The sequence below is a fragment of the Corylus avellana genome, chromosome ca7 (genome assembly GCF_901000735.1).
Source record: "Corylus avellana chromosome ca7, CavTom2PMs-1.0".
Lineage (NCBI taxonomy): Eukaryota > Viridiplantae > Streptophyta > Magnoliopsida > Fagales > Betulaceae > Corylus > Corylus avellana.
Genome location: NC_081547.1, coordinates 28,197,439 through 28,269,130, shown reverse-complemented (window position 1 = coordinate 28,269,130; position 71,692 = coordinate 28,197,439). Strand labels below are relative to the sequence as shown.

The following is a 71,692-nucleotide window of genomic DNA, read 5'->3' as shown; positions in this document are numbered from 1 at the left end:
AAATACCTGATAAATCTTGTTGTTACCCAATTGGACCTGAGTGTAGAACTTTCGATCTATAGCGCTTGCAGCCACAGAGAGAGACCATGGCGAAAAGTTGGTGAGGGTTGCTAAACCTGGACCCCTGTTACCAGCAGAAGTTGATGTCAAGATTCCTTTTCTCATAGCATGAAAGGCACCAATGGAAATTGAATCACTAAAATAGGCCCCAGTGGATCCACCGACGGAAATAGATATTATGTCAACGCCATCGGCAATGGCATCATCAAATGCTGCAAGAATGTCGGCATCAGAGCAGCCAATGACCCAACATATTTTGTAAACAGCAATGCGAGCCGATGGAACCGCTCCTCGTGCTGTTCCCAAGCCAATGCCCTGCACGCTTGCCATGTTAACCACGCTCCCACCTGCTATTGATGCAGTATGCGTCCCATGGCCATCTGAGTCTCTTGGAGATTTTATATCAGTTTCGTCAAAATCTCCAGGGCTACGGTAATACTGTGCTCCAATGATTTTGCTGCATAAATTGTGTTACAAGTTACAACATTCATTAGTTTTGAGTCTTTCTACATGTGTGTGTTTGTGCATTTAGTGAACACATATACTTGTTGCAAGTAAAATTGGTTGAGGCTCGGCAGGTGCCCCGCCATTTTCTAGGTGGTGGACCAAATCCTTTGTCCTTGAAGCTGTCAGACTCCGGCCAAATTCCAGTGTCAAGAACTCCAATAATGATGTTGCTTTCGACAGCTGTTCGCTCAACTTGTTGCAGAAATCCGAGGAAGTCCCACGACCTTGTTGTATGAAGCTTTTTTTGTTCGTTAGGAAACACGGATATTACGCCGTCCATTCCTACATATATGATCACAACATCAAAGTACATGTCGTTATAGATGTAGAAAACATGGGTAAATTCCAAGAATATATCCCCACTTGGGGAAGGGAGATTTTGTTTACTGACCAGCCATTTTTTGGGCTTCTTGTTCGGTTAACTTCACTGCAAATCCACTAAAACTTCTGCTGTAGCTATAAAGGAGTGAATCTGGTCCAACGTTGCTGGATGCATGTATATAAATATGTTGGAGGTCAAACAGGAAAACATTACAGAAAAAAAAATATATTTATGATTTGGAAAAAGAAAAGTGTTGAAGTCGAGTAATATAATGGCCTACTCATTACGGGTATTTATCAAACAAAGTTAAAAATAGAAAAATAGAAAAATAGAAAAATAGAAAAACTACCCAATTTAAGTAGGATCTTGAAAGAAATAGTTATGATGAACTGATAAACAATTCGAAAAGCACGTTATAACAGGAAATTCAAGCATTAGATGTTACAAGAATGGAGTTCTAGGCGAAGCAGTTATTAATATGAAAATTTTGATTACCATCTATCAATTCCTCTAAAAGGTAATTATTCTATAAGATAAATATCACAATATAACATATATTCTATCATAAATAAAATGTCATACCATATCATTTCTAATATTAATCTAAAACTCCGTTTTTAATTTGTAACATTAGATGACAAGTTTGTATATAATGGCTTCATTGTTCTGCTTTTATAACCTGCCAATGGCTTCTTGTAGCATGCTTGTGTGAAGGGATGATGTGGAAACCTCATCCATCTTTCTGTTGCCCATGTACACAATATAAGCCTGCGTGCACAGCATCATAGGTAGAAAAAGAAGTCTGTTGAATCATCCCACATGAAAATGGTATAAGACATTACCTATAGAGAGATATCTACCTTTCGGTCATTCTGAGAAACTGAATGATCAACAAGGAGAGTGGAGGAGAGACTGATGAGCAGCAGCCATGAAAGACTAAAGCTTTTGCTTGCCATTGGATTGTCAGCTATAAACTTGGCGATAAGTCGCGCGTATTTTATGCAGTTATCTTCATATATCCATTTTCACAATAAATTTGGACACGAGTAACTGAACAAGGCTTTATGAAAGACTAGAAAGCCACGAGATAAGGTTTTAAGACAGTGGGGTGCGGCTTCCAGATGAAATGGTAGCGGATGGACCATTTTCTTGAGGGTGGGCCAGAGAAAGAGCTTTCAATCAAGTCGTCTTCCCCGGGAATACGAGGACAGAGGAAAGGAAGTTGCGAACAATGAACATGTATTTTAGCTGCTTTTGCTTGTTACAAAACGATGATGATTTTGACAGTTTTAATTGAAGTTGTTGGCTATTATTTTATTATTATTTTTTAAAAAGTAAAATAATTTTAATTGGAATTACTTTTAATTTTACCTATCTATACATCAGTCAGTTTTTTAAGTTTGGTAAAGTAAATAAAAAAGTAGTTGTAGTTCCATATTTATATCTTTTCTCCTGGAACAAGGTGCTTAAAAATTTTATATTTTTTTATTTTTTATATTATATCATTTACTTTTTATATCACATCATTCAATTTTTATTAATATTCAAATAAAAAAAAATCACTATAAAATATATATATTTTCACTACTTTGGCAAAAGGTTTGCCAAACACGAGCATGATTGTTTTTAGTGATGTTATTAATTAACTCTCCCCAAGTTATCTTGAATCAAATAATGCCACATCTTCAAGTCAAGATAAACTCAAGACTTGAAACTAACGCCACATCTGCCGCATCTTCAAGTGAAAATAAACCCAAGACTTAAAGCAATCGTTATAAAGATAGAAATAGTTTATCACGAGTGTTGTAAATAATTTATCGCATCTGTAAATATATCTTTGTAATTGGAATTTATATTTTGTAATTTATCATAATCGTAGTTACCATAGCTGAATCTGTTACATCATGAGATGATGACAGAAGATATTACAACATATAAATTCAAATTACAAAGATATACAGACGAGATAAACTATTTCTATCTTTATCACCATGGCTTCAAGTCTTTGGTTTATCTTCACTTGAAGATGCGGCGGCTCTGGCGGTATTTGCATCTAAAGATAACTTGGGGATCCGGATAAGGAATCAGACCCAGACAACAATTGGATGTTTTCATGATAAGAGAGGATCCAATTCGGAGGAGGAAATATCCATTCCACTGCCTCTCTGACCCACAAACTTGTCGCCCAAGTTTATGCCAGAAAATGTGAAACAGCTTTCAAACCCAAAAAGTTATTTTGAATCAGACGTCTGTAATCAGTGTGGACGTTGCTGTAATTTTCTTTAGACCTGTTGGCATTGACTTCATTTTTCCAAGTCATACATACAAAGTCACGATTTACACCAATATTATTTGAGTCCCTCACTTTTCTTTTTTTCTTTTGTTGGGTCCCTCAATTTGAAATTTCGACCTTCAACTTTTATGCATTGACTTCACATTTCCAAGTCAGCATACATAGTTACGGTTTAGAGAGCTGGCCAAGTTAATTGCATGGAAAAAATTAATCGCTTTTGAATTTCAATTAAATGATTTTTTTTTTTAAAAAAGATATCTATTTTGAAAGGACAAAGAATGATACATTTTATTTTTTTATTTTTAATATATAGCATATATTTCTTGCATGCTTTTTTTTTTTTATAATAACTTAAGACATGTATTAGTTTTATAATTTCTTTATTAGGAAATTTGTATCCAAATTGAATTAACTAGAAGAACCTACAATATTACTTGTTTGGATAAGGGTATTTGTTTTGAGTTTTGGTTTGCAAATTAAATCCAAGTCCAGTTCAAGATAAAAAAATTAACATAATAAAACATTAATTAATTAAACCTAAAATCAAGTGTTAGATTCATCCCTCTTTTTTTTTTTTTTTTTCTAACGAGAATTCGGGAGTCAGGAGTATAATGAGTACCATCTTCCGATTTTGCCCAGGGATAAAAAGTAAACCAATTTGCATTGGCAGAAAACAAAGGAGTCGAGGAGGAGGAGGACCAGTTCCAAAAGTTGAAAGAGTCTTTTTTTATTATTATTGATTTTTTTTTTTTTTTTGCGGTTTAAGTAAAAGACGAAAAGAAATAAATAAAAGTACAATAATAAGAGCTTATCGGGAAGAAAAAAAAACAGAGAGTAGTACGAAACCTAACCTACAATCCATAGGCCCAGAATGCAAACGTACAATGATTACACAGTGAAAGGGTTGGCAATTGGAAGAAGTCATAGCATCCGACCAGATGCATCGTACTTGAATACAGCTGGTTCCCACGCATTTGTGTCCCTCCTACGATCTGTTGCGCTTTCCTTTTAGTGCACCAGAATCATTCACACACGTATCATCCCCGCACGCGCGCCCTGTGTTGCCTATTTCAATTATAACAGTTTTCACCTTGTAACAAGTCCAGTTCTAGAACTGTTTGGCTGTTCACTAAATAAAAGTGAAAAAAAATAAAAAATAAAAAAAATAAAATTTTGCTGTAATTTTCTTTAGACTTGTATGCATTGACTTCATTTTTTCCAAGTCATAGATACAAAGTCACGATTTACACCAATAGTATTTGAGTCCCTCACATTTTTATATTGGGTCCCTCAATTTGAAATTAAGACCTTCAACTTTAATGCATTGACTTCACTTTTCCAAGTCACCATACATATTTGATTAACGTCAATTTTTTTTTTTTTTTTTTTTTTTATCTTATTCCCATCTTATCCTTCAAATTAAAGAGATCAATTATTAGATTTGTGAACTCATTTGGACCTCACACAAATTAAATAATGAATTAATCATCCATTCACTATGGAGATGGCTAAAAAATTGTTGAAAAATGAATGAATTGTATCATTTCTCAATTTTTTTTTTTAGAGTAATGTTGGGAACTATCTTTTTATTCTCTGAAAGTTGATGTGGCTTTTAAAATCATCATTAGATTTGGGATGATCCTATTGAAATTTGATATAAATGTGATTTTAAAAACCATATCAACTTTGAGATGATAAAAAAAATGATCCAAAACATTACTTGGTTTTTTAATAACCCGTACTTCTCACATGCTTTTATAATAGCTTAAAAAGACATGTATCGTTTTAAGGAAAACCTTCTTTACTTGTTGCGATAAGGGTATTTGTTTTGAGTTTTGGTATGCAAAGTAAATCAAAGTCCGACCAGTTCAAGATAGGGCTTATACAAATCCAACTGTAACAAAAACCCAGGCCTTGTATCATCCAACACTGAATTTGATGCCTAGTCGATTGTAACCTTAACGGCCCGTTTGGTTTACTGAATAGACCCCTAGGATTGAATGATTATTCCTATAGAATAGTCATTATTTTGTTTGGTAAGGGTCTATTCATAGGAATAGTTATTTTCGTGGGAATCACTAATCCCTTACACACACGAATAGCTATTCCTTTAAAAAAAATAAGAAGGATATCTATTTCTGTGAGAAAAAACAAGATTTTCCATTTTTTTTTCTTTCTCACAAACTTAAAAAATAAAATAAAATAAAACAAAAAACCAAAAAAAAAATAACAAAATGTCATGTGGGTGGTCGGCCACGCACAGAAGGTCATGAGGGTGACAATGGCCATTGGGGGTGGCTAGGCCACCCTCGATTCTTACCGAGGGTGGCCGCGCTACCCCCAGGATGGTGTGGCCATCCCCAGTGCATGTTGTGGGTGGCCGGCCACCCATTGCCACAAGTTCAACCATTTTTTTTTTTTTTTTTTTTTAATTTGAGTTTTGGAAAAATTAGAAATCAAATGGGCTGTTTAGTAATTTTAGTTCAATTCCAATTGTAAAATATGTATTGCTAACAAACTAAAGAATTAGAATAATTATTCCATTCCAACCTCTTTTATTCCCAATAATATATATTCCTTTTCCTAATAGAATACTCATTTCGCAAACAAAACAGGGCCTAAAGGTAAAGAGAAATGCTACACTTACTTTTATTTCTTTACATAACTTTTCTATACTCATAGGTGGCTTTAAAACTACCATTGGATGGTGGTTTTAAAGCCACCTATGGTGTGAAAAAATTGTTTAAAAAAGTAGAAATAAGTATAACATTATTCAAAAAGTAAATGTTGGAATTTATTGCAAGATGGAGTTAAGGCATGGAGCATTCATCTTGGTTAAGTTTGCAATCAAAATGAATGACATTCATCCATGGTCAAATCGTTGGACTCTAATGATTGACAGTCTTCTGCTACTCTGATCGATGGCATTCATTCATTCGATCAACTAATGAGAAAAATTTAGAAGGAAGACTAAGCAAAATAGAGTATTAAATTAGAAAGGTTCAAATTACAATGCATTGCAGAACTTGAGCAAATGCTCAAATTACAACCATTTTCAGTCCTTTGTCTTTCGCCACTACTTTTATCTAATCTCCCATGCATATTCCTTCAAAGCTTTAGCTTCAATTATTATTTATGTAATACATATATGTAGCAGAGAAAGTCATGTATCAGCAACAGCTACAACAATGGGGCTCCTCACTTGGAACGTTCCATCATCCCACACTAAAGAAGAAGAGACAATGTCTTTATTTGTCGTTCCTTCAATCGTGAGTGCAAACGACAACTTTTGTCCAAGAGATTTGAATGCTAGAACACTAGGGTTCACTTTGATTCTAAGGCCAACTTGGGAACTTACCACAATAGCTTTATATGTAGACGTCGGTGATCCAACATTTGTGACAGTCCGATGATAAACTTGACTAAAAGATTTGGAGGACGATAATAATATAGAAAAAGTAGGATAGTTTAGATCAAAAACAATTCCCTCAGTGGTTCTAGAACAACTACTATTGTCCCCAGTAACAAGATGTAATAACTTGGTATTATATCCTTCGCCACACAAAAATTTAATGTAGTCAAGTGCGCCAATATCATATATTAAACCAGGATTTATAGCCTTAAGAGGATTTATATTGCCTGCGCCATACGCATATTCAGCATCGGAGTTCTTTTTAGCACTCATTGGAACAGCTGCAAAAAATACACCAAATTGGAGTGAGTTAGTCATGGTTATTGTTTCCGTACATGCAGTAAATTATCAAGACTTGGGACTATACATTATATAGATATTACCAGTTGTCATAAGAGCCGACTTGATAGCGGCAGGCGACCATGTGGGGTGGAAGGATTTGATGTAGGCAGCCGCCCCTGTAGCATGTGGGCAAGCCATTGACGTTCCAGAGATTATATTGTATGGCAGCAATCTCTTATCACCTTTAACTTGTGAAATTGGGGAAATTAGAGACCATGCCGCTAGAATGTGAACTCCTGGAGCAGCTAAATCCGGCTACAATAAAAAATTAGGAAAAAAAAAAAAAAAAAAAAAAGCCTGAATGAGATAAGTAATACAAGAGCGCAAATGTAAACAAAATTAATACCTTGAGAATGTTGGGTGTAACTGGACTTGGGCCCCTTGATGAAAAGGACGCAATGTAAGGGGCAAATCTATCTTTACCCTCCTTACTTTTTTGAATAGTCGCAGTTGCACCCCTGTAAATTGTATACGTGTGTCCTTTAGGATTAGTAAGTTTTACGAACTTGTTTGATTGTCTAAATTATTTTAGATTAATAATACCTTGTCGAATTTATGTATGAGTACACTTTGCTACCATCCTTCAAGCGAAGGTAAGATGCAGGCAAGGGATAAGGTCGTGCAACATCTTGACGTGCTTGGCCTTGCATCAATGTACCCACAGCACCAGCTACGAATGCCCCTTCCCCATTAGTCCGGATATCGCAAAGTACAATTTTACCCTTCACCAAATCTTGGTCCAGTGAATTATTTCTGCAATACCTGTATTTTTTTTTAGCAATAATTAAGTTCCATTTTAATTATCATGTTGGAATGTGTCTACAATTGGTACTCCTATATATTCTTGAAAAAACAAGGAATATTTCTCCAGCAAGCTTCAAGACTCGTGCAAACAAAAGCAAATAATTTGCCTATACTATATATATGCACATCAGAAGTATTAATTATTGAATACATTAATTTCATTTTGTAGTTACCTGGAACTGGAACTCCGAAAACCTTTTCTAGTGTTTGGTGCATCTCCACCATAAATTATTGGATACTTTTCATTCTTGAGGTCAAAGGTATTAATTGAAATTCCCTGCACATGGAGTAAAGAAATTCTCCAAATTAGAATTTAGATACTAATAATATAATATTCATAGCAGCTTACATAACACGGGGACTGGACTTTTTAGTTACCTCATAGATATTCTTGTTACCCAATTGCACCTGAGTGAAGAACTTTCGATCTATAGTACTTGCAGCCACAGAGAGAGCCCACGGCGAAACGTTTGTGATGGATGCTATATCTGGACCATCGTTACCAGCAGAATTTGATGTCAATATTCCTTTTCTCATAGCATGAAAGGCACCAATGGCAATTGGATCATTAAAATATTTCCGAGGTTGATGTCCACCAACGGAAAGAGATATGATGTCAACGCCGTCAGCAATGGCATCGTCAAATGCAGCAAGAATGTCGGCATCAGAACAGCGCCCAGAACTCCAACATATTTTGTACACAGCAACACGTGCTGATGGGACTCCTCCACGTGCTGTTCCCAAGCCATACCCCAGTAGGCTTTCCCCGCTAACTAAATTCCCAGCTGATGTTGATGCTGTGTGTGTCCCATGGCCTATTGAATCTCTAGGAGATTTAACATCATTTTCGACAAAAACTCCACTGCTACTATAATATTTTGCTCCAATGATTTTGCTGCATAAGCGTAGCCACATTTGTTAGTTGTGCTTTCTGCAAAACATACAGTTAGGCAAAACACAGGGTTGTAATTTTACTTGTTGCAAGTGAAATTGGTCGAGGTTTGGCAGGTGCCCTTCCATTTGGGAGGTGGTGGACCAAATCCTTTGTCACTAAAGCTATCCGACTCTGGCCAAATTCCACTGTCAAGCACTCCTATAATGATGTCGCTTTCAATAGGTCTTCGAGGAACCTGTTGCGGAAAGCCGAGGAAGTCCCATGATCTTGTTGTATGAAGCTTTTTCTGTTCGCTAGGGAACACGGACACTACGCCCTCCATTCCTGCATATTCATTGTCGTGACATTTTTTGTAACGAACATATAGAAAACATGGGTTAATTCTAAGAATATCCTCTACCCGCGGGTTGTTGGGACTTGGGGGAGTGGGGAGAGAATTTGGTTCACTAACCAGCCATTTTTTGAGCTTCTAGCTTAGTTAATTCCACTGCAAATCCATTGAAACTCCTCCTGTAGCTATAAAGCAAAGACTCTGGTCCAACATTGCTAAATGTAGGAATATAAATGTCACAAGTTAGGAGTTTAGGCGCATTTCAATCCCGAACACATAACTTTGACAGGATTTACTGTCTCCGTTTACGAAATTCTTGGCGCTTTCAAAGTATATAGCTAGTTCAACATAAGCTTTTGTTAAGTTCATAAAATATGATAAAACAAAATAAGAAACTCGAGGCATATTCCAACGCCAGTCAAACACTCTGATCTATAATTTACAAAGGAAGGTGATGATAACAATATTATCATGGCCAATTTAACAAGCAAGTTATTAACAAGAAATTCAATCATCAGATAGCAAGTTAATTTCTAATGGTTTCTTATTCGTGCTGCTTTTATAACCTGCCAATGACTTCTTGTAGCATGCTTGTGTGAAGGGATGATGTAGAAATCTCGTCCATCTGCCGCTTGCCCATATACACAATATAAGCCTGCGTGCACAATATAAATCATATGTAGAAAATGAACCTTGTTAATCTTCCAAACACGAAAAAGATGGCCAATTTTAGAGATATTTGGCCAAGAAAATTATAAGAGATAAGCTATATATAGAGATATTTACCTTTCGGTCGTTTTGAGAAGTTGAGTGACCAAGAAGGAGAGTGAAGGCTAGACTAAGGAGGAGAAGCCATGAAAGACTAGAGGTTTTTCTGGCCATTGGAGCTTTAGGGATAAGCTCTGCTATCGATCATTCATTATATATATGCATACATGTAAGTACTAAACAAGGTATTTACATAAAGCTGTAAAAATAAAAAATAAAGAATCCAAAGAAAAAGCACCGACACGAAAAATGACTATATAATTCCACATTTTTATCATTTTCCTAGAAAAGGATAAAAATCAAAGAAAAAAAGTTCCTATATGAAAAAGCACTAACAGCCAAGAGACGACTTAAGGTCAACCAATTAAATTGATAGAGTTTTGGAGACGATCATAATTAGAGCGAAAAATTCTGCGTTAATTAAGTCCAAGTCAAGGTTGGATAATTGGTTTTACAAGCTCTATAGTGCTAATTTTCATATGCACCATCTCGTTAAGTGGGCTACTACCAACTTATGTTTGAAAGCATTTCAAATTTCTTCCCATCATTTCCTTATTTATGATCAATAGTGGAAATGAGCCATATATAACCCTTCCCCTTTATTATATTTGCTCAAGGAAAAAAAAAATGGTTTTAAAAGTTGATTTCCAAATGCACAATTTAATAATGTAACAGATTTCTATTACTAAGACAGCTTCTCTTATTTGATCAAATTAATTACAACAATCAGGGATACGACTGCTTTTATTTTATTTTATTTTCTGATATGTTCTAACAAATATTAAAAAAGAGTCCATATTATTAATAAATGTTTTTTGAAAAATGTTATACCAACAATTACTCTACTACTCTTTTACAATTTGTTAAGCATATTAGTTTTTTTTTTTAATAATTGACATAATTTCAATTATGAATCATGTACTACTTGTCAGCAAGTTATAAAAGAATTGTAAAGCAATTATATATTAATTTCTTTACTTCACATTGCAGCGTGAGATTAATCTATATTATCACCGTGTGTGAATCCAGGAAAAAGATGATAAGAGTGTGACAACTTCTCATTGGTTGGATGACTCCAATTTGCTACGACCATGGTTAGCTTTGATTGGTTAAGTAGGCCCTTAACTTTTATTAAGGTGGCATAGTCTTTTTCAAGATGGCTTTGGATTTTTGTTTAGTTTAGTTTTTCTTTTTTCTATCAATATCTACAATCCTGAGCCAAGGATCCATTTGAACCAAAAGACAGCCTTTTGGTTCAGGGTTAAGCTGCAAAATTGGTTCAGTTTGGATTTAACAAATAATTCTTTGTGAATTTGTTCATATGTCACATCAGTACTAATTGCAATCGCAGTGTAAGTGGTTAATATTAAATTTTTATTTTTTATTATATGTAACACATGTAATATTGTGATTGGTGTTACTATAACATATTAACAGATTCTGTGAATTATTCTAACTGTATAGATCTATTTATTTATTTGTTCTTGCTCTAAAAGTTTTTGGTCATTTTTAGAATTTGAAAGAACTATTTGTCTGAACCTCTTGTTAAATTAACATTTGAAGATGAATATACATTAGCTTAAAAAATAAAAGAAAAAAAGCACTAAGAAAAGTGCTTGATAAGAGTGCTGAATGAGTAGGAAAAAAAGAAAAGAAAAGAAGTCCGCCACTACTAAAGTGCAATTCGAAATCAGCTTTTAAAATCAAATTTCCAACCTTGACTTGACTTGATGCAAAATTTTCCACTAGTCTAATCATCGTCTATTGGTCTCCAAAACTTCTATCAATTATGTGGAATTTGTCTTGTACGAGAAAATGAACTTAAAAACTTGAGCACAAACTGAACCATAAAGAAATAGAGGATGGTAAAAATGTGAAACTGTACTTGGTGCATTTCATGTAAGAACTTTTTTAATATTAGTATTATTATTTAAATAGTATCTACTTCTCAAATGCTTTTTTAATAGCTTAAAGACACGTATGACTTTTATAAAGTTGGTTTGTAAAAAATTTCTACTATCCAATTTGTTAGGAAATTTGTGTCCTTATTGCATTGAGTAGAAGAACCTTGTTTATTTGTTTGGATAAGGGTATTTGTTTTGAGTTTTGGTTTGTAAACAAAATCCCAAGTCCATTTCAAGTTTGGGCTCATGCAAATACAGCTGAAGCAAAAACCCAGGCCTTGTATCATCTGGCCCTAAATTCATGCCCAGACCAATGTAACCCTAAAGGTAAATGTTGGATTTTATTGCAAGCTAGTGTTAAGGCATGGAGCATTCATCTTGGTTTGTAATCAAAATGAACGGCATTTGACAATGGTCAAATCGTTGGACTCCGATGATCAACGGTCTTCTGATACTCTGATCGACAACATTCATTCATTCGATCAACTAATGATAACAAGTTAGAAGGAAAACTAAGCAGAATAGAGTATTAAATTATAAAGGTTCAAATTACAGTGCAATACAGAACTAGAGCAAAGGCTCAAATTGCAACCATTTTCAGGCCTCTGTCTTCCACCATTGTTTTATTCTAATATTCCAAGCATATTCCTGCAAAGCTTTAGCTTCAATTATTATTTACGTAATACATATATATTGCAGAGAATGTCATGCATCAATCATATCACAGCTACAACAATGGGGCTCCTCACTTGGAACTTTCCATCATCCCACACTAAGGAAGCAGAGACAACGTTTTTATCGGTCATTCCTTCAATCGTGAGCGCAAATGACAACTTTTGTCCAAGAGAGGTGAATGCTAGAACACTAGGGTTCACTTTGATTCTAAGTCTAGCTGCAGTACTAGTCACAATAGCTTTATAGGTAGACATCGGTGATCCAACATTTGTAACAGTTCGATGATAAACTTGACTAAAAGATTTGAAGGACGAGAAGTATATAGCAAAAGAAGGATAGTTTAGATCAAAGACAGTTCCTTTAGTAGCTCCAGGACAACTACTATTATCCCCGGCAACAAGATGTAATAACTTGGTATTATATCCATCGGCACACAAAAATTTTATGTAGTCAAGTGCATGAATATCATATATTAAACCAGGATTTAGAGCCTTAAGAGGATTTATATTGCCTGCACCATATGCAAATTCAGCATCAGGGTTCTTTTTAGCACTCATGGGTGTAGCTGCAAGAAATACACCAAATCAGAGTGAGTTATTCATGGTTATGGTTTGCATATGTACATGCATTCAAATTATATAATTTAGATAGAAATTACCAGTAGTCATAAGGGCCGATTTGATAGCGGCAGGTGACCATGTGGGGTGAAAGGATTTGATGTAGGCAGCCGCCCCTGTAGCATGTGGGCAAGCCATTGATGACCCAGATTCTATATTGTATAAAAGTGCTCTCTTATCACCTTGAACATCTGAAATTGGAGAAATTGGAGACCATGCGGCAAGAATGTGAACTCCGGGAGCAGCTAAATCCGGCTACAACAACACACAAAAAAACAAAATGAGAATATAGTCCTCAGGACAGTTCAGAGTGGGGATGTAGGTGTCTAACACCGAACCAACTGTAAATTTATTGTGTTACTTTCTCTCTCTTTCAACCTAATATAAAAGATAAGAAAAATAGATTATATTTCCATTTATTCTAACATAAATAAGTAATGCAATTAAGAGTGCAAATGTAAATAAGATTATTACCTGGAGAATATTGGGTGTAATTTTATTTGGGCCCCTTGATGAGAATGACGCAATGTAAGGGGCAAATCTATCTTTACTCTCTTTACTTTTATGAATAGTCGCAGTTGCGCCCCTATAAATTGCATAGGTGTCTCCTTTAGGATAATTAAGTTTTACCAACTTGTTTAATTGTCTAAGTTATTTTAGATTAATAATACCTTGTCGAATTTATGTATGAGTATACTTTGCTACCATCCTCCAAGCGAAGGTAAGATGCAGGCAAGGGATATGATGTTGCAAAATCGTGTTGGTCTTGGCCTTGCGCCACAGTGCCCACAGCACCAGCTAACAATTCCGCTTCCCCTGTAGTCTGCCCATCGCAAAGTACAATTTTACCCTTCACCAAATCTTGGTCCAGTGAATTATTTATGCAATACCTGTATTTTTATTTTAGCAATAATTAAGTTCCATTTTAAGTATGACACTGGAATGTGTCTACAATTGGTACTCCTATTCTTGAAAAAACAAGGAATATGAAGTATTAATTATTGAATATATAAATTTCATTTTGTAGTTACCTGGAAATGAAACTCTGAAAACCTTTTTTAGTGTTTGGTGCATCTCCACCATAAATTATTGGATACTGTTTATTGTTGAGGTCAAATGTATTAATTGAAATTCCCTACACACACGTGGAGTAAAGAAATTCTTCAAATTAAATAGAATTTATGGATACAAATAAATTGGAGTAAATGAAGAAGATATTCATAATCATATATAGCAGGAGTCAGGAGTGTATAGTTTTTAGTTACCTCATAGATCTTGTTGTTACCCAATTGGACCTGAGTGGAGATCTTTCGATCTATAGTGCTTGCAGCCACATTGAGAGACCATGGCGCAAAGTTTGTGACGGTTGCCAGACCTGGACCCTCGTTACCAGCAGCCATTGATGTCAATATTCCATTTCGCATAGCATGAAAGGCACCAATGGCACTTACATCTTGAAAGTACTTGAGGGGTTCTTCTCCACCAACGGAATAAGTTATGATGTCAACGCCATCGGCAATAGCATCGTCAAATGCAGCAAGAGTGTCAGCATCAGCACAGCCCTTGGACCAACATATTTTGTACACAGCAATACGTGCTGATGGAACTCCTCCTCGTGCTGTTCCCAACCCATACCCTAGTAGGCTTGCCCCACTAACTAAATTCCCAGCTGCTGTTGCTGCTGTGTGTGTCCCGTGGCCTTGAGAATCTCTAGGAGATTTTACGTTTTCTTCGTCAAAATCTCCAATGCTACGGTAATATCGTGCTCCAATGATTTTACTGCATAAGCGTAGTTATATTTGTTACTTGTTCTTTTTGACTCTCTGTGTCTGTATGTGTTCGTGCAGTTAGGCAAAACATATACAGGTCAAAATTAAATTATTACAAATTTAAAAATAATTTTAAAGAAACATGAAAACAACGCCCGCATTACTCAAACAGTTGTAAAGATAAATATATACTTGTTGCAAGTGAAATTGATGGAGGCTTGGCAGGTGCCCCTCCATTTCTTAGGAGGTGGACCAAATCCTTTGTCGCTAAAGCTTTCTGACTCTGGCCAAATTCCACTGTCAATCACTCCTATAATGATGTTGCTTTCAACAGGTCTTCTATGAATTTTCTGCGGAAACCCAATGAAGTCCCATGATCTTGTTGTAAGAAGCTTGTTCTTTTTGCTAGGGAACACCGACACTACGCCATCCATTCCTACATATTCATTGTCGTAACATTTTTTGTAATGGACATAGAAAACATGAGTTACTTCCAATTTCCAAGAATACGCTCCACCCACCTGTGGTTGGGGTTTGGAGGTGAGGTAAGACATAATTTGGTTCACTAACCAGCCATTTTTTGAGCTTCTTGTTCAGTTAGCTCTGCTGCAAATCCACTGAAACTCCGCCTGTAGCTATAGAGCAGAGACTCTGGTCCAACATTGCTGAATGTAGGCGCATAAATTTCACAAGTTATAGGTCTAGGTGCATTTCAATCCTTAACACTTTGATCGGATTTATTATCTCCATTTATGAAAAAATTTGGGGCATTTTATTGCAACCCCAATGATAAATCGTCTATGGCATCATTGCCATTTGAGAGATATTTAAAAAATAATAAATTTAAAAAAAAAAAAAAAACAAAAGAAGGTGAAATATATTTTACCTTAAAGACTAATCTTAAATATAAGAGTAATGTTATATACCACTCAAATATCTCCCACATTTAATGTCATAGGGTCCATTAACTCTTAGATTGGCCTTGTTAAAATTGCTAAGTACTACAAATCCATGTGATCAAAAATTGTTTCAAGTTTCGATCACTTATGGTTGAGTGTCAAGTTTTATTGTTCTAATATAAAACTTTTCAATATTTTTATATTTAATATAATAATTTATTATATTATTATATTACAATTATAAACACTTTTTTTTAACTTGTTACCTTGGACCCAGATTTTATTCAACCGCCCCTTTATAAGACCATTGATATAAAAGTAAAATAGGGCTCGATCTCAAGGTTTATAGCTAGTTCAACAAGGCCCATAGGCTTTTGTTAAGTTCCATAAAATATGCTAAAACAAAATAAGAACTGTTTGTTAATATTTGTGCTGCTTCTACAACCTGCCAATCACTTCTTGTAGCATGCTTGTGTGAAGGGATGATGTGGAAATCTCGTCCATCTGCCTTTGGCCCATGTACACAATATAAGCCTGCGTGCATAATATATATCATAGGTAGAAAATAATGAAACTTGTTAATCTTCCAAACACGAAAAAGATGGCCAATTTTAGAGATATTTGGCCATAGAAATTAAAAGAGATAAGTTATATATAGAGATATATATTTACCTTTCGGGCATTTTGAGAAGTTGAGTGACCAAGAAGGAGAGTGAAGGCTAGACTGAGGAGGAGAAGCCATGAAAGACTAGGAGTTTTTCTGGCCATTGGAGCTTTAGGGATAAGCTTGGCTTTCGATCATGCATTATATATATACATGCAAGTACTAGACAAGGTCCTCGTCATATCAAGTTCGGGAAAAAAAAAAAAAGGGAATCCAAAGAAAAAGCTCCTACACGAAAAATCACTAAATAATTCCACATTTTTATCATTTTCTCCTAGAAAATGTTTTTACATAAAGTTGTAAAATAAAAATAAAAAATCAAAGAAAAAAAGTTCTTACATGAAAATGCACTAACAATTCCACATTTTTGCCCTTCTATATTTATTTGCGGTTCAGTTTGTGTTCAAGTTTTTAACTTCATTTTCTCATAAAATTGAAATTCCACATAAATTATGAGTTCAACAGCCAAGAGACGACCTAATTAAGGTCAACTAAATTGATAGAATTTTGGAGACGATTATTAATTAGATTGGAAAATTTTGCATTAAGTCCAAATCAAGGTTGGATAGCTGGTTTTAAAAGCTATTTTCCAAATCCACTTTAAAAATGTACGAGACTTCTTTTACTAAGACAGCTTGTCTTATGTCATGAAAATGCCTTTGGATAAGGTGGCATATATTTTTTCAAGATGCCTTTAGATTTTTTATTTTTTATTTTTCAAGATCTACAATCTTGAGCAAAGATGAGAAATGTTAGAGCATTTATTTTGTTCTTTTTCTAAAAAATCAACTATTAAACTTATAAGATCCACCTAAGTAATGGTAGATCAAATGGTTTTTTGTTTATTTTTTTTTCTTAAAAAAAAATAAAGGGGCGCCAGGAGCGGTGGGGGGATGGGGAAGGATTTGAGAAAGACCGGGATAGATGCTCTAGCATTTTTCTTTTGGCAAGAAAAATGCTAGAGGATTTACCCGGATCCTTCTTCTATCATTCTTCATACTTTTTTTTAAAAAAATAAAATAAAATAAACTATTAGATTTGTAGCACCCACCTAACTTAGCAAAATAGTACGAGGGAGCAATCAATTGCGACTACTCTATTAATACATTACCATAATATCACATACTTCCAAAAAAAAAAAAAAAAAAAACCTAAGAAAAAGTTTAAATAGCGAAAACATCATGCCATAACCTCTTCTTAAAATGAACAAACATGAGAGTGACAGGTAAGAGTGCGTCTAAAAAGAAGTATGTGTCATAATGAGTACAAAGAAAGAAGTGTGCACCATTATTAAAGTGCATTTCGAAATCAGCTTTTAAGAACCTTTTTTCTTTGATTTTTTTTTTTAAAAAAAAAAATTTTAATTTTGGTTTTTTGTTTTTGACAAAGAACCTTTTCAAGGAGAATTGATAGAATTTTGGAGACGAGTATTAGAGTGGAAAATTCTGCATTAAGTCCAAATCAAGGTTGGGTAATTGCTTTTAAAAGCTGATTTCCAAATCCACTTTAAAAATGTACCAGACTTCTTTTACTAAGACAGCTTCTTTACTAAGACAGCTTGGATAAGGTGGCATATATATTTTTCAAGATGCCTTTGGATTTTTTATTTTTTTATTTTTCAAGGTCTACAATCTTGAGTAAAGATGAGAAATGTTAGAGCATTTATTTCAGTTCTTCTCCTTTTTTTTAAAAAAAAAAATAATAATAATAATAATAAAATATTAAAAAAAATTAACCATTAAATTTGTAAAACTCACCTAAATAAAGGTAGATCCAATAGTTGTTTTTTTTTTGTCTTTTTCTTTTTCTTTTTGAAAAACAAAATGGGAGAATGGAGAAGGATCAGTATAGATTCTCTACCATTTGTCTTTTGGCAAGAGAAATACTAGAGGATTTACCATGGTCCTTCTCCTATCATTTTCCATACTTTTTTTTTAAAAAAAAAAAAAAAAAAAAAAAATCATTAGATTTGTAGCACCTACCTAATTAAGTGAAGGTGGATCCAATTAATGATTAATTTTAAAAAATGGAGGATGAAGAACGGGAGAAGTACTAGGATAAATGCTTTAGCATTTTTCTTTTGGCAAAACAATGCTAGCATCTAGCTCGGTCCTCTTATTTTACCAGATGTTGTTAAGAAAGTTTTTTTTAAAAAAAGAAGTTGCTAATATGTGACATCAGCACCAACTACCAATCACAGTGTAAGTGATTAATATATATATTAACAATTGGCCTAAGAGTAGGGACCTATTTATTTATTTTTTTACCTACTCTAAAAGATATTAATCATTTTAAAAAATTGAGATTACTATTTTTCAGAACCCCCTTTTTTTTCTTTTTTTATTTGAGCCAAAGGGTAGGAGGGGCAACTGATTGTGTTTACACTACTAAAATATTATTATAATAGCACCTACCCACTCAAAATTGTTAAAAAAAATAATAATAATAAATAAATAAATAAATCTAAACAGCAAAAACCACGTGCACTCATTTTCTTACTTTGTTCCAAATTAATTTGTCCATTTTTCAGTGGTGGAAAAAAAAAAAAAAAGGGTTTTGTGCAATGACGGCACTGAAGACGCACTCAAGAAAGTGACCGGTTAGAGTACCTGCAACAGGGCTAAAAAGAAGTCTGTCATAATGAGTAGAATAAAGGAAGTGTGTGCCATTATTAAAGTGCATTTCGAAATCAGCTTTTAAGAACCTTTTTTCTTTGTTTTTGATTTTGATTTTTTTTTTTTTTTTTTTTTTTTTTTTTTTTTTTGACAAAGAACCTTTTCTAGGAGAAGAAGATAATAAATGTTGAACTATATTTTAGTGATTTTTCGTGTAGGAGCTTGATAACAAATGTTGAACTATTTAGTGATTTTTCGTGTAGGGGCTTTTTCTTTTATATAATAATAAAACTATTTAAGTCTATAGTAGTGCCATTCTATTCATTGACTTAATATCTTAGTGGGGGCGTTACAAGATAGTATCAATGCAATTGTCCCCAAAGATGACAAGAGGTTGTCTTTTAGTATAGGATGCAATACCATAAGATAAGCTATGATCAATTAAGGCCAAATTAGGGTGGCTACCCACCCAAAGCCATGATTGGAAATGACGGAACCACTTTACAGTAATTTGAAATGGTTTGGCTCACCCTATTTGTCAATTTGGGTATTAAGTGCAAAATCTTAACAATATCCAAGTTTCTCAGTAAAATGACTATTTTTTAATATGCATTTTCTTTTGTTCCCAATAAGTACTTCAATCGGCTTGAGACCACGCTTTATGAAACAAAGGTCACTAGTTCGAATCTCCTCTCTCTCCTCTTATGTGAACATTTAAAAAAAAATGCATTTTCTTTTCTCTTTTCTCAGTGTTTCACGTGTGACGAAAATGTAGTTAAACCGGTCGGTTTATTACGAGAGTGTTCAGGCAAAGAATAACGGACGAAAAGGCACTTAAACCTGCCTTTCATGTGGGAAATAATGAGCAAATCTTGTGTTTTTATGATTCTATATAGACATTATTTTCTAAAGAAGCAAAAAAATACTTAACCAATTGGTTAATCATATTTTTTTTATAAAATAATATTCACGTAGGATTATGAGAATACCCAAAGGAACCGTAGCATTTCTTAAAAAAAATATTGAACTTCGAACAATTTCCAATATACTTTATCCATTTATTTTATTTTATTTGTATATTAAATAATTATCAATATTATTATCTTTAAAACATGCTAAATAATAAGATTATAAATGTTGAGTTAATAAAAGTGGTAATCACCTCAATATTATAATATTGAGGTGGTAAAATTTTCTTTATTTATGAAAAAATGATGATTAAGATTTTTGTAGAAGATCCTAACTCAATTTACAATACATATCATTTATTTTGAGAAAAATAACAAAAATGAATTATTCACAATATCATTCTTGAAGAGAAAAAATTATCCTTCATCAATTAGGTGGACTTCTATTATGCAGTTCATCTACAGACAAAGGCTTTGCCTCACTACATAGCGGATGAGCGTAATTAACCCTTATAGACTCAACCGTGATTGCAACTAGAGATAGCTTGTAATTATTGAATTAAACGGGTTAAATACTTCAATCTTAACCCGTTAATTTTATGTTGGGGTTCGTGTCTGATTTGTGAGCCATGTAAAAAATTATCAGTTATAAATGTTACTTGTCAAGTTCAAATTGTATCAAAATATGAGAATAAAACTATATATGTTAACACTAACTTGAGTCATTTAATTAAATGGATTAGGCCTCTTAAACTTAACTAGGGGCAAAATTAAAATTTTAGGAAAGGGGACAAAACTAAAAAGACTAGGTAAAAATTAATTTTGGGGTCTATTTCATTAAAATACTTTTAAAAAAAAAAATCAAAATTTTATGAGTTTTTTTTTTTTAAAAAAAATAAATAAAATTGAGATGGTTCAAGAACTCCTAAGAATAGAGATGATTCAGTCCTTAAGAGGTAAATCAATCGGCTAGGACCACACTTAATGAAGTGGTAGTCACTAGTTCGACTCTCCCTCTTTCCTCTTGTGCGGACATGTCAAAAAAATAATAATAATAGAGATGGTTCATGCTTCCAGTCTTATCCAAACCCATTATTATTATTATTATTATTTGGTAGGTACCCATTATTTTGTGTTTACTTCGCGTGTGTGTATATATATCAACATTGCAAATAGTGCCAAAAATCATGGCCCTAATGTATCTCAATTATGATTTTTTTTTTTTGGGCAAATCTCAATTATGAGGGTTTTTTTTTTTTTTTTTTTTTGTCAATTATGAGGTTGAAGCAGTAGACTTGTAGAAAACACGTGAAACTTTTGGATGAGTGTTGGTGCTAATTGGTTTTATGCTTTTTCGAGTGGACACGATCTTTGTCCTTTGGGAAATGAGAATTTTGAGGATGTCCCCAAAGGCCCAGATTGGCCGACAAGGGTGGCTGGTGGATGGATTTGACGTACGATTGACCGAATGAATGAAAGCTGGAAATGAACTGTTTACAAATAAAAAGAAATTTTCTCAAAAAAAAAAAAACAAAAAACAAAAAAACAAAGAAATGTGGAATTTCAAGAATGTCCCAACCTCCATTACAATTAAATAATAAAATTGCCTTCAACATTCTGATTGAGGACCCTGAGCCTTTTATACATTCAGCTTCTAACTATTTTAACAGCACAACTAACAAAATAACAACTTTTACAACTAAAATGGGCGTAATCATTCAACTAACTATCAATTCTAATAATTTAAACTCAGAAAAAAAAATTTTAAATTGAGGTAACAAACTAACGTGAAAAAAAGAAAAAAGAAAAATCAAACTTTTTTTCTCCTCACTTTTTTTTTTTTGCATGCTCTCTCCAAACCCACAAAATTACCACACCGTTCACTCTTCTCTCTCTATTCTTCTTCTTTTTTCTTTTTATTTTTCATTATGTTGCCCAGAGATAAACGTATGACTTATGAATTGATAATGGTGAGGAGTACAGATTTTAAAAAATATGATTATTAGGAAAAGAAAATTTTTGAAAATATGATTATTAGGAAGATGACAAATTTTTAAGTATATGAATGTTTGAGAGAAAAAGAATAAATCCTTAAAAATAATATTTAAATAAGCGCTCAAAGCCTCAAATGAAGAAATCTTGAGATGCGGGACAGAATAGATATTTCCCCGAGGGAAAGAGTCAAAGGCGAAGGGTTTCGAATTCCCGGTAATGAGTTTTGGATAGTGTTATCTTATTCTTAGAACTTAGAAACATTGTGTCAACATATATAGTAATGAATGATGTGGCAATCTTTGGGCCTTTAAAATATGTACTTTTTGACACATGTCCAGCTAAAAATAGGAGGAAGTTGAAGAAATTTCAATCGCAGGAGAGCTTGTCCCAATTATTATATGGATAAGGATCCTCTACAACTTTTTTTTTAATTGTAGATTCTCAAATTATGTAATTTATACAATTTTTAAGTATCGAAATGCTTACAAAATGCTACCTATTAAAAAATTTGCATGTTATCAAGATAATCAAAAATAATTTTTATCTCAAAATGTTTATTCTTCACTTTTGTAAAGATGCTTATTTTTCATAAAATAAAAATATAATTTTTGGCTCAAAACTTTTTTACAACATAGAGAGTAAGAACCTATGAAAATATATCAATTCTCAACTTTAACATATCATATTTTTAATATATGTCATTTTTCAAGTATTTAGATGCTTAAAAACGACAAAAATTACATAATTTGACAATCAATTATTTCTTTAAAATTGTAGAGGATCTTAATCCTCATTTTATACGGGTTGATATAGTGCTTTTTAAATGACATTTTTTTTTTTTTATCAGTGATTGACATAATTAAGAGACTACTTAAAGTAGATCATCTTAACCGTTATAAAATAAGTAGAATAAATAGGTACAAAGAATAGCATTAATCATGCTATTCATACCCAAATAAACAGCGACATCGCAAAAAGGTTTTTTTTTTTTTTTTAAAAAAAAAATATTATTTTTAAGGGAATCCATATATACCAGTCTCATTCATAGAAATCATTAGCATAAAGCTCTTACAAGCAACAATAGCCAAAGCTATGGGATTACAAGCGTTACAAATGACGTTTTGCATTCTAGACCTAAAACTAATTTACTAATCCATGACTAATTTACACATAAAAAAATAGATCTGTGTCAAACAGACTCAAACTAATGCATAGTGATGTAGATCGAAGTGTATTCCGATCCCATATGTTATGTCATGTTGTCGTTTAAGTGTCGTGGCTATTTGGACGGCCATATGTCCCGTTTGGATGGGGGCCGTCAGTTTGTTTTATTTTCTAGCCGACTTTATGTTCTTATTTTATTAGGTATAGGGTTTTAGTGTATAAATATATGCTTATAGCCTCCATAGAAAATGAGTTTATGTTGATTATTGATTTTGTTGAATAAGAAACCTCAGAGTTGAGCGTTCTTCTTTATTTTCCTTCAAAACCTAGAGACTACTTAGCTTTTGTTAAGAAGATTTCTTAGATCTAGAAGTATTTATCAGTTGCTTATTGATATTCTTCGCTACAGCCCACTAAGTTACGCTGCATCAGTTGGTATTAAAGTTCAAGTTACATTCCATGAATGGGGAGAAGCGACCGTCTGGTAGACATGAACGAGGTGCATGTGCGCACGGAGACAGCACGTAACACTACAAGAAAATTGGTCTTTAGCGACCATATTTTTAGCGACGACTCAAAAGTCGTCGCTATTTATCAATATCAGCGACGACAATTTCTTGTCGTCATTAATTCCATAAAAAAATGTGCAAACAGCGACGACTAGATGTCGTCGCTGATATGCAGTCGCTAATGGCGAAATAATATTTTTCCCTAGGCGTGAAAAGGCGCGCCAAAAAATTTGTGATGGGGGTTCAGATCATTAGCGACGACACCTGTCGTCGCTAATAAGTATTTCAATTAGTAACGACAGTGTCGTCGCGAAATAACGAAGGAAAAAATCGAAATCCTCGTCGCTAATTGAAAATACTTATTAGCGACGACACCTGTTGTCGTCGCTAATTAGTTTGCGAAAAAAAAAAAAAAAAAATTTAAAAATTTTTTTAGGGACGACAATTGTCGTCGCTAATTAATTTTAATGAAATTTCTGGCGCCTTTTGATGCTCAAATCCTCCATGGACCTTGAGTTCTCCTACCAGTTGTAAATTATATATTGTTTCTTTCATGTATGAGGAACTTCTCCACGTTTAGGCTTGTTGCAATTGTTTAGTACATGTTTACCTCCTAGTGAAATGTGGTATATAAAATTGAGCTCTTGGACCGACAATTAATTGAATTTCTCCAGATTTGTAGTGTGGCATTGATGCTTTTTATTTTGCAATGGAGTCCCCCGTCCTCCCTTTGTTGTTCAACTCCATGAAGGGTGAAACACATTATTTTTTTTTTTTTGTGCCTCATCTATGCTGTTTTTCTATTTTAGGGTTTATGTTATATTCCCATAATCATGTGTTACACCCAGCTTTCCACCACATGAAAGATTCGTATTTAATGATGTCCTTACTTATCCCTGGACCTAAGGCACCTGGAAATGAAATTGATGTGTATCTGCAACCATTGGTGGATGATTTGCAAGAATTATGGAATGAAGGCATTCTTACATATGACTCATCGACGCAGGAGAACTTTAAGTTGCATGCAGCATTATTATGGACTATAAATGATTTTCTTGCATATGGAAACTTGTTTGGGTGGTCGACTGAGGGACACCTGGCGTGTTCAGTATGTAACAAGGATACGGCATCCAAAAGGTTGAAGTTTGGAGGTAAGTCATGCTACATGGCTCATCGTCGGTTCTTACATCAGGGGCATATATGGCGCACAAAAAAATCTCTCTTTGACGGTACTGAGGAGCATAGAATGGCACCTAATGAATTATCTGGAGATCAATTGTTACAACAACTAGAGAATGTACCAAATTTGCCGTTTGGAAAAGATGAGACCAAAAAAAAGAAGAGAACGCGTGAAGAGTGTGAGTTGAATTGGACGAAGAAGAGTATTTTTTTTAATTTGCCTTATTGGTCAACATTGAAACTGAGACACAATTTGGATGTCATGCATATTGAGAAGAACATATGTGATAGTCTCTTAGGTACACTGCTGAATATTAAAGGAAAAACAAAGGACACTTTGAAGGCACGACAAGATTTGTGTGTGATGGGAATACGCAAAGATTTGCACTTACTACAAAATGGTACATTTACATCAATGCCACATGCAAATTACACTTTGTCAAAAGCTGAGAAGACAACTTTCTTAGATTGGTTGAAAGGTGTAAAGTTCCCTGATGGGTATGCATCTAATATTAGTCGGTGTGTGAATGTCAAAGAAGGTACGATTTCGGGAATGAAAAGCCATGATTGTCATGTCTTCTTACAACGCTTACTTCCTGTTGCAATTCGTCCATATTTATCAACTGAAATACGTACAACAGTGACTGAGTTTAGTTCATTTTTTACGGAATTATGTGCACGAACATTAAGATTAGATGTCGTGAGTCGAATGAAGGATGACATTCCTGTGATTTTATGCAAGTTGAAAAAGATATTTCCACCGGCTTTTTTTGATATAATGGTACATCTAGCTGTACATTTACCACGAGAAGTTGAGCTTGTGGGACCAGTACAATATCGTTGGATGTATCCAATGGAAAGAACGCTTGGTAAATGTAAGAAATTTGTGCGAAATAGAGCACATCCGGAAGGGTCCATTGCCGAGGGATATTTATCATTTGAATATTTGACATTTTGCTCAATGTATCTCAATGGGATTGAGACAAAATGGAATCGTGAAGAACGGAATAGTGATGTGCGGCAGGTGGGAAGGAGTAAAGGCTTGTCTGTGTTCTCTCAACGAGTTCGTCCTTTAGGAGCAGTAAAATTTATAACACTTGAAGATAAGGTTCTCACAAGGGCTCGATAGTATGTGCTTAACAATTGTGACGAAATCACTTCGTACATTCGGTAAGTGTATGATTTATAGTGTTTTTTTTGTTTTTTTATTTTTATTTATTTATTTTATTTTTATTAAAAATTATGATTACTTGAGAATATAGATGAATACTTATGTGTTTTTTATGTAGTGAACACTATGACAAGATTGAAGGAGAAGGCACTGTGGACATCCAACATAAGCATGAAGCCGACTTTGAAACATGGTTTCGGCATCGTATATGTGGGCCTAATGCAGAAAATTTGTCCAAACAGTTATATGATCTTGCATCCGGATCGGATCATCAAGTTGTAATGTACAAAAGTTGTATTGTGAATGGGGTTAGATTCCATATAAAAGACTATGAACGAACTCTACGTACCCAAAACAGTGGTATAGTTGTTCAAGGTGAGCATAACATGAAGGATATTGAATTCTATGGTGAGTTGAAGAACATTTTGGTGTTACGTTATGGTCGAAATCGCGTGTATCTATTTGAATGCGATTGGTGGGATGTTGGGCATAAAACGGGAATACAAACAGATGAGCACTTTACAAGTGTGAATACATCTTGTACATGGTATGCATCTGACCCATTTATCCTAGCATGCCAAGCTTCACAAGTATTCTACTTGAAAGATCCCAAATTGGGTGGTAATTGGCAAGTAGTGCAAAAAGTGAGCAATAGAAACATATACAATGTTCCAACTATTTTAGAGGGAGAGATTGAAGAAGATGATGAAGGCATTGGTGATGAGGAAGAAGATGATGAATTGGTTGAGGGTAATGCACCTGTGCAACAAGGAAACAATGTAGACTCAACTCCGTTACGTAGAGATGATGTGGAACCAATAGCTATTGATGAAGTATATGTGCACTTTGATGAAAGCATGTTCCTCAATGATGACTTCTCTAATGAGGGGCACGAAACAAGCTCTGATGACGAACAAGACCTTGATGATGAAAGCATGTTCCTCAATGATGACTCCGCTCATGAAGAGGAGTTATCTTGCAACTCTGATACAAACTCTGATGATGATATGTGTTGAATATTATTGTAAATAAATATTTATTCTATGGTAAGATGATACGGGCTATATATTTGTTTGTCTCGTTACCAATCTTTCAATTATTGTATATGTTTGTATTTTCATATTTTCTTATTCATTGTTTTTATTGTGGAATCTGTTGTACGCAATGAAGATCATGAATCGAGGAAGATCGCGTGTGTCTGTGGCTCGTTCTACACCATTGCATCTCAATGATGAGGTTGAGAATGCAAGTTTAGAATCACAAGTGCCTCTTGAAATTGATGTAACACCATGTCAGACGATGACTGAGGGGTCCTCCAATGCATCTTGTAAGTGCACATATTTTGTCTGTGTTATTGTATAAACTATGAACAAACTACTTCACCAAAAATACTAACTATGTTTCAAATTTTGTCTCACAGCTATTATGTCCAACAAGAAGAAAAGAGGTCTGAATAAATCCACTAAGTTCAATCAACTTTTTAAGGATGGTCGTCCTGTTGAGATAACAATCCCTCCCAAGGCAAGAGGACCTGTAGGAAAAAGTGCGAGTTATTTTAGTAGGAGGGTGACACATGTCGTTCGTGAACACGCCGAGCTCTGGCATAGTTCTTGGACTCGTGTCCCACCAAGTGAGCAGCAACGGTTAAGAGCTCGTGTTTTGGTGAGTTATAATGTTTGAGGTTATGTTATTTACTACATATAATATAAAATGCTAAGACTATTGTTATTTATAATATATAGGCTGAGTGGACTTTAGACGAGCATCTGGCTAACCATATTGGATCTATTGAGTTGGCTTTATCAAATAGTTATAGAACACTTCGTCATGGATTTCACCGTCATTTTCTTAAATTCGGTGGTGATAAAGACTCAACAATCGCAAAGAAAAAGTTCCAAAGCTTATCTCACAACCCATGTGGCTTAAGATATGCGAGTCATTTGAAAACAAAGAATTGAAGGTAAATATTTTTAAACTAAATTGACAACAAATCTAAAGGAGTATAATTTTGTAATAATTTAGTGAAAATTTGTTACAGGACAAGTCCACACGTAATAAGAAGAATAGATCGGAGTTGAAGACCAATCACACATCTGGCTCTAGATCTTTTCTTAATCATCGCCATAGTGAGGTAACAATTTTATACTATTACATTATTTTAATAATTATGTTTAGAGCATATGTTAATTATATGTCTATTATGTGTAGGCAGGAGAGTATGAAGAAGAGCCCAATCTAATTGACTTTTATAAGATCTCTCACACAAATAAAGACGGGAAATTTGTGACTCCGCAGTGTGAAGAACGATACGTAAGTAGTTGAAATTTCTGCTCTCTGTTAATATCTTGTCTCACATTGTTATACAGCTAACCTGTTGATTTTGGTTGCTTCTGAAGAATTTGATGGTAGAGAAGTTGGCTGACAAAGAGGTAGAAGTAGATGAAGAGGAAATATTTACAGAAGCTCTTGGTGGGAAACGTTCTGGCCATGTTAGAGGGATGGGAAAATTTGTCATACCTACTCCATCCTCTTCTTCGCAAGTATATGGCACCCAACTCAATCTTGAGTTGGAGGAAACAAATAGAAAAATAGAGGATCTGCAAAATGAGTTGGTGAAAAAATATAGAAAAAAAGATGAACAAATAGAGGAACTGCAAAATGAGTTAGTGGAAAAAGATAGAAAAAAGGATGAACAAATAGAGCAAATTAGACAAGAATCAAAGCGCCAATTTGATCTCCTAATGTCACGTGTTTTAGGTAAAATGGTTGTGTGATAGATATGTTTCGTTATGCTTTAATTGAACCCGAACAACTAATTTATTACTGATGACATCTTTGTTTTCTTTTCTATATGTTATAGGAACACAAGGTCTGAATATTGCTCTTTTTGATTGGAATGTTTAAAGAAACATGAAAATGGGTAGGAATTTTGCTCATTTTGTGATTTATTTACTACTTTGATGGAATTTGGATGATTGATTTTCGGATGGAAGTTTGATTTTGGTTGATGTGTTAAAGTATCTATCAACTCCAGTTGATTGTTTCTCCTTTTAGGTAATTGTAATGTGCAAACTAGAAAATTGTATTTTTCCATCAGCAATGGCTGCAAATGGATGTTAGTGAGGAATGTGTTCTTTTATTGAGATTAGTTTATTAATTATCTAAAAAAAAGTTAGGAATGTGAAACTAGGAATTTGGGTCTTGTTTATAATTATAAGGAAACTTCATTTTGGATTTACTTATTTTGTGTTCTCTGGGAACCTCTGCTGTTATCTTAGGAAATTATTTAAATTTACAGCTTATGAGGCATTTCTACACTTGCGATAGTCACTCAGGGCGTTTTGGTGTTAGATTTTTTTTTTTCTTACCAAAACCAAACATATGCAAACATCATTCTCTCCTTGCACCGTTACTGCTGCTGGTTGTGGAGTAAAAGTCTTGGCGGTGCAGTTCTTCATCTTGTGGGTCATTTCGTTGATGATAAAATTTGGAGGAAAGAAATAAGAACTTGGATTCTCATAATGATTTTTGGTTAGAAACTGGGTATTGTAAATATGCCCTATCATCTTTCATTTCGTTTTCTTCAGTAATCAAACAGGAATTTTTTTTAATTTTTTTTTTTTACATTAAGTCTGCTTGTGGTTCTCATAAGTCGCCGCTGAGGTTCATAATTTTCTTTTATTTGGGTTTTGTTTGTATTTTGTATGATTTTTCGGATCTGATCTTTGTATATATTAGGTTGCTTAGAAAAGTGAGGAAGAATGGAAAATAAGCAAATATTTTATTTCTTACTTCTTAGTTTGTTGAGCTGCACGCCTGGCGCCTGCACTATGTGTGTTTCTTTGTGCCATGTAGGGAAAGATATTTGATTTCATTTTTAGATATTTGATTTGGTTTTTCTTAAGGTGCCATGTAGGGAAAGATTTTTTCCATTCAAATAAATCTTGTTCTTCAACTTTAGCAGCCTGTTCATATGGCTTTCCATTGTCCCAAGTCTCAAGCCCCGCAATTTCTTCATTGTTTGGTTGGGAACCTGTTGCTTTGTCTTGCCATGATTTACTGTATCAATTATGGTATGAAATTCCTCTATGCTGTGATACATGATGGACAATGTTCTTTTTCTACTACGTTTTTTCATGTTTGAGTAGCAACTGTTTGTCCAACTATGTGGTTATTATATTAGACACGCTTGTAGTTTTTAAGTGAGTTTTCTTGTCTAATATATGCTCTTCTTCTCTGTGCAATTACATATGGTATTGATGAGTCGTACAGGTTATCAGTTCTTACATCTGGAAAGCTTTTTTTGTAATCCTTTTTTTGCTGCTTAGCTATATATGAAGTTTAATTTCTCAATGAACATTGTTGTTGATGTATGCCTTCTTTGGCACTTGCTTAAAACTTGACAATTATGTAGTTTTCTCAGGCCATTTTTGAGACTTCTTCACTTGTAATTAACTCTGTTTCAGACCTTTTAGCATATTTAATTAGAAAAAGAGTTCTTAAGTAAGCTTTAATATATTGTTATGTTTAGATCATTTATACCAAACAATTTAAAACATTAATCGGCCAAAAAGAAAAGCATTTGATGTTGATGACGACGATCATCAGCAACACTGATGTGTGGGTCATTAGCGACGACGACAAAAATGTCGTTGCTAATGTGTGTGTCATCAGCGACGACATTTGCCGTCACTAAGGCATGCTAAATATTGTTGCTGATATGTGCGTCATCAACGACGACATTTTTCGTCGCTGATATGTGCGTCATCAGAGACGACATTTGTCGTCGCTGATGCGTGTGTCATCAGCGACGGCAATGTCGTCGCTGATGACAAACACATCAGCAACCCCATCGACTTTATGAGGCATTTTCAACGACCACGTTTTACAGTTATTAGCGACGACATTTGTCGTTGCTATTAATACTTATCAGCGACGACATGCAATGTCGTCGCTGTTTAGTCTTTAACGACGGACTACATGCAACGACTGGGAGCGACGACCATAGTCGTCGCTGATTACCATCAACGACGACATATGGGCTTTTAGCGACGACCCGGGGTCGTCGCTAAAGACTGATTTTCCTGTAGTGTAAGGAGCAATCGTCAATTTATTTGTGGCAAATGGGTGGTGGGCCGAAAAATTGTCGTCGCCAACCAATACCACAATTTCCGGAGACAGAAGGCAAATTTATCGAAGGCGAAGGGTTTCGAATTCCCGGTAATGAGTTTTGGATAGTGTTATCTTATTCTTAGAACTTAGAAGCATTGTGTCAACATATATAGTAATGAATGATGTGGCAATCTTTGGGCCTTTAAAATATGTACTTTTTGACACCTGTCCTAAATCCAGCTAAAAATAGGAGGAAATTGAAGAAATTTCAATCGCCGGAGAGCTTGTCCCGATTATTATATGGATTAGGATCCCCATTCCCCATGGTTTCTTAGTTCTTTGCTTGCGACACTGTCTTCGGATTGGTTAGGGGCATTGTTTGGGTAACCCACCAATTTTTTGTTTAATTATTATCTTGTAAGCCCCTTTCTCAAGTTGATTTTTTTTAAAAAAAAAAAGAAAAAAAAAAAAACATGACCGCTCTACTAAAACGTTGCCACCCATGCAGTCCTTTTCAGAATTTTTCTTCTCTCTTTTTTTTTTTTTTTAATTTAATTTAATTTCAGAACCTCTGGTTAAAATGAACAAACATTAAGAAAGTGAGCGGTCAGAATGCCTGCCTGCAACATGTCTAAAAAGAAGTATGTCATAATGGCCCTGTTTGCCAATGGCCTTGGACTGGTACTGTATCAGGGCCGGCCTCAATCCCAAAAAAAAAAAAAAAAATTCACTTCAAAATTAATTTCAACATCTCTATTTTTTATATCACATCAGTCATTTTTTTTTTATTATTATTCAAATAAAAAAATCACTACAAAACAAATTCTTTTACTTTTTTTTTTTTCATATAAAATATATTTTTTCACTTTTCTCCACAAAACATTTTCATTAAAACCAATCAAACACATACACCCAAAAAAAAGTGTTACAATACCAGTCCCTGGTACAGTACCAGCCCAAACCCATTGGCAAACAGGGCCAATGAGATCGAAGAAAAGAAAAAGTGTGTGCCATTATTAAAGTGTATTTCGAAATCAGCTTTTAAGAACTTTTTTTCTTTGATTTTTTTTATTATTATTATTTATTTTCAAAAAAACCTTTTTCTAGAAGTGTATAACAAATGTTGAAGTATTTAATTAGTGATTTTTCGTGTAGGAGTTTTTTTTTTTTTTTTTTTGTTTTTAAAGACTACACAAGTCTATAGTAGTACCACCTAAAATATATGAATATTCTATTTATCGACTTAATATCTTAGTCGGGGTGTTGCATGATAGTGTCAAATGCAATCGGCCCCAAATATCACAAGAGGTTGTCTTTTAGTATAGAATGCAATACCAGAAGATAAGCTATGATCAATTAAGGCCAAATGAAGGTGGCTACCCACCGAAAGCCATGATTGGAAATGACCAAACTACTTTACAGTCATTTGAGATGGTTTGGCAGTGCTATACATCTCAATTTTTTTTTTTTTTTTTCAATAGTTAATTTTCAAATGATGTGTCACTATCGCATGAGATTTATTATTTTGATAAATGTGTCACTAACTCATGGCATGATGACACATCATTTGAAAACCAACTTTTGAAATGTATAGTACTATTTCTCAATTTTTTAATTTGGATATCAAATGCAAAATCTTAACAATGCCCACGTTTCTCAGTGAAATGACTGCATGCAACGGAAAAGAAAGAAAAAAAAAAACAAAAACTGCAAAATGAGAAGCTGCTTTTCAATATGCATTTTCTTTTCTCTTTTCTTAGCGTTTCAAAGTGTGACGAAAAGGCAGTTAAACCGGTTTATTACGAGAGTGTTTAGGAAAATAATAACGGACGAAAAGGCATTTAAACTGGCCTTCCCTGTGGGAAAGAATGAGCAAAAGTTTGGAAACAAACTTGTCAACAAAAACAAAAAGGCTAGGATTCTTCTAGCATTTTTCTGATATTATTTTCTAAAGAAGAAAAAAAATACTTAATCTATTGGTTTTTCATATTTTTTTTAGAAAATAATATTTACTTAGAATCATGAGAACAGCAGAAAAAACAGTAATATTTCTATAAAAAAAAAAAAAAAAAATTCAAACAATTTCCAATATGCTAAGATTAGAGATGTTGAGTTAATAAAATTGGTAATTACCTCAATATTATAATATTGAGGTGGTAAAATTTTCATCATTTATGTAAAAATAATGATTAAGAATTTTGTTGAAGTTACAATACATATCATTCTTATTGTGAGAAAATAACAAAAAATAATTATTCTCTATATCGTTTTTGAAAAAAAAAAAATGACCCTTCATCAATTACTTGGACTTCTATTAATATGCGCAGAGGCTTTGCCTCACTACAGAGTGGAGAAGCCGGCCTAATCAACACTTCACGCCGGTAATGGCTCAACTCAATGGTGGTTTTTTTTTTTTTTTAAGCAACTTCACGCGGGTTGCAGCTAGAGATCGCTTGTAATTATTGTTTACATATTGAGTATAATATTATATAGGTCAATCATAATCCGATTAATTTAATTAAATGAGTTAGATCCTTCAATCCCAACTCACAAATTTTATGTTGGGTTCATATTGAATTTGCGAGTTATGTAAAAAATTATCAGTCATAAATGTCGCTTGTCAAGTTTAAATGGGTTAGGCTCAACTAGGGCTGAATTAAAATTTTACCAAGGAGGATAAAACTAAAAAGATTAGGTAAAAATTAATTTTGGGGTCTATTTCATAAAAATACTTTTGAAAAAAAATTTAAAAATTTATTTAATATATTTTTTTCAAAATTTATTTAATATATATATAAATTTTGAGATGGTCCAAGAACTCCTAAGAATAGGGATGGTTGTGTGTATTTTTTTTTTATTTTTTTATTTTTTTTTTATAAGTACCCATTATTTTGTGTTTACTTCATGTATATATATCAACATTGCAAATAGTGCCAAAAATCACTGGCCCTAATATATCTCAATTATGAATATTTTTTTGTAAGTCTCAATTATGAGCTTCAAGCCGTAGAAAACACGTGAAACTTTTGGATCAGTGTTGGTACCATTTGGTCCACACTGGTGTCTGGGCTGGTCGATGGATTTGACGTACGATTGAGTGAATGAATAAAAGCTGAAAATGAACTGTTCCCAATACAAAGAAATGTGGAATTTCAAGAATGTCCCAACCTCCATTACAAATAAATAATAAAATTGACTTCAACATTCTGATTGAGACCCTGAGCCTTTTATACACTCGATCAGCTTCTAACTATATATTTTAACAGCACAACTAACAAATTAAATAACAACTTTTACAACTAATTAAACTGGGCGTAACTATTCAACTAACTATCATCAATTCTAAATAAGGCTTAACTACTAAGAACATTTTCATCATGCTCCTTGTGGTAGGAAAATCCCTTTTTATCGTGAGCTAAAATTTGTAAAATACATGTTTTTGACCTCCATCCAGCTCCCCATTATGAGAAAAAAAAAAAAAAAATTATACCGGTTGATATAGTGCTTTTTAAGTGATTGTTTTTTAGTGATTGGCATATATAAGAAGCTACTTAAATAGCTAGATCATGCTAACCAATATAAAATAAGTAAAATAAATAGATACAAAGAATAGCATTAATCAAACTATACATACCCATACAAACTGAGAGAGAACAATAAGTTTAAAGGAAAACTAAGTAGAATAGAGCATTAAATTATTAGAAATGCTGAAATTACAACCATTTTTAGTCATTCGTCTTCCACCACTGCTTTTATTTTAATCTTCCATGCATATTCCTTCAAAGCACTTACTTCAATTTTTATTTATGTAATACATATATATACCAGAAATGTCATGCATCAGCATCACAAACAGTCACAACAATGGGGCTCCTCACTTGGAACGTTCCATCATCCCGCACTAAAGAAGTAGAGATTATGAATTTTATCTGTTGTTCCATTAATCTTGAGCGTAAAGGGTAGCTTTTGTCCAAGAGATGTAAATGATAGAACGTGAGGATTCACTTTGATTGAAAATCTATCTTGGGTGGTCACAATAGCTTTATATGTAGAGTTCGGTGTTCCAACAATTGTGACGGTCTGATGAAAAACATGATTGATATATTTCGAGCGCAAAGTAGACACAGAAAAAGAATGATAGTTTAGATTGAAGACTCTTCCATTAGTGGCTTTAGAACATCTAGTTAAATTGTCTCGAGTAACATAATGTAATAACTTGGTACTATATCCTTCGGTACATAAAAATTGTATGTAGTCAAATGCATCAATATCATATCTTAAACTAGGAAACAGAGCCTTAAGAGGATTTATATTGTATGAACCATATGTATATTCAGCCTCGGGATTCTTTCCAGCACTCATGGAGACAGCTGCAAGTAATATACCAAATGGGAATTAGTCAGCCATGGTTATGGTCTGCGTATATGAATTTTATTATCAAGACTATGGACTACATAGATAAGAGACGTGTTGGGTGTCATTTTTTGTACACCTTTTTAATAAATTCATCATATGGATCTCATAGATTCAATGATAGATTTGTACATCTCTTGTACAGAAATTGACAAAAAATGTGTCGAAGAACGAAACTGAATATTTCTCTATAGATATTACCGGTAGTCATAAGAGCGGACTTGATAGCAGCAGGGGACCATTTGGGGTTAAAGGATTTGATGTAGACAGCTGCCCCTGTCATCACCAACAAATTTTGTATTTGGGGAAAGTGGAAACCATGCTGCTAGGATGTTGATGTCAAGAGGAACTAAATCCGCCTACAGCAACACAAAAAACGTTCAATGAGATTATAAATAACATAAGAGCGCAAATGTAAATAAGATTATTACTAAATTACCTTGAGATTGTTGAAAGTCGCTGGACTTGGACTCCTCGATGAGAACAAGAGTATATATATACGGAGAAAAGGTATCATTACGCTCCTCACTCTTAAGAATAGTTGCAATTGGGCTTCTGTGAATTGTGTATGTTCATTAGGATTGGTATATACATTTTGTTAGGGGTGCAAAGGCGGGCGGTTTTTAACCGCCCGCTAACCGCTAACCGCTATAACCGCCAACCGCCTAACCGCCTAACCGTCTAACCGTATTAACCGCTAACCGCCTAACCGCTATAACCGCCTAGCGGTTAACGGTTAGCGGTTATTGGGTCTACTAACCGTAACCGCTAACCGCTAACCGCTTTTTTATATAATATATTTTTATAATTATAATTATAAAAATATTTATACATATAACATAATCACTTGATCATTAAATCACAATTTTTTTTTTAAAAATAATTAAATCACAATTTGAGTATTAATATATTATCACTATAATTTATATGATTATATCATATAATCACTTGATCATTAAATCACAATTTTTTTTTTTAAAATAATTAAATCACAATTTGAGTATTAATATATTATCACTATAATTTATATGATTATATCATATGAGATTGATCATTAAATCATTTGATTATATAATAACAAATTATACATATATAATATGACATAACTCATAAGTATACCAATTCATACTAATACAACAATTAAATATCTAGAGACTTATTTCTAATGTATGTTATAAACTTATAAGTCTATATAAGTCTACATATGTATATGAATAATATAAATGTATAATATCAATACTTAATCATATGATTCAATGACAATTCAAATACTTTATTCAAGACTTCAAGTGAATCATATTATTAATGTACAATGATGGTATGATTCGTATAATATCAAATTAAGTAATTGACATTGGATTAAACAATGACTAATGTGTTACTTATAAGCACAATTTAAGTATTAATGTATTATCATTATAATTTTAGTAATTTATATATTATCACTATAATTGATATGATTATATCACATGATGACTTGATCATTAAATCATATGATTATATAATAATAAATAATACATATATAACATGACATAACTCATAAGTCATAAGTCTACAAGTTAATCATATGATTCATGTACAATGATAATCACAATTGATTCAATTGAATTAAACAATATGTTACTTATAACTACAAGTCTACAATTTAATTAAAGCATTATTAGATACTTTAGGAATTTGGGATTTAGGAGTTTGAACATTACCATTTACCATTAGATATTAAGTTCAATTCAAAGAAAAAAGATTATAAGTAAATATGATAAGAATTTAAATAATTAACCGGTTATGATTTAATATTTAAGGAAATTTTTTTAAAGTACAAGTAAATGTAAATTTTGGGTCAAATATTTTTGATTTTTCAATATGGACTCTTTTTTATAGCCATTGGGCCCAAGAGGATATTAAAAATACAAGAAAAAAAAAATGAGGGTAAAAAAAAGCCCGAAAAGCCCTACAGAAAGCCCAAAAAGCCCAATTTTTAAAAAGCGGTTAGCGGGTGGTTATCTATTTCGCTAACCGCTAACCGTTAACCGCTAGGCGGTTAGCGGTTGCGGTTAGTAAAATCTACTAACCGCTAAGGCGGTTACGGTTAGCGGTTATTGCCACTAACCGCTAACCGTAACCGCCTTTGCACCCCTACATTTTGTGAATTTCTTCATTTTTAAGATATTTTAGATTAATACCATTCCGTCGTTGCCGATTTTATGTACGAGTACACGTTGCTAATACCATCCTGCGGGTCGAGGTAATTAAGATGCAGGCAAGGGAAAAGGCACTGAAGCACATGGCCTTTCTGGACCTTGCATCATGGTACCCGTTGTTCCAGCTACAAATGCCGTTACCCCATTATTCACACCATCGCAAAATACGATTTTACCTTTCATCAAATTTTGGTCCAGCGAATCTTGGATATTGCAAAACCTACAATGTAGCTAAAGGCTCCAGTACTTTTTTTTTTTTTTTTTTAAAACCTGCTTCATAGAAAAAGAACAAACTTACAAAAGCCCTCACTAAGAGGAAAAAGTGAAAAGTGGATCCTTGCCACTACAAATAGGGATAGAAATAGGAGAGAGAATAAGGAGGGAATGCAGCCCGAGATAACTCTTGCTGCGGCCCTATATGCCACATGATGGGCGTAGAAGTTTGTACTTCTGTGAACTTTCCTAGCCTCTCAAAGAGAGGGAACTGGGAGAAGTGAAATAATATTAGATATTATATGCTCAATTTTCCAATCTAAGACTATAGTTGGATGCTGTAAAGAAGAAATTACATTAGAAGAATCACCTTCTAAAATAAAATTCTTTAATTGTAAAGAAGCTATCAAAGAAGCTGCCAAAAGTGTTGCTTGAGCTTCACCATACGTGGGATCACAAGAAGGCCTTACTTGAGAGAGCTTTGACAATGATGCCTTGAGAGTTTCTACAGCTACTTGGATAGAGAAGTGGTCTCTTATGGCTGTGTCAAAGTTCACTTTAAAGCTGCCTTCTAGAGGAGGAGACCAGAGTTCTCTTACTAGAGTAGAGATAGAGTTCCAAGCAGCAAAATGTTCTAAAGATATACATATGATGTTTCCAGCAAGAATAGAGACATCAGGAAAAACACCTTTATGAACAACTTGATTTCTAGAGAACCATAACATATCACAAAGCACCACAACATAAATTTGGAATATGTGTGAATCTGCAAGAGGGATACCAAAAGATTGATGTGGAGATAAAATACCTTTGATCCAGTTGGAGAGGCTAAGGGAGGACCACTTCAAAGAATCCAAAGGCAGTGAGAAGATCTCCAAGAAACTCTAGCAAAGAAGCATCTGAAGAAAAGGTGAGAAAGGGGATCATCTTCTACATTGCAAAGGGGACAAAATAAATTTGCTGGAGGAATGGGAAACACAACATTTAACCTAGTCTTGGAGGGGATAATATCCCAAGCAAATTTCCAAAGGAGAAGTTTCAGTCTGTCATTAAGCTTTAGATTCCATAGAAGTTTCCATTGATTGGGAGCTAAGGGGGAATTGGGTAAAGACCTAGAGCTACTGATGAGTTTATAGGCTGACTTGGTGGAGAAAAGACCATTTGAGGAAGGAGTCCAGATGAACTTCTCTGTCGAGGCAGGGTAGATAGAGATTTTAGCAATCTCCCTAACACTGGAAGAATAAAAAATATGGTAAAGCAAAGGAAAATTCCTGGAGAGATGAGGGGAGTTAAGGTTTTGAAGAAAAAGATCCGAAACAATAAGATTGGGAAGAGGGCTAACCAAAAGAGAGGAAGGAGAGGGAGTGAAAGAAGGAAGAGTAGGAATGCAAGAGGAGCTCCAGATAGGGAGAGAGGAAGAGCTATAGATTCTGTGACAAGCACCTTGAGAGATGAAGGGAAGAGACTTAATGATACCTTGCGATAGCCAGGAAGAGGAAGAAAGGGGAGAAAGGGAGAGAAAAGTACTAGAGTGGAGATACTTACCTCAAAGTTGAGCTACCCACATGGAGTCTGCATTGGAAAGAAGCTTCCATCCCAATTTGGAGATAAGGGCTAAATTCACTTCTTTCATTTTTCTGATTCTCAAACCTCCCAACTCCTTTGGAAAACAAATGGAGTCCCATGCCTTAAGAGAGAGATTTCTAGCCTTCTTGGGAGGGAAATCCCACCAAAATTTTTTGAAGATCCTGTCAAGATCAGCAATGGTGCTGATGGGAAGTAGAAAGGAGCTCATTGCATAAGAAGGAAGAGCAGCAACCACAGATTTGATGAGAACTAAACAACCAGCTTGAGGCAAAGTCTTAGCTCTCTAGCCATCAATTTTGCTATGAACCTTGTCAATAATGCCTTGAAAAGCTCTTTTCTTAGAGTTACTCATCAGAATAAAGAGACCAAGGTAAAGAGAGTTCGAAGGATTAGAAGGATAAGGTATAATGTTTGAGATGACTGAAGAGATAGGAGGGTTGGTGTTTTTGCTAAACCTAAAGCAAGATTTAGCAAGATTTATGGACTGACCAGACCAATAACAATACTTATCCAGACAAGACTTGATACAGGAAGCTTCAAAAATAGTGGCTTTACCAAAAATGAGAAGATCATCCGCAAACAAAAGATGATAGATAGCAGAACAGTTTCTTGAAATTTGGAACCTTTGATGAAGCCTAAACTTTCATCTCTATACATGAGTTTAGAAAAAACTTTTGAACCCAGAATAAAGAGAAAATGAGATAGAGGATCACCTTGTCTCAAACCTCTCTCAGGGGAGAAAAAACCAAACGGGCTACCATTTAATAAAATGGAGAAAAAGGAATGATATATATTCTTTGTAAGATTTTGTTTATTTTACTCTGTATTTTTCTGAAAAGATTAGAACTTTATGGGTTTTATTTGTGAAATATAATAAGTATAACATCAACAATATCAGAGTTTCCTACTAATTTTCTATTAATATTTTGATAATCAGAATTCAAGTTTTCTTCTTGCTATTTTTTTTTTCTTTTATACTTTTCATTAAGTACATGTTTGATACACTTTAAAAAAGAAAAAGTACATGTTCAGTAATGTACTAGTGTATAACATTTAGTATGTATTTTCATTAAAAGAGACATGATAGATTTTTGCACACACACCTATTTTAACTTATAATGACAAGTACGATGGGATACGTTTAAAACTTTGAAATTAAATTATAATGAAGAATCTTGCGCATAGCGCGGGTTATGTGCTAGTTAAAATAATAAAGCAATAAGCAATTTAATTACCAAAATATGCAAAGCAATAAATCATGCAGACACAAAAATTTTGGTGACAAAGATGAAACATTTTAGAAACCGTTCTAAAAGTAAAACATTTCTGGGACAGTTACACACAGGAAATCACTATTAAGAAAATATTCTAGAGACTACAGACACGGGGACACTTACAACCCTTTGCAAGTTCTTGGCTTTGTAAGATCAACAAGCCTCCAACTTGTCTCCTACCTCACAATCTTTTTCACATGATTCTCCTTTATCAGACCTTGTCGATAGACTTCTCAACCATAGTTTATCAAAGAGCTACTTCAATCTAACAATCACTCTAAGAGAGGTGCTTTCTAGCTCTTATACATAAAACCTCTCTTAGCTTAACCTCTCACGAACTGTAAGGCAAAATTCGTAGCTTTACAGTTCTCTCGAGGAGAATATATATAGGCTACTAAAAACCCCTAAACTTAACCCACGTAATTAACTTAAAATACACGGGGTGTCTGGGCGAGGTATAGGCTCGTTCGGAACTCGTCTCCTACCTCACAATCTTCTTCAAGTGATTCTCCTTCATCGGACCTTGCCGATAGACTTCTTAGCCATAGTTTATCAAAGAGTTACTTCAATTTAACAATCACTCTAAGAGAGACGCTTTCTAGCTCATATACATAAAATCTCTCTTAGCTCAACCTCTCACGAACTCTAAGGCAAAATTTGTAGCTTTATAGTTCTCTCGAGGAGAATATATATAGGCTACTAAAAACCCTAAACTTAACCCACGTAATTAACTTAAAATACATGGGGCGTCCGGACGAGGTATAGGCTCGTTCGGACGGAACTAGGTTAAACACACTAAACCCTAGTTTTCTAGCGCGGCGCATCTGGACAGCTTGCATATAAGATTTCATACTAGGCTCTCGGGAAATCTTCCTGTTCAAACAGCCTTGCTTCGCGTTTGGACGGTCCAACTTAGAGATGCTTTTGGCACTTTCAATACAAAGAGATTTACATTTTGGTCACCGAATTTAGCCAACAAAAGTACTAACAATTTGGATCATTTTACCCTCACGTTATTACTAATGGGCTCCTCTCCAATTTTTTTGAATCAGAGATGATTCTCATCCCCTTTGAATAAGGGGCTTCCTGTTCGGACGGTTTAGAAATGACTTTTGGCACTTTCAATACAAAGAGATTTACATTTTGGTCACCGAATTTAGTCAACAAAAGTACTAACAGTTTGGATCATTTTACCCTCATGTTATTACTAATGGGCTCCTCTCAAATTTTTTTGAATCAGAGATGATTCTCATCCCCTTTGAATAAGGTGCCATAGATTTTTTCAAGATGCCTTTGGATTTTATTTTTATTTTTATTTTTCAAGATCTACAATCTTGAGCAAGGATGAGAAATGTTAGAGCATCTATCTGATCCTTTTCCTATTCTTCTTCATAGTTTTTTTTTTAAATTTTTTTTTTTTAAAGAATTAATCATTAAATTTGTAGGACCCACTTAAGTAAAGGTTGATCCAATATCTGATTGAGAAATGCTACACAACCCAAATTTTCTTACCAAAAGTTGGTTTCCAAATGATGTATCACCACCATATGAGTTGGTGACACATTTTCCAAAATAATAAATCTCATGAGATGATGACACATCATTTGGGAACTAACTTTTGAGAGAAAAAATTGAGATGTTTAGCACTCCTCTATTTGATTTTAAAAAATGGAGGATGGAGAAGGATGGAAGAAGGACCATGGTACATGCTCTAGCATTTTTCTTTTGGCCAGAGAAATGCTAGCGGATTTACCCCGGTCCTTCTCCTATTATTATTCTCAATACTTTTAAAAAAAATAAAAAATTAACCCGTTAGATTTGTATGACCCACCTAAGTGAAGGTGGATCCAATAGTTGATTTTAAAAAAATGGATGATAGAGAAAGACTAGGATAGATGTTTTAGCATTTTACTTTTGGCAAGAAAAATACTAGAGCTTCTATCCCGGGCTTTCTCCTATCATGCTAACTGCCGTTAATTAGGAGAGTAAAAAAAAAAAAAAAAATCTGTTAATATTACATAAGGACCAATCACAGTGTAAGTGATTAATATTAATTTTTTTTATAAGTGACATGTTGATATAACATAATTAAAAGATTTTATTATTTGTTTAGCATGCAGTAGGGACCTATTTATTTATTTTTTTGCTTACTCTAAAAGTTTTTAATCATTTAAAAAAATGCATAGAAGTATTTTTGAGAACCTATTGTTAAATTAACTTTTGAAGATGAATAAGCATTAATTAAGAAAGTGATCGATATGAGCGGAGAACTGTAAGGTGGGAGCTTGCAACAAACAGGTGTAAAAAGAAGTCTGTGTCATAATGAGTAGAAGAAAAAAACAAGAAATCGGCCACTATTAAAGTGCATTTCCATATCAGCTTTTAAAAACCAATTTTCCGACCTTTACTTTTTTTCTTTTTCTTTTTTTTAAGTATCCGACCTTTACTTGATCGATCGACTTCATGCAAAATTTTCCACTTATCTAATCATCGTAAATTGGCTCCAAAATTTCTATCAATTATGTGGAAGTTGATTTCTATGAGAAATAGAGGAGGGTAAAAATGAGGAACTGTTGGTGCTTTTTCATCTAATAACTATTTTTCTCTGATTTTTTTGTTTTTGTTTTTTTACAAAGAACTTTTTCCAAGAATCCCCACCATTTGGGGGGGGAGAGAGATTTTGTTCACTGAGTAGCTATTTTTTGGGCGTCTTGCTTGATTAGCTTCACAGCAAATCCACTGAAACTTTTACCATAACTATAGAGCAATGATTCTGGTCTAATATTGCATATGTTGGAGGCCAAACAGGAAAACATTACAGAAAGAATATGATTTGGAAGAAGAAAAATGAGAGTGGGAAGTTTTGAAGTAGAGTGATACTTTCTTTACAAGAGGTCTAATGGTCGACTCATTAAGGGTATTGATCAAACAAATTAAGTTAAAAAATAAAAAAAAATAAAAATTACCCAATTTAATTAGAATCTTGAAAGAAATAGTTTAGTTTTGTTGAAGTGATGAACAATTCGAAAAACACGATATAACAGGAAATTGAAGCATCAGATGACAAGTTTGTATGTAATGGTTTCATTGTTGTGCTTTTATAACTTGCCAATGGCTTCTTGTAGCATATATGCTTGTGTGAAGGGATGATGTGGAAACCTCATCCAACTTTCTGTTGCCCATGTAAACAATCTAAGCCTGCGTGCACAATATTATAGGTAGAAAATGAAGTCTATTAAATCATCCCACATGAAAAGGAGGACAGTTTTGGAGAGATTCGGCCCTGAAAAAAGTGGGTAATTGGAAGAGCGCTTAATTTCCATAAAAAGTATAAGAGAGATATCTACGTTTCTGTCATTCTGAGAGCCTGAATGAGCAACAACGAGAGTGGAGGCGATACTGAGGAGCAGTATGAAAGACTGCTTTTGCTTGCCTAAATATTCAACATTTTAATTTCATTTTCTCAAAGAAATTACTCCAACAAGAAAGAAGACTTGTGGACTGAGGTCTGAGGTCAACCAAATTACTCCAACAAGAAAGACGACTTGTAAGGCAATGATCGATCAGTGGGGAAAAGTCTACAAAAAGAAGCCAGTGCCCGGTAGCTGGTTTTAAAAACTATTTTATAATTTTTTTAAAAAAAATAAATTATTAAGTAGACTGCTAGCTATATGATTGTATACAATTGATGATGTGACAGTAAAAATTAATCTTTAAATCAATAAGAGCTTATAAAGATGAAAAATTAAAGTCTAACTTCTATTTCTGTACTAAGAAAAATGCTACATATTCTCACTTTCACACTCCTAATCACAATTTCCCTGATATGACTTTTAAAATCACCGTTAATCAAAATTTAATAATGATTTGTCTCAAGTCTGATGATAATTTTAAAAACCACGTCAAAGAGTGTGTAGCATTACTTGTCTACTAAATACCATTTTTTTTTTTTTAAGTCATACTATTTCTCTTTTGATATGGCAAATAATTTCCTTAATAAGGGCATGTTTGGAAGTGTGTTTGATAGGCTTAAAAGTGTGTTTAACACTCAAAAAGTTTGTTTGATGAAAACAGTATACGTTCAGTAAGAAAAAAAAAAATTGAAAGCTCTTTTTGACTTAAAAAATATATTTCTCAAATACAATCCCAAACATTCTCTAAGATAGCTTCTCTCTTTTATCTCTTATATATGTGATCAAATCACGATTTTTTTTTTTATTATTATTTTTATGTGATTTGTGTTATTAATATCAATAAATTGTTCATATTTCTAATAAAATATTTAGAAAAATATATTTTTTCAGCCGTCACTCATTTTTCGTATGAGCTAAACGCCAAAAAATATTTTCAAAAAAAATTATTTTTTTCTAAAAATAATTTCATTGAAAATATTTTTCGACATAAATTACATTGAAACTGATTCTAAATTAAAAAAAAAAAAAAAAAAAAAAAGAATCATTATTTAGTGCATTACAATGCAATGCAGAATTGTAGCAAATGCTCAAATTACAACCATTTTCCTCCATGTTTCCCCACTGTTTTAATTGATATGCATATTCCTTCAAAGCTTTTGATTCAATTATTTACGTAATACATATAGAATAGATGTGCACAGATCATGCAACATACACTACAGTGGGGCTCCTCACTCGGAAGGTACCGTCATACCAAACTAAAGCAGCCGAGACAATGGAATTTTCTATTTTTCCTTCAATTGTGAGCGCAAACGATAACTTTTGTCCAAGACATGTGAATGATAGAACGCTAGGGTTCACTTTGATTGTAAGTCCAGGTGGAGTGGTCACAATAGCTTTATATGTAGATGTTGGTGATCCAACATTGGTGACGGTCCGATTGAAAACTTGATTGATAGATTCCGGGGGCGATGTGGATATTGCGAAGGAAGGATAGTTTAGATCAAAGACGCTTCCATTGGTGGCTTTAGAACAAGTACTGTTATCCCCGGCAACAATTTGTAATAACTTAGTATTATATCCTTGTCCGCACAAAAATTTTACGTAGTCAAGTGTATTCATATCATATACTAAACCAGGATGTGGAGCTTGAAGAGGATTTATATTGCCTGCACCGTATGCAAATTCAGCTTCCGGGTTCTTTCCAGCACTCATGGGGGTTGCTGCAAGTAATACACCAAATTGGAGTGATTTTGTCATGGTTATGGTTTGCACTAAATAATTGAGATAATTGGGGTGGGGGACTAGCTATTACCAGTAGTCATAATAGCTGACTCGATAGCAGCAGGTGACCATGTAGGGTGAAAGGATTTGATGTAGGCAGCCACCCCTGAAGCATGTGGGCAAGCCATTGATGTCTCGGACAATATATTATATGACAGTGCTCTCTTATCAACATCTACTTCAGAAATTGGGGAAATTGGAGACCAAGCTGCCAGAATGTTAACTCCGGGAGCTGCTAAATCCGGCTACCAAAAAAATAAAAAAAGGGGGTCCAATGAGATAATTAATTAAAAGGAATCAAATGTTAAAAATATTATTACAAGGTTACCTTGAGAATGTCAGGTGTAGCAGGATTTGGACCCCTTGATGAGAAGGAGGGAATGTAAGGCGCAAATGTATCTTTACGCTCTTTGGTCTTACGAATAGTCGCAGTTGGTCTCCTGCAAATTGTGTATGTTCATGATTAGGCTTAATTAGTATGTTTCTTGAACTTCTTCATTGTCTTAAGTTATTTTAGATTTATACCTTGTCGTATTTATGTATATGTAAACGCTGCTACCATCCTCTGGGCGAAGGGAAGATGCAGACAGGGGAAAAGAGAAAGCAATCTCAGTGCGTCGGCCTTGATACACAGTGCCAACTGCACCGGCTAAGAGTGGCCCTAGCCCATCACCCAAGCCATCGCATAGAATAATTTTACCTTTCACCAAATTTTTGTCCAACGTATCTGGAAAGCAAAGCCTGCATTGTAACAATAAGTTCCACTTTAACTATCATGTTGGAATGTGTATACAATTGGTACTACTATTTTTGAGTGCTAATAAGGATATATACTATTGTTTTTACTCTTACAAACTTGATGTGATAGTTCATGATGTCTAACTTGTTTAATCAATTATGAACTCATACGTCAGTTTATAAGAAAATTATAATAAAATCTATCCTAAATATTTTGCTGTGAGACTACGGAATATTTCACAAGTAAAAGGTTAAACTTATTCACTTTGTCTATACGTACATAAGACTTATTATTTTGAAACAAGGAATTAATCAGGTGGGTTTTTGTTTATTTTGTAGTTACCTGGATGGGAACCCCGAATTACCTTCTGTGGTGTTTGGTGCATCACCGCCATAAATGATTGGATAAGTTTTGTTCTTGAGGTCAAATGCATTAATGGAAAGTCCCTACACATGCATGGAGCAAATGATCTCTCCAAATTAGTTTGAAGTTCTCATTCTTGGCACGTGTACTGTTTCCACATGATTATAGCATCACTGAAAAATGAAAATATAGCACTTTTTTCCCCTTGTTTGTCCCCATTTTATTGTTAAATGTTTTTTATTTCTTGGCATAAATTGCACAGAATATTTTCATGCATAGCAGAGGACCAAAACAGGGGCTGAACTTTGTAAATACCTGATAAATCTTGTTGTTACCCAATTGGACCTGAGTGAAGAACTTTCGATCTATAGCGCTTGCAGCCACAGAGAGAGACCATGGCGAGAAGTTGGTGAGGGTTGCTAAACCTGGACCCCTGTTACCAGCAGAAGTTGATGTCAAGATTCCTTTTCTCATAGCATGAAAGGCACCAATGGAAATTGAATCACTAAAATAGGCCCCAGTGGATCCACCGACGGAAATAGATATTATGTCAACGCCATCGGCAATGGCATCATCAAATGCTGCAAGAATGTCGGCATCAGAGCAGCCAAAGACCCAACATATTTTGTAAACAGCAATGCGAGCCGATGGAACCGCTCCTCGTGCTGTTCCCAAGCCAATGCCCTGCACGCTTGCCATGTTAACCACGCTCCCACCTGCTATTGATGCAGTATGCGTCCCATGGCCATCTGAGTCTCTTGGAGATTTTATATCAGTTTCGTCAAAATCTCCAGAGCTACGGTAATACTGTGCTCCAATGATTTTGCTGCATAAATTGTGTTACAAGTTACAACATTCATTAGTTTTGAGTCTTTCTACATGTGTGTGTGTGTTTGTGCATTTAGTGAACATATATACTTGTTGCAAGTAAAATTGGTTGAGGCTCGGCAGGTGCCCCGCCATTTTCTAGGTGGTGGACCAAATCCTTTGTCCTTAAAGCTGTCAGACTCCGGCCAAATTCCAGTGTCAAGAACTCCAATAATGATGTTGCTTTCGACAGCTGTTCGCTCAACTTGTTGCGAAAATCCGAGGAAGTCCCACGACCTTGTTGTATGAAGCTTTTTCTGTTTGTTAAGAAACACGGACACTACGCCGTCCATTTCTGCATATATGATCACAACATCAACATGTCATTATAGATGTAGAAAACATGGATAAATTCCAAGAATATATCCCCACTAGGGGAAGGGAGATTTTGTTTACTGACCAGCCATTTTTTGGGCTTCTTGTTCGGTTAACTTCACTGCAAATCCACTAAAACTTCTGCTGTAGCTATAAAGGAGTGAATCTGGTCCAACCTTGCTGAGTGCATGTGTATAAATACGTTGGAGGTCAAACAGGAAAACATTACAGAAAAAAAAAAAATTGATTTGGAAAAAGTAAAGTTTTGAAGTCGAGTAATATAATGGTCTACTCATTATGGGTATTGATCAAACAAAGTTAAAAATAAAAAATAAAAAAATTACCCAATTTAAGTAGGATCTTGAAAGAAATAGTTATGATGAACTGATAAACAATTCGAAAAGCACGTTATAACAGGAAATTCAAGCATTAGATGTTACAAGAATGGAGTTTTAGGCGAAGCAGTTATTAATATGAGAATTTTGATTACCATCTATCAATTCCTCTAAAAGGTAATTATTTTATAAGATAAATATCATAACATAACATATATTCTATCTTAAATAAAATATCATACCATATCATTTCTAATATTAATCTAAAACTCCGTTTTTAATTTGTAACATTAGATGACAAGTTTGTATATAATGGCTTCATTGTTCTGCTTTTATAACCTGCCAATGGCTTCTTGTAGCATGCTTGTGTGAAGGGATGATGTGGAAACCTCATCCATCTTTCTGTTGCCCATGTACACAATATAAGCCTGCGTGCACAGCATCATAGGTAGAAAATGAAGTCTGTTAAATCATCCCACATGAAAATGGTATAAGACATTAGCTATAGAGAGATATCTACCTTTCGGTCATTCTGAGAAACTGAATGAGCAACAAGGAGAGTGGCGGAGAGACTGATGACCAGCAGCCTTGAAAGACTAAAGCTTTTGCTTGCCATTGGGGTGTCAGCTATAAACTTGGCGATCAGTCGCGCGTATTTTATGCAGTTATCTTCATATATCCATTTTCACAATAAATTTGGACACAAGTAACTGAACAAGGCTTTATGAAAGACTAGAAAGCCACGAGATAAGGTTTTAAAACAGTGGGGTGCGGCTTCCAGATGAAATGGTAGCGGACGGACTATTTTCTTGAGGGTGGGCCAGAGAAAGAGCCTTCAATCAAGTCGTCTTCCCCGGGAAGACGAGGACAGAGGAAAGGAAGTTGCGAGCAATGAACATGTATTTTTGCTGCTTTTGCTTGTTACAAAACGATGATGATTTTGACAGTTTTAATTGAAGGTGTTCGCTATTATTTTATTATTATTTTTAAAAAAGTAAAATAATTATAATTAGAATTACTTTTTATTTTACCTATCCATACATCAGTTTTTTAAGTTTGGTAAAGTAAATAAAAAAGTGGTTGAAGTTCCATATTTATATTTTTTCTCCCAGAAAAAGGTTTTTACATGCATAAAAACTTTCTATCTTTTTACTTTTTATATCACATCATTTAATTTTTATTACTATTCAAATAAAATAAAAAATCACTGCAATATATATATATATATTACTTTTCAATACCAAAAATTGAAAACTTTGGCAAAAGGTATGCCAAACACGAGCATGACTGTTTTTAGCTAGTAATGTTATTTATTAACTCTCCCCAAGTTATCTTGAATTCAAATAATGCCACATCTTCAAGTCAAGATAAACTCAAGACTTCAAACTAAGGCCACATCTGCCGCATCTTCAAGTGAAAATAAACCCAAGACTTAAAGCAATCGTTATAAAGATAGAAATAGTTTATCACAAGTGTTGTAAATAATTTATCGCATCTGTATATATATCTTTGTAATTTGAATTTATATTTTGTACGTACATAATTTATCATAATCGTGTTTACCATAGCTGAATCTGTTACATGAGATGATGACAGAAGATATTACAACATATAAATTCAAATTACAAAGACATACAGACGAGATAAACTATTTCTATCTTTATCACCATGGCTTCAAGTCTTTGGTTTATCTTCACTTGAAGATGCGGTGGCTCTGGCGGTATTTGCATCTAAAGATGACTTGGGGATCCGGATAAGGAATCAGACCCAGACAACAATTGGATTTTTTCATGATAAGAGAGGATTCAATTCGGAGGAGGAAATATCCATTCCACTGCCTCTCTGACCCACAAACTTGTCGCCCAAGTTTATGCCAGAAACGTGAAACACCTTTCAAACGCAAAAAGTTATTTTGAATCAGACGTCTGTAATCAGTGTGGACGGTGCTGTAATTTTCTTTAGACCTGTTTGCATTGACTTCACTTTTCCAAGTCATACATACAAAGTCACGATTTACACCAATATTATTTGAGTCCCTCACTTTTCTTTTTTTCTTTTTTTGGGTCCCTCAATTTGAAATTTAGACCTTCAACTTTTATGCATTGACTCCACTTTTCCAAGTCAGCATACATAGTTACGGTTTGGACAGCTGGCCAAGTTAATTGCATGGAAAAAATTAATTGCTTTTGAATTTCGATTAAATGATCATTTTTATTTTTTATTTTTTTTTAAAATGTCAATTTTGAGAGGACAAAAAATGATACTTTTTATTTTTTTATTTTTAATATATAGCATATACTTCTCGCATGCCTTTTTTTTTTTTTAATAATAACTTAAGGCATGTATCACTTTTATAATTTCTTTATTAGGAAATTTGTATCCAAATTAAATTGACTAGAAGAACCTACAATATTACTTGTTTGGATAAGGGTATTTGTTTTGAGTTTTGGTTTGCAAATTAAATCCAATTCCGGTTCAAGATTTATTAGCCTTGTCGCCCAAGCTTAAGCCAGAAACATGAAACAACTTTCAAACGTAAAAAGTTATATTGAATCAGACATCTTGTTTGTGACAACTTACAACTTTACCAAAATTTATTAGTCTACCAAGTAGATTCAAATCTACTGGAATTGGCCGTGACAAGATATATAACTAAACATGTTATCCAGCTGCTCTAAGAAGAACTGATTAGTGATTCTTTACTAGAGTTAGAACATCTTAAAAATTTTGACCTAATTTTAAATAAATGGTTTTGAAGATAATAATTTTCCAAGCCTCTTTGGTTACCTCCCAAATCAAAGAAAAATTGTCAAAATTTAAGACACTAATGGACAAACTTGGCTTCAAAAAAGAAAATGAATCTTTTTGACATAAGACTAGATCTGTTTGGCCGTTCACTAAATAAAAGTTTAAAAAAAAAAAAAAAAAAAAATCAGTTCTGTAATTTTCTTTAGACTTGTATGCATTGACTTGACTTCATTTTTCCAAGTCATACATACAAAGTCACGATTTACACCAATATTATTTGAGTCCCTCACTTTTTTTTATTGGGCCCCTCAATTTGAAATTAAGACCTTCAACTTTAATGTATCGACTTCACTTTTCCAAGTCACCATACATATTTGATTAACGGCAAATTTTTATTTATTTATTTATTTTATCCTTTTCCCATCTTATCCTTCAAATTAAAGAGATGAATCTTTAGATTTGTGAACTCATATAAACCCAACACAAATTAAATGTTGAATTAATCATTCATTCACTATGGAGATGGTTAAAAAATTGTTGAAAAATGAATGAATTGTATCATTTCTCTTTTTTTTTTTTTTTTTTTTAGAGTAATGCTGGAACCATCTTTTTATTCTCCTAAAGTTAATGTGGCTTTTAAAATCATCATTGGATTTGGGATGATCCCTATTGAAATTTGATATAAATGTAATTTTAAAAATCATATCAACTTTGAGATGATAAAAAAATGATCCAAAACATTATTTGGTTTTTTAATAGCCCATGCTTCTCGCATGCTTTTATAATAGCTTAAAAAGACATGTATTGTTTTAAGAAAAACCTTCTTTACTTGTTGGGATAAGGGTATTTGTTTTGAGCTTTGGTTTGAAAAGTAAATCAAAGTCCGACCAGTTCAAGGTAGGGCTTATACAAATCCAACTGAAACAAATGCCCAGGCCTTGTATCATCTAGGCCTGAATTTGATGCCTAGTCCAATGTAACCCTAACGGCTCGCTTGGTTTGTGGAATAGACTCCTAGAATGGAATGATTATTCCTATGGAATAATCATTATTTTGTTTGGTAAGGGTCTATTCCTAAGAATAGTTATTTTCGTGAGAATCACTAATCCCTTACACACATGAATAACTATTCCTCTAAAAAAATTAGATGTATAGCTATTTTTGAGGAAAAAGACAAGATTTCCCAAGAAAAACAAATTTTTTTTTTTCTTTCTCACAAACTAAAAAAATAAATAATAATAAAAAAAAATCATGTGGGTGGTCGGCCACCCACAGAAGGTCATGGGGGTGGCAATGGCCATTGGGGGTGGCCGCGACCACCCCCGGATCGGGGGTGGCAAGGCCACCCTCGATTCTTACCGAGGGTGGCCGCACTACCCCCAGGACGGTGCGGCCATCCCCATTGCATGTTATGGGTGGCCGGCCACCCATTGCCACACGTTCAACCATTTTTGAAGAAAAAAAAAAAAAAAAAAAAAAAATTGAGTTTTGGAAAAATTAGAAATCAAATGAGCTTTTTAGTAATTTTAGTTCAATTCCAATTATGAAATATGTATTGCTACCAAACTAAATAATTTGAATAATTATTTTATTCCAACCACTTCTATTCCCAACAATACATATTCTTGTTCCTAATAGAATACTCATTTCGCAAACAAAGCAGGGCCTAAAGGAAAAGAGGAATCCTACACTTACTTTTATTTTTTTTACATAATTTTTCTATACTCATAGGTGGCTTTAAAACCACCATCCATTGGTGGTTTTAAAGCCACCTATGGTGTGAAAAAATTGTGTAAAGAAGTAGAAATAAATATAACATTATTCAAAAAGTAAATGTTGGAATTTATTGCAAGATGGTGTTAAGGCATGGAGCATTCATCTTGGTTAAGTTTGTAATCAAAATGAACAACATTCGTCCATGGTCAAATCGTTGGACTCTGATGATTGACAGTCTTCTGCTACTCTAATCGACGACATTCATTCATTCGATCAACTAATGATAAAAATTTAGAAGGAAAACTAAGCAGAATAGAGTATTAAATTAGAAAGGTTCAAATTACAGTGCATTGCAGAACTTGAGCAAATGCTCAAATTACAACTATTTTCAGTCCTATGTCTTTCGCAACTACTTTTTTCTAATCTTCCGTGCATATTCCTTCAAAGCTTTAGCTTCAATTATTATTTATGTAATACATATATGTAGCAAAGAAAGTCATGTATCAGCAACAGCTACAACAATGGGGCTCCTCACTTGGAACGTTCCATCATCCCACACTAAAGAAGAAGAGACAATGTCTTTATTTGTTGTTCCTTCAATCGTGAGTGCAAACGACAACTTTTGTCCAAGAGATTTGAATGCTAGAACACTAGGGTTCACTTTGATTCTAAGTCCAACTTGGGCACTGGTCACAATAGCTTTATATGTAGACATCGGTGATCCAACATTTGTGACAGTCCGATGATAAACCTGACTAAAAGATTTGGAGGACGATAATAATATAGAAAAAGTAGGATAGTTTAGATCAAAAACAATTCCCTTAGTGGTTCTAGAACAACTACTATTGTCTCCAGTAACAAGATGTAATAACTTGGTATTATATCCTTCGCCACACAAAAATTTAATGTAGTCAAGTGCGCCAATATCATATATTAAACCAGGATTTAGAGCCTTAAGAGGATTTATATTGCCAGCACCATATGCATATTCAGCCTCGGAGTTCTTTTTAGCACTCATTGGAACAGCTGCAAAAAATACACCAAATTGGAGTGAATTAGTCATGGTTATTGTCTGCATACATGCAATAAATTATCAAGACTTGGGACTATACATCATATAGATATTACCAGTTGTCATAAGAGCCGACTTGATAGCGGCAGGAGACCATGTGGGGTGGAAGGATTTGATGTAGGCAGCCGCCCCAGTAGCATGTGGGCAAGCCATTGACGTCCCTGAGATTATATTGTATGGCAGCAATCTCTTATCACCTTTAACTTGTGAAATTGGGGAAATTAGAGACCATGCGGCTAGAATGTGAAGTCCTGGAGCAGCTATATCCGGCTACAATAAAAAATTAGAAAAAAAAAAATGCTAAATGAGATAAGTAATACAAGAGCGCAAATGTAAACAAAATTAATACCTTGAGAATGTTGGGTGTAACTGGATTTGGGCCCCTTGATGAGAAGGATGCAATGTAAGGAGCAAATCTATCTTTAACTTCCTTACTTTTTTGAATAGTCGCAATTGCACCCCTGTAAATTGCATACGTGTCTCCTTTAGGATTATTAAGTTTTACGAACTTGTTTGATTGTCTAATTTATTTTAGATTAATAATACCTTGTGGAATTTATGTATGAGTACACTTTGCTACCATCCTTCAAGCGAAGGTAAGATGCAGGCAAGGGATAAGATTGAGCAACATCTTGACGTGCTTGGCCTTGCATCACAGTACCCACAGCGCTAGCTACGAACGCCCCTTCCCCATTGGTCCGGATTTCGCAAAGTACAATTTTACCCTTCACCAAATCTTGGTCCAGTGAATTATTTCTGCAATACCTGTTTTTTTTTTTTTTTTAGCAATAATTAAGTTCCATTTTAATTATCATGTTGGAATCTGCCTACAATTGGTACTCCTATATATTCTTGAAAAAAACAAGGAATATTTCTCCTTCTAGTTTCAAAGACTCGTGCAAACAAAAGCAAATAATTTGCCTATACTATATATATATGCACATCAGAAGTATTAATTATTGAATACATTAATTTCATTTTGTAGTTACCTGGAATCGGAACTCTGAAAACCTTTTCTAGTGTTTGGTGCATCTCCACCATAAATTATTGGATACTGTTTATTCTTGAGGTCAAAAGTATTAATTGAAATTCCCTACACACACATGGAGTAAAGAAATTCTCCAAATTAGAATTTAGATACTAATAATATAGATATTCATAGCAGCTTACATAACACGGGGACTGGACTTTTTAGTTACCTCATAGATATTCTTGTTACCCAATTGGATCTGAGTGAAGAACTTTCGATCTATAGTGCTTGCAGCCACAGAGAGAGCCCACGGCGAAACGTTTGTGATGGATGCTATATCTGGACCGTCGTTACCTGCAGAATTTGATGTCAATATTCCTTTTCTCATAGCGTGAAAGGCACCAATGGCAATTGGATCATTAAAATAGTTCCTAGGTTGATGTCCACCAACGGAAAGAGATATGATGTCAACGCCGTCAGCAATGGCATCGTCAAATGCAGCAAGAATGTCGACATCAGAACAGCCAGAACTCCAACATATTTTGTACACAGCAACACGTGCTGATGGGACTCCTCCACGTGCTGTTCCCAAGCCATACCCCAGTAGGCTTGCCCCGCTAACTAAATTCCCAGCTGCTGTTGATGCTGTGTGTGTCCCATGGCCTTTTGAATCTCTAGGAGATTTAACATCATTTTCGACAAAAACTCCACTGCTACGATAATATTTTGCTCCAACGATTTTGCTGCATAAGCATAGCCACATTTGTTAGTTTGTGCTTTCTGCAAAACATACAGTTAGGCAAAACACAGTGTTGTAATTTTACTTGTTGCAAGTGAAATTGGTCGAGGTTTGGCAGGTGCCCTTCCATTTGGGAGGTGGTGGACCAAATCCTTTGCCACTAAAGCTATTTGACTCTGGCCAAATTCCACTGTCAAGCATTCCTATAATGATGTCGCTTTCAATTGGCCTTCGAGGAACTTGTTGCGGAAAGTCAAGGAAGTCCCATGATCTTGTTGTATGAAGCTTTTTCTGTTCGCTAGGAAACACGGAAACTACGCCCTCCATTCCTACATATTCATTGTCGCAACATTTTTTGCAATGAACATATAGAAAACATTAGTTAATTCCAAGAATATCCTCTACCCACAGGTTGTTGGGACTTGGGGGAGTGGGGTGAGAATTTGGTTCACTAACCAGCCATTTTTTGAGCTTCTAGCTCGGTTAATTCCACTGCAAATCCACTGAAACTCCTCCTATAGCTATAAAGCAGAGACTCTGGTCCAACATTGCTAAATGTAGGAATATAAATTTCACAAGTTAGGAGTCTAAGCGCATTTCAATCCCAAACACATAACTTTGACAGGATTTACTGTCTCTGTTTACGAAATTCTTGGCGCTTTCAAGGTATATAGCTAGTTCAACATAAGCTTTTGTTAAGTTCATAAAATATGATAAAACAAAATAAGAAACTCGAGGCATTTTCCAACACAAGTCAAACACTGTGATCTATAATTTACAAAGGAAGGTCATGATAACAACAAAATTATTATTGAAATAATGATGATGCAGAAATATATAATATTTTTCGTATATTTCATAATTATGCTGATATCAAATATTCTCTATTTATGGGTTGATTGTAATCAAATCAAGGGGATTTGATTACAATAATTGTATTTAGACATTACCCTATAAATAGAGACCTTTGTATTGTAGACAAAAAAAGCTAATGAGCACAATGTAGCCCTTAGGGATATTTCGAGTGATGAACGTAGGTGTCTAATACCAAACCACCCGTAAATTCTTTGTGTTCATTTTCTATATTGCTTCCACTGAATATTCCGCATCATCATTATTTTAACATGGTATCAGAGCTATATATTTTAACAATTATCAAGACCAATTTAACAAGCAAGTTATTAACAAGAAATTCAAGCGTCAGATAGCAAGTTAATTTCTAATGGTTTCTTATTCGTGCTGCTTTTATAACCTGCCAATGACTTCTTGTAGCATGCTTGTGTGAAGGGATGATGTAGAAATCTCGTCCATCTGCCGCTTGCCCATATACACAATATAAGCCTGCGTGCACAATATATATCATATGTAGAAAATGAACCTTGTTAATCTTCCAAACACGAAAAAGAAGGCCAATTTTAGAGATATTTGGCCAAGAAAATTATAAGAGATAAGCTATATATAGAGATATTTACCTTTCGGTCATTTTGAGAAGTTGAGTGACCAAGAAGGAGAGTGAAGGCTAGACTGAGGAGGAGAAGCCATGAAAGACTAGAGGTTTTTCTGGCCATTGGAGCTTTAGGGATAAGCTCTGCTATCGATCATGCATTATATATATGTACACATGTAAGTACTAGACAGGGTATTTACATAAAGCTGTGAAAAAAAAAAAAAAAATCCAAAGAAAAAGCACCTACATGAAAAATCACTAAATAATTCCACATTTTTATCATTTTCCTAGAAAATGATGAAAATCAAAGAAAAAAAGTTCCTATATGAAAAAGCACTAACAGCCAAGAGACGACTTAAGGTCAACCAAATTGATAGAATTTTGGAGACGATTATAATAGAGCGGAAAATTCTGCGTTCATCAAGTCCAAGTCAAGGTTGGATAATTGGTTTTACAAGCTCGGTAGTGCCAATTTTCATGCGCACAATCTCATTAAGTGGGCGCTACCAACTTTATGTTTGAAAGCATTTCAAATTTCTTCCCATCATTTCTTCATTTAGGATCAACAGTGGAAAGGATCCATTTATAACCCTTCCCCTTTATTGTATTTCTCAGGAAAAAAAAAAAAAAAAGCCTGGTTTTAACAGATTTCTATCACTAAGACAGCTTCTCTTATTTGATCAAATTAATTACAATAATCAGGGATGGATACGATTGCTTCTAAATTATTATTATTATTATTATTATTTTTGATATGTTCTAACAAATATTAAAAAAGAGTCCATATTATTAATAAATGTTTTTTGAAAAATGTTATACCAACAATTAATCTACTACTCTTCTACAATTTGTTAAGAATATTAATTTTTTTTTTAATAATTGACATAATTTCAATTATGAATCATGTACTACTTGTCAACAAGTTATAAAAGAATTGTAAAGCAATTATATATTAGTTCTTTACTTCACATTGCAGCATGAGATTAATCTATATATTATCACCGAGTGTGAATCCAGGAAAAAGATGATAAACGTGTGACAACTTCTCATTGGTTGGACGACTCCAATTTGCTACGACCATGGTTAGCTTTGATTGGTTAAGTAGGCCCTTAACTTTTATTAAGGTCGCATAGTCTTTTTCAAGATGGCTTTGGATTTTTGTTTAGTTTTTTTTTGTTTTGTTTTTTTGTTTGTTTTATTATATGTAACACATGTAACATTGTGATTGGTGTTAATATAACATATTAACAGATTCTGCCCATTATTCTAATTGTATAGACCTATTTATTTATTTATTTTTTCTTGCTCTAAAAGTTTTTAGTCATTTTTAGAATTCGAAAGAACTATTTGTCTGAACCTCTTGTTAAATTAACATTTGAAGATGAACATACATTAGCTTAAAAAATAAAAAGAAAAAAAGCACTAAGAAAAGTGCTTGATAAGAGTGCTGAATGAGTAGGAAAAAAGAAAAGAAAAAGAAGTCTGCCACTACTTAAGTGCATTTCGAAATCAGCTTTTAAAATCAAATTTCCAACCTTGACTTGACTTGATGCAAAATTTTCCACTAGTCTAATCATCGTCTATTGGTCTCCAAAACTTCTATCAATTATGTAGAATTTGTCTTGTACGAGAAAATGAACTTAAAAACTTGAGCACAAACTGAACCATAAAGAAATAGAGGATGGTAAAAATGTGAAACTGTACTTGGTGCATTTCATGTAAGAACTTTTTTAATATTATTATTATTTTTTTTAATAGTATCTACTTTTCGCATGCTTTTTTAATAGCTTAAAAGACACGTATGACTTTTATAAAGTTGGTTTGTAAAAAATTTCTACTATCCAATTTGTAAGGAAATTGTGTCCATATTGCATTGAGTAGAAGAACCTTGTTTACTTGTTTGGATAAGGGTATTTGTTTTGAGTTCTGGTTTGCAAACAAAATCCCAAGTCCATTTCAAGTTTGGGCTCATGCAAATCTAGCTGAAACAAAAACCCAGGCTTTGTATCATCTGGCCCTAAATTCATGCCCAGACCAATGTAACCCTAAAGGTAAATGTTGGATTTTATTGCAAGCTAGTGTCAAGGCATGGAGCATTCATCTTGGTTTGTAATCAAAATGAACGGCATTCGGCAATGGTCAAATCGTTGGACTTCGATGATCAACGGTCTTTTGATACTTTGATAGACGACAATCATTCATTCGATCAACTAACGATTACAAGTTAGAAGGAAAACTAAGCAGAATAGAGCATTAAATATAAAGGTTCAAATTATAGTGCAGTGCAGAACTAGAGCAAAGGCTCAAATTACAACCATTTTCAGTCCTCTATCTTCCGCCATTGCTTTATTCTAATATTCCATGCATATTCCTTCAAAGCTTTAGGTTCAATTATTATTTACGTAATACATATGTTTAGCAGCGAATGTCATGCATCAATCATCAGTATTAACAGATACAACAATGGGGCTTCTCACTTGGAACTTTCCATCATCCCACACTAAAGAAGCAGAGACAATGTCTTTATTTGGCGTTCCTTCAATCGTGAGTGCAAATGACAACTTTTGTCCAAGCGATGTGAATGCTAGAACACTAGGGTTCACTTTGATTCTAAGTCCAGCTGCAGTACTGGTCACAATAGCTTTATACGCAGATGTCGGTGATCCAACATTTGTAACAGTTCGATGATAAACTTGACTAAAAGATTTGGAGGACGACTTTAATAGAGCAAAAGAAGGATAGTTTAGATCAAAGACAGTTCCTTTAGTGGCTCCAGAACAACTACTATTATCCCCAGCAACAAGATGTAATAACTTGGTATTATATCCATCGGCACACAAAAATGTTATGTAGTCAAGTGCATGAATATCATATATTAAACCAGGATTTAGAGCCTTCAGAGGATTTATATTGCCAGCACCATATGCAAATTCAGCCTCTGGGTTCTTTTTAGCACTCATGGGTGTAGCTACAAGAAATACATCAAATCAGAGTGAGTTATTTGTGGTTATGGTATGCATACATGCATTAAAATTATATAATTTAGATAGAAATTACCAGTAGTCATAAGGGCCGATTTGATAGCGGCAGGTGACCATGTGGGGTGAAAGGATTTGATGTAGGCAGCCGCCCCTGTAGCATGTGGGCAAGCCATTGATGACCCAGATTCTATATTGTATAAAAGTGCTCTCTTATCACCTTGAACATCTGAAATTGGAGAAATTGGAGACCATGCGGCAAGAATGTGAACTCCGGGAGCAGCTAAATCCGGCTACAACAACACACAAAAAAATAAAATGACAATATAGTTCTTAGGACAGTTCAGAGTGGGGATGTAGGTGTCTAACACCGAACCACCTATAAATTTATTGTGTTACTTTCTCTCTCTTTCAACCTAATATAAAATATATGAAAAATAGATTATATTTCCATTTATTCTAACATAAATAAGTAATATAATTAAGAGTGCAAATGTAAATAAGATTATTACCTGGAGAATATTGGGTGTAATTGCACTTGGGCCCCTTGATGAGAATGACGCAATGTAAGGGGCAAATTCATCTTTACCTTCCTTACTTTTATGAATAGTCGCAGTTGCGCTCCTGTATATTGCATATATGTGTCCTTTAGGATTATTAAGTTTTACGTGTCTAAGTTATTTTAGATTCATAATACCTTGTCGAATTTATGTATGAGTACACTTTGCTACCATCCTCCAAGCGAAGGTAAGATGCAGGCAACGGATAAGATTGAGCAAAATCTTGAAGTGCTTGGCCGTGCATCACAGTACCCACAGCACCAGCTACGAATGCCCCTTCCCCATCAGTCCAGATATCGCAAAGTACAATTTTACCCTTCACCAAATCTTGGTCCAGTGAATTATTTATGCAATACCTGTATTTTTATTTTTTTAGCAATAATTAAGTTCCATTTTAAGTATCATGCTGGAATGTGTCTACAATTGGTACTCCTATTCTTGAAAAAACAAGGAATTAATATTTCTCCTGCTAGTTTCATAGACTCATCATGCAAACAAAAGCAAATAAATAAACTTATTCCCTTTATATATATATATATACATCAAAATTATTAATTATTGAAGACTTAAATTTCATTTTGTAGTTACCTGGAAGTGGAGCTTTGAACACCGGTGTTCGGTGCATCTCCACCATAAATTATTGGATACTGTTTGTTCTTGAGGTCAAAAGTATTAATTGAAATTCCCTACACACACATGGAGTAAAGAAATTCTCCAAATTAATTAGAATTTATACATAGATACAAATAAATTGGAGTAAATGAAGAAGATATTCATATATAGCAGCCGGTACTGGAGTTTTTAGTTACCTCATAGATATTCTTGTTACCCAATTGGACCTGAGTGAAGAACTTCCGATCTATAGTGCTTGCAGCCACATTGAGAGACCATGGCGCAAAGTTTGTGACGGTTCCTGGACCTGGACCCTCGTTACCAGCAGCCAGTGATGCCAATATTCCATTTCGCATAGCATGAAAGGCACCAATGGCAGTTACATCTTGAAAGTACTTGAGGGGTTCTTGTCCACCAACGGAATAAGATATGATGTCAACGCCATCAGCAATGGCATCGTCAAATGCAGCAAGAATGTCGGCATCATCACAGCCATCGAACCAACATATTTTGTTGGTTCGATGGAACTCCTCCTCGTGCTGATGGAACTCCTCCTCGTGCTGTTCCCAACCCATACCCCAGTTGGCTTGCCATGCTAACTAAATTCCCAGCTGCTGTTGATGCAGTATGTGTACCATGACCATTTGAATCTCTAGGAGATTTTAAGTTTTTTTCGTCAAAAACTCCACTGCTACGATAATATCGTGCTCCAATGATTTTACTGCATAAGCGTAGTTACATTTGTTACTTGTTCTTTTTGACTCTATGTCTATGTTCGTGCAGTTAGACAAAACATAGATCAAAATTAAATTATTATAAATTAGAGAAAATTACACTTTACCCCCTCTAAAGGTCAGGGTCATTTTCAATTTGACTTCTAAAGTTTTAATTTTTGAAATTCACTCCCAAAGTTCTAATTTTTTGCAATTCGGCCATTCCGTCAGTCAAAACCGTTTTGACTGACGGAACAGTGATCATGTGCGACACACGTAATCACTTTTGCTTTTTGATTTTTTTCCTAAAATGCCCCATCCCTGTTGCTTCTCCCTTTGCCACCGGAGCTCAGGCAATCTATCTTGGCTACTAGAGGGGTTCACGAAGAAGAGCTTCTCACTACCCTCCCTATTGATCTCCGGCAAGAAATCAAACGCCATCTCTACCTTTCTTTAGTCCGATGAGTAAGTTTGAATCATAAATTAATTGAGATTCAAAAATTGAAACTTTGGGGGTGAATTACAAAATTTGAAATTTTTGGGTCAAATTGAAAATAATCCCAAACTTTGGGGAGGTAAAGTGTAATTTTTCCTATAAATTTAATAATAATTTTAAAGAAATAGGAAACTTCACTGAAAACCCCTAAACTTCCACCCAATTTGATAATTAAACTTCAAAATCTCTAAATTTAGTCCCATGAACTTTCAATTGCTCCCAATTTGGACCACTCCGTCAGATTTTAAACGTTACATGACGTTTATACCCTTGACTTTTGTATAAAATTTCAACTTCCAAAATATTTTTTTAAATCGGGGATATTTTGATCTTTTTTTTTTTGTATTTTTAACGGCTAAAATTGACGGAGGGATCCAAATTGAGAGCAATTGAAAGTTCATGGGACTAAATTGAGAGATTTTAAAGTTTATGGAGGGTATTTCAAAACGGGTGAAAGTTCGGGGGTTTTCAGTGAAATTTCCCCTTAAAGAAACATAGAAATAATGCCAGTGTTACTTAAACAGTTGTAAAGATATAATATATCTATATATACTTGTTGCAAGTGAAATTGATGGAGGCTTGGCAGGTGCCCCTCCATTTCTTAGGTAGTGGACCAAATCCTTTGTCAGTAAAGCTTTCTGACTCTGGCCAAATTCCACTGTCAAGCACTCCTATAATGATATTGCTTTCAACAGGCCTTCTAAGAACTTTTTGCGGAAACCCAATGAAGTCCCATGACCTTGTTGTAAGAAGCTTTTTCTTTTTGCTAGGGAACACCGACACTACGCCATCCATTCCTACATATTTATTGTCGTAACATTTTTTGTAATGGACACAGAAAACATCAATTAATTCCAAGAATACCCTCCACCCGCTGGTGGTTGGGGTTTAGGGGTGGGGGTGGGGGATAGAATTTGGTTCACTAACCAGCCATTTTTTGTGCTTCTTGCTCCGTTAGCTCCGCTGCAAATCCACTGAAACTCTGCCTGTAGCTATAGAGCAGAGACTCTGGTCCAACATTGCTAAATGCAGACAAATAAATTTCAAAAGTTTTAGGTCTCGATGCATTTCAATTCCTAACACAACTTTAACAGGATTTATTATCTCCATTTACGAAAATTTTCTTTAACGGAGGGATTTTATTGCAACTCCAATTATAAATGGATAGATTGAAGGAGACATTACATTACAAAAATTCCAAGGTAGGTTGAGAGAACTAACATATGATATTAAATAACATCAAGAGAGGCATCATTGCCATTTGAAAGATTTTATAAAATAAAAAAAATTAAATAATAATATAATTTAAAAAAAAAAAAAAAAAAAAAAAACTCAAAAGAAGGTGAAATATGTATTTTCCCTAAATGAATGTTAAAAATAAGGATATTGCTACATACCAGACAAATTTCTCACATAATTAATGTGATAAGGTTCATTAACTCTTAGACCAGCTCTTGTTAAAATTACTAACTACAAATCCACTTAAGGTCAAGTGTCAAGTTTCATTGTTTTAATATAAAACTTTTCGTCTCCAACAGGTAGTTCAATCGGCTGGAGACCACGCCTTATAAAGCAGAGGCCTCTCATTCGAATCATCCTCCCCCTCTTGTGTGGACATATATATATATATATATATATATATATATATAACTTTTCAATATTTTTATATTTAATATAATAATTTATTATATTATTATATTACAATTATAAACACTTTTTTTAACTTGTTACCTTGGACCCAGATTTTATTCAACCGCCCCTGTATCAGACCAATGATATAAAAGTAAAAGGGGGCTCCATCTCGAGGTTTATAGCTAGTTCAACATAGGCCCATAGGCTTTTTTTTAAGTTCCATAAAATATGCTAAAACAAAATAAGAAATGTTTGTTATTTGTGATGCTTTTACAACCTGCCAATGACTTCTTGTAGCATGCTTGTGTGAAGGGATGATGTGGAAATCTCGTCCATCTGCCTTCGGCCCATATACACAATATAAGCCTGCGTGCATAATATTATTAATATATATCATAGGTAGAAAATAATCTTCCAAACACGAAAAAGAAGGCCAATTTTAGAGATATTTGGCCATAAAAAGTTATAGGAGATAAGCTATATATAGAGATATTTACCTTTCGGTCATTTTGAGAAGTTGAGTGACCAAGAAGGAGAGTGAAGGCTAGACTGAGGAGGAGAAGCCATGAAAGACTAGAGGTTTTTCTGGCCATTGGAGCTTTAGGGATAAGCTTGGCTATCGATCACGCATTATATATATACATGCGAGTACTAGACAAGGTCCTCGTCATATCAAGTTGGGGAAAAAAAAAAGGAATCCAAAGAAAAAGCTCCTACACAAAAAATCACTAAAATAATTCCACATTTTAATCATTTTCTCCTAGAAAATGTTTTTACATAAAGTTGTCAAATAAAAAAAATTAAAGAAAAAAAGTTCTTACATGAAAATGCACTAACAATTCCCCATTTTTACCCTTCTATATTCATTTGCGGTTCCTTTTTTTATTTATTTATTTTTTATTTTTTATTCAAAGCCGGAGAGGGGGAAAAGGGAATTTGCAGTTCAGTTTGTGTTCAATTTTTTAACTTCATTTTCTCATAAAATTGAAATTCCACATAAATTACGAGTTCAACAGCTAAGAGACAACCTAATTTGTTAAAGTAATGATTAAGTGATTAAATTTACCTTTTCCTATTAGCTTTAATTGTTGGGATAAATGGTAATTTAACTTGGTATCAGAGTCAAAGGGTCATAGGATCAAACTTTGACTCGGTCAAATTGCCCCCATTTAATTAAATATTCCACGTGTTGGGCCTCATCTATTAAACCTGAGTTTGAGCCCACACATGAGAGAGAGTGTTAAAGTAATGGTTAAGTGATTAAATTTATCTCTTCCTATCAGCTTAAGTTGTTGGGATACCATAATTAAGGTCAACCAAATTGATAGAATTTTGGAGACCATTATTAGAGTGGAAAATTCTGCATTAAGTCCAAATCAAGGTTGGATAATTGGTTTTAAAAGCTATTTTCCAAATCCGGCCACTTTAAAAATGTACGAGACTTCTTTTACTAAGAGAGCTTGTCTTATGTCATGAAGATGCCTTTCGGTAAGGTGGCATATATTTTTCAAGATGCCTTTGGATTTTTTATTTTTTATTTTTCAAGATTTACAATCTTGAACAAAGATGAGAAATGTTAGAGCATTTATTTCAGTTCTTTTTCTAAAAAATCAATTATTAGATTAGTAAGATCCACCTAAGTAATGTTAGATCAAATGGTTGTTTTTGTTTTTTTGTTTTTTTTTAAAGAAAAAAAAAAAAGGATAGAGAAGGATTTGAGAAGGACCGGGATAGATGCTCTGGCATTTTTCTTTTGGCAAGAGAAATGCTAGAGGATTTACCCCGGTCCTTCTTCTATCATTCTTCATACTTTTTTTTAAAAAATAAAATAAAACATTAGATTTGTAGCACCCACCTAAGTGAAGGTGGATCCAATAGTTGATTTTAAAAAGGAGAAGATGAAGATGGATGGGAGAAGGGCCCAAGATAGATGCATTAGCATTTTATTTTTATTTTTTGCAAATCAGTACCTATATGTATATATAATTGGTCTATGAGTAGAGACCTATTTATTTATTTTTTGCTTACTCTAAAAGTTTTTAATCGTTTTTAAAAATTGAGAGAACTATTTTTCAGAACCTCTTGTTTTTTTTTCTTAACAAAATAGTAGGAGTGAGCAACCAACTGTGACTATTCTACCAGAACGTGACTATAATAGCACATGCTTAAAAAAAAATTAAAAAATAAAAATACTAAGAAAAAGTCTAAATAGCGAAAACATCATGCCAAAACCTCTTCTTAATATGATCAAGCATGAGAGTGACCGGTAAGAGTGCGTCTAAAAAGAAGTCTGTGTCATAATGAGTAGAAAAAAAGAAGTGTGCACCATTATTAAAGTGCATTTCGAAATCAGCTTTTAAGCACATTTTTTCTTTGATTTGTTTTTTTTAATTTTTTAATTTTGGTTTTTTTGTTTTTGACAAAGAACCTTTTCAAGGAGAAGAGGATAACAAGTGTTGAACTATTTAGTGATTTTTCGTGTAGGAGCTTTTTCTTTCTTTTTTCTTTTTCTTTTTTTTTTCTTTTTTTTGATTTTTGTTTTTTTAATAAGACTATATATATATATATAACTTCAAACAATTTCCAATATACTTTATCCATTTATTTTATTTTATTTTTATATTAAATAATTATCAATATTATTATCTTTAAGACATGATAAATAATAAGATTATAAATGTGGAGTTAATAAAAGTGGTAATTGCCTCAATATTATAAAATTGAGGTGGTAAGATTTTCATTATTTGCGTAAAAATAATGATTAAGATTTTTGTTGAATATCCTAATTCAATTTACAATACATATCATTCTTATTTTGATAAAGATAACAAAAATGAATTATTCTCAATATCATTCTTGAAGAAAAAAAAAATGATCCCTCATCACTTAGGTGGACTTCTAATATGCGGTTCATATGCAAACAGAAGCTTTGTCTCAGTGGCAGAGCCAGACAATTGATTTTGGGGGTGCCGTTAAAATTTTTTTGAATGTACCAAGTGGTAACTTGCGTAAGTAGGAGGAAAAAAAAAAAAAAATCTTTTTTTTTGGAGTGCCATTTGAAACTTGGGTAGGAAAACAGCAAATATATATATATATCAAAAAAGCTTTGGCACCCCCAAAGCCTCAAGTGGCTTCGCAATTGCTTTGCCTCACTACAGAGCGGAGGAGCCTAGCTAATTAACCCTTTCAGACTTAACCACGGTTGCAACTAGAGATGGCTTGTAATTATTGTTCACATGTAGGGTAAAAGATTATATAGTTCAATTTTTATTCGACCCATTTAATTAAACGGGTCAGATCCTTCAACTTAACTCACTAACTTTATGTTGGGTTCATGTTGGGTTTGCGAGCCATGTAAAAAATTGTCAGTCATAAATGTCACTTGTCAAGTTTGAATGTGTCAAAATACAAGAATAAAACTATATATGTTAACACTAACTCGATCCTGTCATTTAATTAAATGGGTCATGCCTCTTAAACTTAACTAGGGGTAGAATTAAACTGTTAGGAAATGAGACAAAACAAAAATGATTCGGTAAACATTCTTTTGTAGGTCTATTTCATAAAAAATACTTTTAAAAAAAAAATTTTTAAAAAAAATCAAAATTTTATGATTTTTTAAAAATTAAAAAAAAAAAAAAATTGAGATGATCCAAGAACTCCTAAGAATAGGGATGGTTCCACTCTTGATCCTAACCCAGTATTTTGTGTGTGTGAGTTTTTTTTTGTAAGTACCCATAATTGGCCTTGTTTGTTAAACCCTTTGGCACTATTCATTCTCCACTACACTATTCACTTCATTTTTTTCAAAAAAAAAAATATTCTCACTTTTATATCAAATCATTTACTTTTTATATCACATCATTTACTTTCTATTACTATTCAGATAAAAAAATCACTACAAAACAAAATTTTTTACTTTTTAATACCACTTTTCATTTTTCTATACCAATCATTTTTTTTTTTTTTATTCTTTTTATCAATGACAGTGTGGTGAAAAATGAACAGTGCCAGAGGGTTTAACAAACACCCCCATTATTTTGTGTTTACTTCGCGCCTGTGTGTATATATCAACATTGCAAATAGTGCCATAAATCACTGGCCTAATATATCTCAATTATGATTTTTATTGTTTTTTTGCAAGTCTCAATTATGAGGTTGAAGCAGCAGAAAACACGTGAAACTTTTGGAACAGTGTTGGTACCTACCAAATGGTTTTATTTATCGAGTGGACACGATCTTCGTTGTTTGGGAAATGGGAGTTTTCAGTATGTCCCCCAATTAAGCTGAAAATGAACTTTTTACAAATACAAAGAAATGTGCAATTTCAAGAATGTTCCAACGACCTCCATTACAAATAAATAATAAAATTGACTTCAAAATTCTGATTGAGACCCTGAGCCTTTTATACACTCGATCAGCTTCTAACTATTTTAACAGCACAACTAACAAAATAACAACTTTTACAACTAAAATGGGCGTAAATATTCAACTAACTATCAATTCTAATAAGGCTTGACTACGCACTAAGAACATTTTCAATTCTGCATTAAGTCCAAATCAAGGTTGGATAATTGGTTTTAAAAGCTGATTTCCAAATGCACTTTAATAATGTAAGAGACTTCTTTTACTAAGACAGCTTGTCATGTGTCATGAAGATGCCTTTGGATAAGGTGGCATACTAAAAAAATAAATAAATAAATAAAAAGTATGTAGAATGATAGGAGAAGGACCGGGATAAATCCCTTAGCATTTCTCTTGCCAAAATAAAAATGCTTGAGCATCTACCCGGGTTCTTCTCCCAACCTTCTCCATTCCTTTTTTTTTTTGACTTTTTTTGTTAAAAAAAAAATTCAGTTGATCTACTTTTATTTAGATAGGTCTTACAAATTTAATGATTATGTCAAAAAATAAAATAAAAAAAATGAACCATTAGATTTGTAGCACCTACCTAAATGAAGATGGATCCAATGATTGATTTTAAAAAATGGATGATGAAGAATGGGAAAATGAGCGGGATAGATGCTTTAGCATTTTTATTTTGGCAAAATAATGCTAGAGATTCTACCCCAGGTCCTTCCCTATTTTGCTAATTGCTGTTAGGAAAGTTAAAAAAAAAAAGAAAAAAAAAAAGAAAGAAGAAGTTAATATGTCACATTAGTACCAATCACAGTGTAAGTGATAATTTTTTTTTTAATAATTGGTCTAAGAGTAGGGACTTTTTTTTTTTTTTCTTACTCTAAAAGTTTTTAATCATTTTTTAAAATTGAGAGAACTATTTTTCAGAATTTCTTCTATTTTTTTTTCTTAGCAAAATGACTGGAAGGGGCAACCAACGATGACCACTGGTGGGTGCTCGTTAGTGCTCTTGTTCCTGTCTTTTTCGGTGTCAGCTGTTTAGTGGCGCTCTTGTACTCTAAATAGGCCAGGTCAGTTATTTGACCAATTCCCTATAGCTATGTTTGACAAGGGAAGAGCCCCGCACTGTAGCTGGAACGGCACTGTTCCAGCTACAGTGCAATCTAACATGAACAGTGTTAAATTTGACTTTGTAATATATTTTTTTTTTAAAAAAAAAAAAAACAAAGTATTAAAATTGCTGCATGCTGCCAAAAATTACTGCACGCTTCACGTGAATTTTTTTTTTTTTCAAAGCAAAATATTAAAAAAAAGGGAGGAGAACCAGTTCAAGCCCTTTCAAAGCGGTTAATAAGAAGTGGCGAGATTTTCGGGGGGTGGTTGCCAGCCAAGCCGGAAGGAGCAGTCTGCACTCTTTCATGGCAGCGTATGTCCGCTTCACCCCTCGGCCAAAAAAAAAAAAAGGAAACGGGTACATTTGGGGGTGGCCGGACTAACCCCAAGAGGCTGGGGTGGTTTCGGCCACCCCATTTTGGCCAAGGGGTGCACCATGTCTGAAAAGAAGTATGTCATAATGAGTAGAAAAAAAGAAGTGCGTGCGAAAAGAAGTCTGTCATAATGAGTAGAAAAAAAGAAGTGTGTGCCATTATTATAGTGCATTTCGAAATCAGGTTGTAAGAACTTTTTTTCTTTGATCTTTTTTTTTTTTTTGTCCAAAAAAAAAACCTTTTCTAGGAGAAGAGTATAACAAGTGTTGAAGTATTTAATTAGTGAGGTGGTAAAATTTTCATCATTTATGTAAAAATAATGATTAAGAATTTTGTTGAAGTTACAATACATATCATTCTTATTTTGAGAAAATAACAAAAAATAATTATTCTCTATATCATTTTTGAAAAAAATGACCCTTCATCAATTAGGTGGACTTCTATTAATAAGCGCAGAGGCTTTGCCTCACTACAGAGTGGAGGAGCCGGCCTAATCAACACTTAATGGCTCAACTCAACGGTAGGTCTTTTTTTTGTTCTTTTTCTTTTTCTTTAGCAACTTCACGCCGGTTGTAGCTAGAGATCACTTGTAATTATTGTTTACATGTCGAGTATAATATTATATAAGTTAATCATAATCCAATTCATTTAATTAAATGAGTTAGATCTTTCAATCTTAACCGGCTAATTTTATGTTGGGTTCATGTTAAGTTTGCAAGTCATATAAAAAATGAAGGTTGATGGTTCCACTCTTATCCTAACCCATTATTTTGTGTGTATGTGTATGTGTGTATTTAAAAATTTTTTTTTTTTTTAACATTGCAAATAGTGGCAAAAATCACTGGCCTAATATATCTCAATTATGATTTTTCTTTTTTTTGTAAGTCTCAATTATGAGGTTGAAGCAGCAGAAAACACGTGAAACTTTTGGATCAGTGTTGGTACGTACCAAATGGTTTTATTTATCGAGTGGACACAATCTTTGTTGTTTGGGAAATGGGAGTTTTCAGTATGTCCCCCAATTAAGCTGAAAATGAACTTTTTACAAATACAAAGAAATGTGCAATTTCAAGAATGTTCCAACGACCTCCATTACAAATAAATAATAAAATTGACTTTAACATTCTGATCGAGACTCTGAACCTTTAATACACTCAATCAGCTTCTAATTATTTTAATAGCACAACTAACAAAATAACAACTTTTACAACTAATTAAAATGGGCGTAGCTATTCAACTAACTATCATCAATTCTAATCAGGCTTGACTACGTATTAAGAACATTTTCATCATGCTCCTTATTGTAGGAAAATCTCTTTTTTGGGGAGCTAAAATAGTAAAATGAATGTTTTTGATAGAATTTTGGAGACGATTATTAGATTGGAAAATTCTGCATTAAGTCCAAATCAAGGTTGGATAATTGGTTTTAAAAGCTGATTTCCAAATCCACTTTAAAAATGAATGTACGAGACTCCTTTTACTATATGTCAAGATGCATTTGGATAAGGTGGCATATATTTTTTCAAGATGCCTTTGGATTTTTTATTTTTTTATTTTTCAAGATCTACAATCTTGAGTAAAGATGAGAAATGTTAGAGCATTTATTCCGGTTCTTCTCCTTTTTTCTTTTCTTTTTTTTTTTTAAAAAAAAAAAAAGGAAAAGAAATCAACCTTTAAATTTATAAAACTCACCTAAGTAAAGGTAGATCTAATGGTTTTTTTTTTTTTTTAATAAAAAAAAAA

General features: G+C 33.9%; 6 protein-coding genes and 1 pseudogene across 8 annotated transcripts in view; 1 reads left to right on the top strand and 6 right to left on the bottom strand.

Annotated features, from left to right (window-relative positions):
* The window catches only part of LOC132187369 (cucumisin-like), a 4,224-nt gene extending 2,143 nt beyond the window's left edge, over window positions 1-2,081 (bottom strand). The window contains exons 1-5 of the mRNA XM_059601663.1: window positions 1,750-2,081; window positions 1,569-1,657; window positions 959-1,053; window positions 606-849; window positions 7-517 (exon numbers count right to left, since the gene is read on the bottom strand). Coding sequence (XP_059457646.1) covers window positions 7-517; window positions 606-849; window positions 959-1,053; window positions 1,569-1,657; window positions 1,750-1,845 — 1,035 coding nt within the window. The 5' untranslated portion in view covers window positions 1,846-2,081. The remainder of the gene's footprint in view (window positions 1-6; window positions 518-605; window positions 850-958; window positions 1,054-1,568; window positions 1,658-1,749) is intronic.
* The window catches only part of LOC132187368 (cucumisin-like), a 22,571-nt gene extending 12,700 nt beyond the window's left edge, over window positions 1-9,871 (bottom strand). Inside the window, exons 1-10 of one of the 3 annotated variants that reach the window (XM_059601659.1) lie at window positions 9,753-9,871; window positions 9,533-9,621; window positions 9,087-9,181; window positions 8,716-8,959; window positions 8,119-8,635; window positions 7,914-8,017; window positions 7,480-7,698; window positions 7,283-7,394; window positions 6,978-7,191; window positions 6,154-6,875 (exon numbers count right to left, since the gene is read on the bottom strand). In XM_059601659.1, the coding sequence (XP_059457642.1) occupies window positions 6,346-6,875; window positions 6,978-7,191; window positions 7,283-7,394; window positions 7,480-7,698; window positions 7,914-8,017; window positions 8,119-8,635; window positions 8,716-8,959; window positions 9,087-9,181; window positions 9,533-9,621; window positions 9,753-9,848 (2,220 nt within the window). In that variant the 5' untranslated portion in view covers window positions 9,849-9,871 and the 3' untranslated portion in view covers window positions 6,154-6,345. Of the gene's footprint in view, window positions 1-6,153; window positions 6,876-6,977; window positions 7,192-7,282; window positions 7,395-7,479; window positions 7,699-7,913; window positions 8,018-8,118; window positions 8,636-8,715; window positions 8,960-9,086; window positions 9,305-9,532; window positions 9,622-9,752 lie in introns of those variants that run through there. The other 2 variants (XM_059601661.1, XM_059601660.1) reach the window with 2 other exon arrangements.
* A 2,289-nt stretch (window positions 9,872-12,160) lies between these two features.
* LOC132187367 (cucumisin-like) lies at window positions 12,161-16,366 on the bottom strand. The gene is made up of 10 exons (XM_059601658.1): window positions 16,271-16,366; window positions 16,044-16,132; window positions 15,270-15,364; window positions 14,892-15,135; window positions 14,196-14,709; window positions 13,962-14,065; window positions 13,602-13,820; window positions 13,405-13,516; window positions 12,972-13,185; window positions 12,161-12,878 (listed from the first exon to the last, which is right to left on the bottom strand). Exons 1-10 carry the CDS (start codon window positions 16,364-16,366, stop codon window positions 12,355-12,357), a joined length of 2,211 nt encoding a protein of 736 aa, XP_059457641.1. The 3' UTR covers window positions 12,161-12,354.
* Window positions 16,367-24,333: 7,967 nt separating this feature from the next.
* On the top strand, window positions 24,334-26,819 carry LOC132188108 (uncharacterized). Its single transcript, XM_059602513.1, has 2 exons — window positions 24,334-25,760; window positions 25,922-26,819. The coding sequence occupies exons 1-2, from the start codon at window positions 24,334-24,336 to the stop codon at window positions 26,817-26,819; spliced, it is 2,325 nt and encodes a 774-aa protein (XP_059458496.1).
* Window positions 26,820-45,109: 18,290 nt separating this feature from the next.
* LOC132187366 (cucumisin-like) lies at window positions 45,110-49,267 on the bottom strand. Its single transcript, XM_059601657.1, has 10 exons — window positions 48,941-49,267; window positions 48,760-48,848; window positions 48,171-48,265; window positions 47,822-48,065; window positions 47,219-47,729; window positions 46,883-46,986; window positions 46,327-46,542; window positions 46,130-46,241; window positions 45,833-46,046; window positions 45,110-45,740 (listed from the first exon to the last, which is right to left on the bottom strand). Exons 1-10 carry the CDS (start codon window positions 49,034-49,036, stop codon window positions 45,220-45,222), a joined length of 2,202 nt encoding a protein of 733 aa, XP_059457640.1. The 5' UTR covers window positions 49,037-49,267; the 3' UTR covers window positions 45,110-45,219.
* Window positions 49,268-53,188: 3,921 nt separating this feature from the next.
* Window positions 53,189-57,243, bottom strand: LOC132187364 (cucumisin-like). The gene is made up of 10 exons (XM_059601655.1): window positions 57,138-57,243; window positions 56,918-57,006; window positions 56,122-56,216; window positions 55,751-55,994; window positions 55,156-55,669; window positions 54,946-55,049; window positions 54,503-54,721; window positions 54,306-54,417; window positions 54,013-54,226; window positions 53,189-53,910 (listed from the first exon to the last, which is right to left on the bottom strand). The coding sequence occupies exons 1-10, from the start codon at window positions 57,231-57,233 to the stop codon at window positions 53,381-53,383; spliced, it is 2,217 nt and encodes a 738-aa protein (XP_059457638.1). The 5' UTR covers window positions 57,234-57,243; the 3' UTR covers window positions 53,189-53,380.
* A 2,063-nt stretch (window positions 57,244-59,306) lies between these two features.
* On the bottom strand, window positions 59,307-64,699 carry LOC132187363 (cucumisin-like; annotated as a pseudogene).
* Between the last annotated feature and the right edge of the window lie 6,993 nt (window positions 64,700-71,692).

Coding starts and splice junctions, on each gene's coding strand:
- LOC132188108 (XM_059602513.1), top strand. CDS start 24,334: ATGTCCTTACTTATCCCTGGACCTAAGGCACCTGGAAATGAAATTGAT. Junction 25,761..25,921: donor GTTCTCACAAGGGCTCGATA/GTATGTGCTTAA, acceptor TTTTTTATGTAG/TGAACACTATGACAAGATTG.
- LOC132187367 (XM_059601658.1), bottom strand. CDS start 16,366: ATGGCCAGAAAAACTCCTAGTCTTTCATGGCTTCTCCTCCTCAGTCTA. Junction 14,066..14,195: donor GTAACAACAAGATCTATGAG/GTAACTAAAAAC, acceptor ACGTGTGTGTAG/GGAATTTCAATTAATACATT. Junction 13,821..13,961: donor TTTCAGAGTTTCATTTCCAG/GTAACTACAAAA, acceptor ATAAAAATACAG/GTATTGCATAAATAATTCAC.
- LOC132187366 (XM_059601657.1), bottom strand. CDS start 49,036: ATGGCAAGCAAAAGCTTTAGTCTTTCAAGGCTGCTGGTCATCAGTCTC. Junction 46,987..47,218: donor GTAACAACAAGATTTATCAG/GTATTTACAAAG, acceptor ATGCATGTGTAG/GGACTTTCCATTAATGCATT. Junction 46,242..46,326: donor ATATACATAAATACGACAAG/GTATAAATCTAA, acceptor CACAATTTGCAG/GAGACCAACTGCGACTATTC.
- LOC132187364 (XM_059601655.1), bottom strand. CDS start 57,233: ATGGCCAGAAAAACCTCTAGTCTTTCATGGCTTCTCCTCCTCAGTCTA. Junction 54,722..54,945: donor TTTCAGAGTTCCGATTCCAG/GTAACTACAAAA, acceptor AAAAAAAAACAG/GTATTGCAGAAATAATTCAC. Junction 54,418..54,502: donor TCATACATAAATTCCACAAG/GTATTATTAATC, acceptor TGCAATTTACAG/GGGTGCAATTGCGACTATTC.